The sequence below is a fragment of the Idiotropiscis lumnitzeri genome, chromosome 13, assembly GCF_059441095.1.
Source record: "Idiotropiscis lumnitzeri isolate Australia: NSW breed Sydney's pygmy pipehorse chromosome 13, RoL_Ilum_1.0, whole genome shotgun sequence".
NCBI lineage: Eukaryota > Metazoa > Chordata > Actinopteri > Syngnathiformes > Syngnathidae > Idiotropiscis > Idiotropiscis lumnitzeri.
Window position 1 is genome coordinate 7,118,691 of NC_142403.1, and position 60,948 is coordinate 7,179,638.

At 40.5% G+C, this 60,948-nt stretch overlaps 1 protein-coding gene across 2 annotated transcripts; it reads left to right on the plus strand.

Moving 5' to 3' along the window:
• Positions 1 to 22,315: 22,315 nt before the first annotated feature.
• adgrl4 (adhesion G protein-coupled receptor L4) lies at positions 22,316 to 60,167 on the plus strand. Of its 2 annotated transcripts, none has more exons than XM_088314073.1 (16): positions 22,316 to 22,546; positions 44,138 to 44,287; positions 47,015 to 47,164; positions 48,380 to 48,529; positions 48,735 to 48,805; positions 51,884 to 52,063; positions 52,189 to 52,372; positions 52,440 to 52,553; positions 53,806 to 54,005; positions 55,033 to 55,212; positions 55,302 to 55,505; positions 57,551 to 57,771; positions 58,203 to 58,269; positions 58,388 to 58,479; positions 58,565 to 58,733; positions 59,768 to 60,167. In XM_088314073.1, exons 2-16 carry the CDS (start codon positions 44,152 to 44,154, stop codon positions 59,828 to 59,830), a joined length of 2,181 nt encoding a protein of 726 aa, XP_088170199.1. In that variant the 5' UTR covers positions 22,316 to 22,546; positions 44,138 to 44,151; the 3' UTR covers positions 59,831 to 60,167. The 2 variants fall into 2 exon arrangements, with proteins under 2 accessions (XP_088170199.1, XP_088170198.1); XM_088314072.1 differs by lacking the exon at positions 22,316 to 22,546 and adding an exon at positions 43,666 to 43,952.
• The last annotated feature ends 781 nt before the right edge of the window (positions 60,168 to 60,948 follow it).

Below are 60,948 nucleotides of genomic sequence, written 5' to 3' on the forward strand. Positions count from 1 at the left end.
CAGTAACTCTACTTAAAAACAAAAAACACTGCCACCAGAAATTAAACTTTTGAATTTTAATTTTTGATCCAAAAAATTCAATGATTTTTTCATCTTAAACTACATACTGTAAAATGTGTGATTTACTGGAAGGTTATTATAGTTCAATAGACAGGTACAGATTGGGCAGGGGCAGAGATGCTGCCTTGAAAGAATTCTTATTTATTATTTTTCCCAGGTATTAAAATACGGTCTGGTAAACAGTCTTTCCCAAACCTTGTTGTACATTCGGTGTTGACCGTATAGTAGTTGAATACCCATGAGTTGTTAGTGCTGTGGTTCTCCATTAAGCGCATGGGTGAAATCCTAAGTAACTACAACCTTTGGGTGTGTTATAGACGTGCCATTCATAGATGAAATAATATAAATAAAATGATGATAAAATATGTACAATATTTCATTTTGATAATACAATCATAATTCATTCAAATCTTAATAGGATGATTCATAATTGAATTTGTCAATTAGTACCTTTTAATTTTACTAATATATATATATATATATATATATATATATATATATATATATACCACATGTATATATATTACTATAAATTAAATTTTGAACGATACAATGGATAGATAAATAACTATATACATGTATTACATATTAACCAAACCGTTTTGGGGGGAAATATAACTAAATGGAACAAATATTACAGGAGTTTTGTCAATGTAATTTCACCACAGGTTTAAAGAACTGAATGGGTTTCAACTGGCCAGTAGAAAGTACGTCTCCAAATCTGTGTTATACAGTTTCTAAATTTACATTCAGGAAAATGGAAAAAAAAAAAGAAAACATAAAAACCCGCCAGCACTCTATAGCCTCTATATTGAGCCAATATACTAGCACTTCCAGTTCATTTGGTACTAAAATACATGACCGTTGTCCATTGATGTTGAACTAATACACTTCATGTTCAAGCTAAAATGAGACGTTTCAAGACTGATGTCAAATCACAGGTGCCAAAATTAGCACATATAAAGTCAAGAAAACACAAAAACAAAACAGTGTGAAAATATCCACGGTGTTCCCACCCCTATAGCCCCCTCCCACCTGTGATTTTTGCAGTATACATTTCTAATCACTTCTGTTAAAATCCTCAAAACCTCTGTTGAGTAAAAAAAAGAAGTCGAACTGAACCCATTACCGCCATTTGAGCCGTGTTTTTCCTGTTCTAAGAGGTAAAACAGCAACGTAACATTCCCACTAATACCACACGTGAAGATTTCTAGAGCAAAAAACTGATTCTGAGAGCACTCATTAATCTTTAATCCGTCCTCGGGCTCAAAGGGTCCGAAGTGAGTAAAAACCTCCCAACAAAATCTCGAATCAGGTCAGATTGTTGTGTGTTTTAGGTTCAAGCAAAGGACTGGAGGACTTGTTGACAGGTGGTTGGAGCCAGATCTGAAGAGACCATTTAGGTCCTGCTACCCAATGGTAACATCCCTTCTGTCTCAACTGTCGGTTTTGATTCCTCTTTTAAAATCAGTAAAGAAGAAAAGACATTGTTTTTAATTATTTATGTCAGGAAAGAACACAATTGTCCACATTTCGACAAAAAAAAATCCAAAAATGTTGAGAGCAATTCAAAACGTCAACCTGATCTGGCAGCAAAGAGTTAACAATGTGTCGGAAGGTGATCGGAAAACTAAAGCTTCTTGGTTATGTGGGTTTGAGTTGTTTCTTTTCTGCAGACATAACTAACAAGGATGCATCTAAGCTGACAGGGCAGTGGAAGGTCTTACGAACAATCTGTATCATCGCAACAAAGCCACAAACAAAGCAGCTGGGTGCAGCCTGTGATTGGTTGCCAAATGGATGTGACAGTTCTCGCCAACATAGATGAGTGAACCGATGGAGCCTCGCTGAGTCTGGAGAGCAGCAATGAAAAATTAATTCAGACACAGAAAAAAATTAAGTGCTTCTGGAAGCGTGTGTTGTCTGTCCCTGGAGGTTGCTCTCTCGGCATTGAGGTCCGCTTTAAATGTGTCTATTCTGAGTGGAAGCCGGCAGCTTGTAATGTGACCTAAGTAACTGCCTGCTGACTGATAGTGTGAGCTTTTGCCCTGCCATATGTTTTCTCACTGACACGTCACAACGCAGTGTACTCAAGTAAATGTTTGTATTGCAAACAAAATATGGCGTGTGAATTTTCGTCTGAGCATGGTGCAAAGGGAAATGACGCCGTCCACGGTGACAGAACGCCAGGTTGGAAGCAGTTTTAAAAGTAAGACGACGCACCATGTGGGCTTTGGCACTCCTGTCACAATAACATCATCAAGGATGCGGCGTAAGAGGATATAGCAAGGGCCAATCGAACCATCTGTATCATCATGCTTGAGACTGTTTACTTTTGACATGAGACTTCTGAGCTCACTGAAATAATGCCAAATGACCTTACAAGGCCTGAGTCTTTTTTTAACCTCCATTTTTGGCCACATTCAACTTGTCCCGAGTCTCCGACCGGCCCTCGCAGTCCTGATAAATCATAAAATATTCTGTGGTTTTATTTTTTTATGTAGAATTTTCATTTTGCTGTGAACGTGTCAACACGGCAAATGAGCAACAGCAAGGCATCTAAAGTTGTGCCAACGTTGCTTTTCACAGTTTTTAGCGACTTTTCCGACCAATCTAACGACAATTTTTATTCCATTTGCACATCTAATTGTTTAAAATACTCTATATGTATATTCATGGTATTTTTTGTTCAATAAAATCACTTGTGCTACTTCAACATCTGTGGTGTCATTCTTGAATTTTTTTTATTTCTTAACATCCTGGAAAATGCTATAAAAGTAACTTGAACCATGACCTGTGTTTTGAAGGCCAGCAAATGTTAAAAACATGACAATTTTTATTAAAACGGAATAAAAATATGCTGTCATGGGATGGTTGTCATATCCCCAGTGCTTCTATAAACACAAAATCGAAATAAAACTGTCCTGTAAAAAAATCTATGATGCAGTTGCAGCACATATACGCCGATCTCCCAGTGGCATTCAATCACCACGGATTAACAATGACAGGAATCGGTCCTCTTCCAAGGATGTTCCCATTAAATTTTGATGAGACGCATATAGACGTTGTCATTAAAGTATCAACTACATTCCTAAAAATCAATAGTGTTTCAAATGTTTGAAGTAAATAACAATGTCTTGGTCAAATCTTCATTGGCTTGACATTTGGACATTGACAATGCAGTGTTAGAATTTAAATTCATCCAAGTTTGGTTAGATCAGATATAGATTTGCCAATTTACGAAAATCTGATTCATTCAGACATTATATTTTGGGCAGATAGAATGTTACATAGTTCAACTTATCCATTGGTATTATGTGCTTATATGGGAACTTAAAAGCTAAAGGGGATAGATACCCTGATTCAAAATCCCTTCTTGATCCAATGAAACAAATTATCAGTAGCACAGTCAGTCAATCACCAATTGTTGCAGGTGATAAATGTTTAAGCCAGAGCACTCTACACCTTAACAGTTTAATTTCCAAACAAAAAAGCTGTCCTATAAAATGTAGCTCAAGCTACACTCGGGGAGTACACATTGGCTATTATAGTAGGTTAGCTGTTGCAGAAGCAAAGCAGGTGGCCAGGTTGATGACAATCAACAGACAGCATTGGTGGCCTAATTTCTTCATGTCAGACAACACCATATGGCTCATCTGCTCTGTACCTATTTAGAGGCTGCATCCACACCGGTATGCAAGCATCATAGTCTTCACAATTAATTAAAAAAAAAAAAATGGAGAAACTGGATGAACTTCATTACATATTGTATAAAGGACAGACTATTCAGATGGGATAGAAGTCCCCAAAGTATTCATATGGAATGTGTGGCATGTCCTTGAAAGGATCGACACAGTAGCTTTCTTTCATTTTCACACTGCTGAAATGTAGCAGTAAACATGGATATAATACAGATCACATTTAAAGAGTTCAGATGTAAAACGGGAAAATCTTCAAATGATCTCTCTGCGGTTAGGGAAATGTTTCACATGAAAAGCAGGCATAATCTGCATTAAATTGAATTTAACTCATTTAATTAATAACAGGCCACCATACTATGCTGTCGTTGACAATCGGAAATAACAATGCAGATCTAAAAATGGCACCCAAAAAAAGCTTTAAAAACCTGGCAAAGGATTCCTTCCAAAAATGCAACTCGAAAAGGTTTCATGACAGCTCTGCCTGCACATAGCCACAAAAAAAAATGAGAGCCTCAAAGAGTTACCAGTAGAATATTTATTCATAGGCATGTGACTGCAGACAGTGATTGCTGACACGGAGTCTCTCAAAGCTGAGGTGCTGACAAGTAACAGGGTAAACTATATGTGGCGCCGAGACAGGCCAATCCCTGATGTGGCAGAAATGAGGATGTGATGCCCAACGGCTCGTACGAAGCGCAGAAACCACAGCACATCATCTTACTACAATTCATGTTGGCAAACATAAGGTTGTACATTTTTTGCAAATGTATGTTGGCAGAGTTGTAGCAATTGAACAAGGGAAATAGTGACTGCAAATCCTTTTAATTTGAATGTAATTTGTGTCAAAAACACCAGGAGTCTTCCCAAGTGTCATCTTAACACAGAAATAAGACAAGAGCTGAAAGTTTACACAGTGAGAGTGGTGAGGGGTCTCTTGTCATCACCCCTCCCCCTCCCCCCATGGGTTCTCTATAACTGGGGGTTGAATTAAGCAGAAAATGGGTTCGTGCAGCCTACAATGGTGCATAGATAAGAAGAATTGAAAATGCCCCACAGAGGCCGGTTCGCACAAATGCCTTGTTTCTGTTTGACTGGAATGCCTCGCTTTTAATGGCCCACTAGTGGGGGTCAACCACCAAGTGACAAAACAATATCACAACATTTGCATGGCAGCATCCGTACAAATACGCAAGTTGTCAGGCATAGCAAGCTCAGCCTTTTCAACTTGACAGCAATCCCTTTAGGTGTGAGACGAGTGAGGTTCAGCGGTGCAGGGGACGGCGAGAGATTTGGTGGTGGAGGAACGGTGAGACTGCGGAAGTTGCATGCAGTGAGGTGTGTGTCAGGGCGCGAGAGACAAAGCAACGATTACACACAATGAGGAGAGCAGAGTGCATGCTGACACTAATGCAGTCCGAGGGGAGACACGAGACAGAGCGCTTGTGACAACTGTGCGAGGCCGTCACACTGCTGACAGACAGCATTATGGGTAACAAATACAGCAAAATGCTGCATTAAAAAAATGCTGATGCTTCTTGGTTGAATAATTTAACCCCCAAAAATAAATAGTCAGAGGAAGTCGGCATCACGTAATAATTAAAAAAAAAAAACATGCAGACAAAGCATGTAAGGTATTTTTTAAACAACAGTTCAATTAAAATGTACAGTGACACCACGTAAAACTACGAATCAACTAAAAGGAAAATGAATAGGTTACTATTCATTTGTCAAAGTCCTCGGGGCGCTTTGAATCCCTTTTTTTAAATGTTTAAATCCGTATGGAGATTTATTTTCAATGTGAAGTTCTTAAATTGCCTTAAAGTGCTCAAGATTGACTTCCTAGGTCCAATCTTGGGAGGCAAGGTGTGCATTATACCATGGACTGTATTTTTAGTTTTATTGAAATTGTTTGTAATAATATACTATCTACTTGTGCGATAAAGCAGAATATGGATTTTTGAATGTGGATAATATGTCATGGTCTTGTCATGGTCTTGAAACGAATTAAAAAGTCATTGAATTTAACCATAGCATGTTTTATTAATTAAATAGAATTTCTAATTTAATAATTTTAACTTGCATTATTTTATTCTTATGTATGAGGTTTATATAACTTATTGTTATGTTGTATTGTTAACAGAACTTTCTATAAGAGCACAAATAATAAAGTAATCAAGAGTAGATCGACAAACAATGAAATTGAAGAAACAAAATAATTGGGTGAACAAAACTTATTTAGGTCACAACTGAAAAAAAAGCAGTCAATTAAATCTTCCACGGAAACTTTACAATTCCATATTTCCCTGTAAAGGTTTGAACACTGACAGTCATTCAGTTTCAGGTAACACTAAAATTTAGGGTTCATGACAGATGTATGATTTTTTTAGTGAAACAACATTAAAAGGATTTGAAAAAAAAATAAGATGCCGCAAAGTTTGTGAATTAAAAGCAGATGCGACTTTGAGCCATTTTCTTAGCAAGTCAGGATGGGTTTACGACTTTACACATTCGACTGGGAAGCCATCAGGCTGTTGCACCATTCTGAAGTTTGACAGCACATTATACATGCAGAGCGGAGCACTATTATTGGTTTTACTGTGTCTACCTGTGCGACTTCCTCAGGGGCAGCCTCCGTCTCTTTTCGACAGATGGGGATCCTGATGTGTTCCTGACTGCATCTCACTTAAGAGATGTGCTTAGGCACATGTTTGTTAAAGCAACACCTGCCTACAACTCCAGGTGTGAAATATTTAGATCCTTCTTTGCAAATGTCTATCATCTTCCAATATCAAGTAACACGGGTCTCAGACTCCAAAAAACTGAATTTTTAACGTAACAACGTGAGACTTTGTACATATAGGAAAAACATATGCAAGCTCTTGTTATTTCCAGAAAGTAGTAATAAAGCATTTGAATTTATTTCAGTTTAATGTTGGGAAAATATTGCTTATTGAAGGAAGCGATTACTGATTTGCAAATGTAGATCATATGAAACGTTTACAAATGAATTTGTCATTTACAATTTTTATTATAGAACATTTTTATCTAGCTTACTTAATGTTTTTAATGTGCAAATTCAATGGAATTGTGGAGTACATTATATGTAACCAGAACTGAATAGAGAAAGGTGAACAGTCTATGAGTTGTGACAACCTGACAGGAATAAATGTATAAGTTCCTGAATAGTAAACCAGATGTTAACCAATGACAGTACAGAGTTATTACTTGTGGAAATAGCTCAAGGAGATGGGAACTTTTTTTTTAAAGGTTGCAAAAAAAAAAAAAAAATGTCTGTGAGATCCCTGGATCAAGTATGGAAGACAGTTACTTCACATGTGGTTTAATTTTTTTGAAAGAAATCTTGAAATTGACAAGCCGGAAAGCTTATGGGAGAAGCCTTTGAGCCAAAACTGGAGCTTTTTTGGAAAGTCACATAAGCTCTATGTTTAGCCACACATCCATTTTCTGTACCGCTTAGCCTGACTAAGATTGCGGGTGTGTGGGAGCCTATCGCTGCTGAATTTGGGTGAGACGCCGGCTGCAATCTGAACTGGCCGCCAACATCCATTCACACTCCCATTCACACCTCTGAATAAATTTTAATCTCTAATTAACAAAGCAACATGTTTTTAAAAATGTGCCTCAAAACTCTAAGGCAGATGTGCATACCACTCATTTGCCGTACTGCCGAGCTCTATATATATTTTCTGAGGCTGCTTTGCTACTCCAAGTAAAACTGCATCTCGAATCTGCGCATGGTGCATGGTGAAATCTCAAGACTTTATCATGTTGTAAAACTGTTATTGAAAGAAAATACATTGCTAGGCCAGCCCAGAGTGCCAGATTAGCTGGGATAGGCTATAGCTCCTGCGACTTAGAAAATTGTTGGACAGATGTCATGAGCCGTACTATAAACTGCTTGGGAACACATCCAACCACTGTCATTCATTTAGACTACAGTATGTTGCACTTTTAAAAAAACAAGTAGTAACAGCTTGTATCTTGTCTCGAGGCTATTGTGTGTACTGTATAGGGTTGCACGATGCCAAGCATATTCCCTAATGAAAGTTTAATCTATTTACATGTCTTGTCATAAAATGAGCCCAAAGGCAACAGTGTCAAAAAGATGAAAAATTACTTCTGCAAATGTCACGCGGTTTTACGCTCTCCCTCACACACACATTCATGCAAACACACACACTCACGTGCACACAGATATTCAAGAACGGACTAGCAGATCTCCTGGATCTCTCTGTAAACTGTAAACTCTGCTCTCTTATGACTCCTGACTGGGAGACACTTGCGGGAAAATCAACAAAGGAGGACTCTTCATCATTTTGGCAGGTGAGTCTCTTCACAAATTACCTTTTCCCCTCCATCCTTCACACGGGGGACTTCGCTTGCATCTGCAGCAGATTGTGCTGCCACTCAATTCATTCTCATCCCGCCATACTGTAACTAATCTCATAAAGTTTGGTTTATGATGCCATAAAGAACATCATAAATATATGCAGAAATATGCAAAAATGTTAGCAAGGATACAGTAGAAAAATCAACAGGGAGAAATGTGGATTTGTTTTTACAAAGTTGTATATTAAACAAAGTATAGCAGGTGAATATCAGAAAAGTCAATCCCATGGGAATGCCAGAGAACATTTGAGGGCACAGGTACTGCATCGGGAAATTCTCTCCATAAAAGTTATTAACAACGCTTTTCCACACTCCCACGACCAGGACCACACTGCTCCTCCTGATTCTGATATTCTACTTTCCGACGGACCCTCGTCTCCAGCGCTCCTGAAAAGACCTTACCCAGAAGGCTGAGGAGTGTCATCGCCGTGCGGTTGGAAAACTCCCTTCCGTCCCCCTTAACTCATTGACTGCCATTGACGGCTAAAGACGTCAAAGATCTTTTTTTTTTTTTTCACTTGGGTGGTAGTGAATGAGTTAAGTGGCAACCACTACCCCGGTCTGCCAATCCGCAGGCACTGTGCCCAACTTTCACTCAATGTTGCAGACGCGTGTCCGCCACGACTGTCCCACATTATCCAGAGTCTTTGGGCGATCTGGGACTTTTTGTCATTTTAACAGGTAAAAGTTTTGTTTTGATGTATAGTCACTGAAATAAACATCAGCATTCATTCAAGATAATGCTGTGCGGTTTACAGTTATCCTTTCAAACCACACTGTAGGTTAGCTAAAAACAACTGAACCTCTTGGTTGAATATTGTGTTCAAATGTCCACATTTTCCATCAGTATTTCACAATGTGGTTAAAATATTCATGACGAAATTGAGACCCAGTTATTAAAATAGCTAAAATGTCTAGTTTTAGAGATAAGGGAGCAGCTGGAGAGACCAACTGTCAGAATCCTTTAGTTTCATTTGCACTTGAAAGGAGGCTTGTGTCAGCCTTCCTCCAGGTTGCTCCGCACATCACTCACCAACTATATCCAATGATTAAGCCGATGTGAAGCACTAATAAGCAGCAAGCACCACCCAGCGGACTAGCCTAATTGGGTCAATCAAAGATGAGCCACATAAAATCTTATCTGGGAGAGAGAGAGTGAGCACTTTTAGTGTGCCAGCACTTTTGCAGCCTTCTACACCGAGTATAGCAAATGAACAGCTAAAGGCCTGTGGACATCATGATGGGAGCCTTTGATTAAAAAGACGTAGTCTCCTGATAGCGTGGCGGTGACATTGCATATCATGTTGCCTTTCTTTGAATCTGACTCTCTTTATGCAGTCCCCGCTTCCTTCGTGTGCGGACAAAAAGGAATGATTTAGTTAAAATCTGACAAAAGTATACTTGCAGGTCCTCAACCAATCTGCGCTGGATTCTCATCGGACTTGAGATTCCACAGCATTTTGTCCGACGCTTTGCATACTGATAAAGTGGTGGTGTACGGTTGATTTGGCGAAGCGCAATTTACTTTAGCCAATTCATTTTCCTTTAGGCTTAATTTTTTCTCCGGGAAGATGAAATGTTACGTAGCAACTTCTATCACCCCTTCACCAATTCACGATTGGCCTTTAAAAAATGATATACCGCAGTGACACAATGCCTGTCAGATCAGTGATTACATTGGAAAGTCGGTCATCTGTATCTCTGATGTTTCCCAATGTTGAAGTTCAAGAGCTATCCAGTCCAGTGAGCATCACCTGATTAATTGTGTGTAACACTGACTATCAACATGCATTGTCTTTTTGCAATTAAAAAAAACTAAAAAGCAATTTTTTTGCCCAAAAAATGCCCCCCCCAAAAATTCTGGAATTTCCTAACTTCAGAACTAATAAAGGCTAATTTTTGTTATTCTCTTAAAATTTTGAAGATAGTAACATTTCCAGACCCAGAAATGGATTATTCTCCATGGGAACATTTTTGAAATCCAAACAGAAACTGAGGTTGACCATCGTCCTGCAACAGGCAGTTCGACATTATTACAAGCGTCAATGTGATAATCCCGATTTATTGAAAATTAAACTGCCGAGATTTAATCCGCTCTGAGGAAGATGAATATCACAGGCTTACATACGGATTTTAACAGCAGTAATAATTTTATGTTGTGATATTTAATTTACATTTACAAATGAAGTGGAAATGATCACATCAAGAGCCATTTTAGGCACTGAATCATTCCTAAATGAATCACGACTGAATTCAACCAAGCAACTAATAAGTCCCAGTCCCACAATTTAGGGTTTTCTCGTCTTATTTAGAGTAAATCTTTGCACATTTCATGACATTTTTGTGTGAACTCTAGATCAGGTATAGAATTTGTGTACACACATTTGTGCCTTGCAGCTCCAAAAGTAAACAAAGAGTGTCAATTAATCTAGCGGTTTGGCCTACATCTGTACAATTGGAGGAAAAAACATTTGATTGGATAGTAGGTTTGAAAATGTGGAAGCGTACCCTGTCTTAAGCCTGTGAAATAAAAACAAGATAAAATACAAACTCAACAATTGCATACAACATTGACTAAGTTTAGAAACACGGTGCAACTGAAGCACTTGTGTCATCTGTATAAAAGCGCAACGCAGATGGTCCTGCAGTCCACAGGGAAAACGTCGTCCCTACTGTACTTGGCATAAATATAGGCTAACGCCACAATGATTATATTAAGGAGAAAAGCAATTAATTATCCCTGCACTATCGGAGACAAATATGATCAATTCATGTTGTTTATGCAAATTAAACAATGCGGGCAGATTGCTGACATTCTCACTTGGAAGTGGATAAACAGACCAGAACTATTCACGCAATCTAAAGTGAAGTTATTCACTAGCATTCAGGTCACTCTGTTCATGAAACGTAATTGTTGGTATAAGATGTAGAAAAAAAAACAAAATTAATAAAACAAAAATCTAAGTAGGACACAAACAAAAAAGGGGAAATGTTGATATTTAGTTCACTGCGGTTTCAGAGAAATCGAGAGAATGTTGAAAAACGTATTAAAAAAACAGCATATCAACATTTTATGTTTACATTATAAATGATTTATTTTGAAAATATTTCATCATTTAAATTTCAAATTAACGATCACTGTTAGCACTGTCATTTATCAGTGATGCAAAAGTAGGAGGTTTAATTTTGGGTCAATACATTCCTGAAAAGAATACTGCTATTAATCATCATGAACATTCTAATTGAGAAGAAACACTCATTCTACAATTAAGTTTTTCCATCTGCATTTATTATGTGAAATTGCCATCACTGCTTTCCATTTAAATGTACACCGTTTGTTTGTTTGTTTTTTTGTCTCTTTCCAAAACATGTTACTGACATTGTAGCTTTACAAAGTGTACAAACATCAATTGTGAGTCCAGTGTAGAGCAACAACACTCCAGCTGCTTACAAGTGACTAAAGGCTCAACATCTAACCGCCACTGTCAGCCACAAGGCCTTTAAATTTTTAACTAACCCTTTTCACTCCAAACCTGTAAAAAATTTATCACAATTCAACATGAGGAAGGCTTTTTTTTTTTTTGCTTTGGCATGTTCAATGATGCTTGGACGGCGTGGAATTCTTTGTGACTTTCTCTGCCATTGCCTGGAGGAGACAGCCGTTTAAAAACATTTCTGCACACATACACATGGCTAACAGGTAATCTATCTAATTGTGGCAAGGGAGGGGTATGTCTGTAAAATATTTAGGAGCTTCCATAACCTTTATTTCACCCTGCCTGCATGCACGCCGCTGAGTCTTTGCATAGACACTCGGTGTCCTTAGGCTTTGAGGTGCAAACAAACATACTTGACGGGCTGAAAAATGACCACAATCTTCAGATCTGTTTGGGCTAAATTTTGGTCATTTATGATAATCAAACTATAGTTGGGGGAAAAAGGACAAGAGTATTTAAATTAAACTATGTAAACTACACTTTTTTATTACTGTAGAATTTTAGTAGAATTTGGCCACAAGATCTGATATTTTGCAGATATGAAGCCTGTTCTCCAAAGAATTGAATTGGTAGAATCTTATTATTTACTCTACACTGAAATTAGGATAAAATATTTCCAGGCTACTTAAAAAGAAAAAAATTATATATATATATATATATATATATATATATATATATATATATATATATATATATATATATATATATATATGTATAGGTGTGTGTGTGTGTTTGTGTGGGGGTGTGTGGGGGTGTGTGTTCGAATGTATTTCAAATGTAACATTTTATGTCCAAAATATCTCTCATATTTGTGGAGTGTATTGAGGATAACATGAGGTGGACATGGAACTAGGCACTGCAACACTAGTAGTCTTCAAATAGTCAACTTCAAATATAATATATTGTTTAACTTACCGTACAGGATTTGCTTCTAACTTGTGATGAGAACGCACTGAGCCATATAACGAGTTCATATGGCTCATAGGCATTGATAATAAATGGTAATAAGTGTTAGTTGCTGGTACTGGAGTTCAGCGGGGTCAAATTTAAGAGCTATGTATTTATCCTCACAAAAAGGAGTTCACCTTCATGAGATTAATGGAGAACTCTTATAGCGCAGGTCATTTGTATTCAACATCCTGGATGGATAGCTTCAAAGAGAAATCACCTATGGGACGCTTTAGGATGGTCAGGAAACCATGCTGTGATATGATGAATGGTCGTCAGAGTAAAAATATTTACTCATTGGGTTCTTGAAACTCAGGTCACGTCGGCCTTTTGATAGACCTCTTTACATTATTCAAATGCAACAGCTCAATGCGAATACCGCGCAATGTACCGTGACAATGAAATACAAGATAGAGCGAACTAATCTCAGAAAGACCATATTTTAATCTTTGCAGTGATCTGTTTCTAGCCTTAGGGTTTTTAGTTTATTTTTTAATTGAAATGATATAAATTGGAATGGCACTCTTCTGAGCTCAGATTTGTAATGTCAAGCCTTTTTCGGATTAAGACAATATATCAACATTGCCATATTGTTATCTCCTGTGGTACAGTATCAATATGCCAACATGAGTCAATATTAGCTACTGTTGCAGTCTGACAACAAGTTGGATTTTTTTTTTAACATGATGTAAATCTGATGTTCTGCAAAACTACAGAATCAATAAAAAAAGCTGTTTCGTGCTTGGCCATGTGGTGAAAAGTCATAACCATGTCTAGAATGGGAAGGACCGTTGATACTTTGTTGCTGACAAGAGTTATATTTTAAGCAGATGACTGACAATATTTAACTGCAATGTGTCTGACTGGCAAATGCAGCCAATAAGCACTGTGTGGTCAACTCAAATTGTAATCAGAGCACAGCAGGTTTTTGAGATACTTTATTATTATTTTTGTTTTTAGTTTGACCTATAAAAAGTTGCTTCGCGTTGTAATTTATAGCTTAAAAAAAATACACCTGTTACTGATCCTAACCCATAATTCATAAATACCGGATAACTGCATAAATATATTACTATATAATTATATTCTTAATAATATAATATATCCTAAAATAAAAACAACAACAATTATTATTATTATTATTATTATTATGAAAACCTGACATGCCAGATAAAAAACAAGGTAAAACGCCAGCACCAAAAAGTCATCATGATAAATCTACCATATTTTTTGGTATGTGTTTTTCCTGGTGCCATGCTCCTTTTTTAAAATAAACAGTAATTGAACAATCAACTTTACTTGAATTTGGACTTATAAATTACCGGTAGTGAAAAGGCTACTATACATTTATTTGGTTTCAAAAAGTGCCTCTGAGGGAAACCATAATTACTTTTTGGTCTGTGACAAACATTTATTGGCCACAATACACCTGATTACGTGTCTTACAAGTCATTCACCTTAATGACAGCGAGAAGAGTTTGCAACCACAATCTAGTTATAATAATAAGAAATTAAATTTGGAAGCGACTTTCAGGACACTCAAGTCACGTGAACAAACAATTAGCCGAGATTCTATTGCTTTTTCTACTACTCTTTTTTTTCTTTGTATTTTCTAGCATTCATGATGCCCGGCGGCATGTGGCTGTCTCTCAAGGGCAATCCAGGTAGTAGGACAAACATCAGGAGGAGACTCATGATTGTCAATCAGCGGTTGTGGTGTGCTGCATTTGTGTCGGGTACAGTATCAGAGCAGTAAGTTGGCAATTCATGTTTTTTTTTCCTATCATGTGCAGGGTTTCTCACATTTAAAACGAAATTGGTTTGGCGCTGCAATTCAACGCTTTAGTGAACCATCCTGAATTTAGTTGCTGAAGTTCGTAGGAGTTCTATTTTCAAAAATGTGCAAAAACATATTCTACCTCCAAAACGGCTAAAAAACCTTAATGTTCAGCATGACAATGTAGTTATTCACAAAGTTTCATGGAAATTGATGAAGTAGTTGCTGCGTAATGCTAATTCATGAACAATTACTCTCTTTGTTATAATAAACATGTGACGGTTCGGGTCGGGGAGGAGGGCGTGGCAGTTCTGTTTGTTACAGGTTCACGATCCACCCAGCCAGGCTCTCCTCCGGAGAAAGTGGGCGTCGGCTCCGGCGCACCTGCAGCTCGTTGCCGGCAATCAGCGCCGGCTTAAGAACCAGCCACGCCAGGAGTCCGACGCCGGATTATCTTGTCACCTCACGTGGTACTGGCTCATGTCTCGTCTTGTTTCCCGTTCGCCTGACTCGCCTTGCTCTCGTGCTTGCTTGACCCCTGCTCTGCCGTCTCCCCCCTCTAGCCGACCTGAACCCGTCTGGTCCCGCTCCGCACGCCAGCGCCTCCGAGATCCCGCCCGGCAAACATCCCGCCAGCGCTCTCCGCTCCGCCGTGCTTCGCGCTACCACGCCAGCCCGACTTCGCCTCCCGACGCGTCTCGCTCGACCGCACCCTCGTCCGCGCCACCCGGCACTTGCCCGTCGGCTTCCTTCGACGTTGTCCTGGACGACGCCTGCCTTGTGGTGAACTCTCTCCAGCTCGCATCCCCACTCCAGCCCTCAATAAACCCTGTTTCCCTCTCACCTGTCGCTTCCGGGTCCTCCTTCCTTCCCACACGGTTCGTAGAACGCGACAGAATAATCCGGCCAAGTTAATGGACCCCGCGACCACGGACCCCCTGGGCGAAGCGCTTGCCCACCAGGGCAGCGTGCTCGAGCGCCATGATCGAATGCTGCAGGAAGTTCCGGGCTCCCTCCAGGCCATCCAACACCAGCTCTCGCACCTCTCTAACCAGGTGGGTTCACTCGCTCCCCCCTCCAACCTCCCCAGGGACGCGACCCTGGGCCCCCCGGCCGCCGCATTGCATTATGCGGGCGGTCGAGAGCCCCACGTTCCTACTCCCGAACCCTACTCCGGGGACTTGGGCTCGTGTAGCCAATTCTTACTCAGCACTTCCCTGGTTTTCGACCTCCAGCCCCACAGTTACGCTACCGAGCGGGCCAGGATCGCCTATACCATCAACTTGCTTCGCGGCCGCGCCGCCAAGTGGGCAACCGCATTGTGGGAGGCGGCGTCTCCTGCGATGTCTACTTACGCGGATTTCAGCCAGGAGTTACGCCGTGTCTTCGACCACCCGGTGCAGGGGCGCGAGGCGTCCCGCCGGCTCCTCTCCCTCCGACAGGGTTCCCGCTCCGCGGCCGATTTCTCGGTGGAATTCCGCATCCTGGCCCACGAGAGCCGTTGGAACGAGCCGGCTCTCCGCGAGGCGTTTCTCAACGGGTTGACCGACGCCCTCAAGGACGAGCTGGCGATCCGAGACGAAACCACGACGCTCGAAGAACTAATCGCCCTGGCCATCAAGGTGGACCATCGGTTGCGGGACCGGCAGGCTGATCGTTTCCGACGCCCCGCCAGAGTCGCCGCCCGGGCAGCCATTCCCCGACCCGAGGTTCGCTCGCCATCGCCGGTTCAGCTATCCACCGGCGCGGAGGAACCGATGCAGGTAGGAAGAACTACTCTGGACCCTCTGGAGCGCCAGCGCCGTCGGTCCCATCAGCTCTGCCTGTATTGCGGCCTCCCCGGCCACTTCTTGATCCACTGTCCCAGTAACCCAAAAGAGCAGGCTCGTCGCTGAGGGAGAGCCCAACGCCGAGCCTGCTGGTCTCCGCTTCTGGCTCTTCTTCCCGGATGTCCATCTCCGCCCGGCTGCTGGGTCCACACACCCCCCGCTCGGTCACCGCGCTGGTCGACTCGGGGGCCGACGGCAGCTTCTTGGACCTGACCCTTGCCCGCCAGCTTGGCATCACCATGGAACCCATTCTGTCTCCCCGAAGAGTGGTCGCGCTGGACGGACATCTCATCGCCCGGGTCTCCCAACAGACCGCTCCCCTGACCCTCATCGTCTCTGGAAATCACCGGGAGTCCATCAGATTTTTTCTGATTCACTCTCCCCAGGTCCCCCTGGTCTTAGGGTTCCCCTGGCTCCAGACCCACAATCCCACCATCGATTGGAGGAGGTGCGTGCTGACAGGATGGAGTGAGTTCTGCCACTCCCACTGCCTGCGTTCAGCGGATCCGCCCCCTTCCTCTACGCTTCCCCCCCCCCCTCCCCCTGACGTCTCCTCCGTTCCCCCGGACTACCACGACCTGGCGCAGGTCTTCAACAAGGACCTTGCCCGTACCCTCCCCCCCCATCGTCCGTACGACTGCGCCATCGACCTCCTCCCGGGGGCCCCCCTGCCCAACACCCGGCTATACAACATCTCCAGGCCAGAGAAGGAGGCCATGGAGACGTACATCCGGGAGTCACTTGCGACCGGTCTCATCCGCCCCTCGTCTTCTCCTCTGGGCGCGGGCTTCTTTTTCGTAAAAAAGAAGGACGCCTCGCTCCGCCCCTGCATTGACTTCAAACCATTAAACCAAATAACGGTCAAAAACAAGTCTTCGCTCCCCCTCATCGACCCGTCGTTCGAACCCCTATGTGAGGCCCAGATTTTCTCAAAGTTGGACTTACGAAATGCGTACCACCTGGTCCGCATCAGGGAGGGGGACGAGTGGAAGACGGCATTCAACACACCATTGGGGCACTTCGAGTATCTGGTGATGCCTTTCGGACTTACCAACGCCCCCGCCGTCTTCCAGACCCTCATGACGGACGTTTTCCGCGACATGCTCAACCGGTTCGTATTCATATACCTCGACGACATCCTCATATTCTCCCGCTCTCTCGCAGATCACCGCCGGCATGTCCGACTGGTCCTCCAGCGCCTCCTGGAGAACCGCCTCTACGTGAAGCCCGAGAAATGCGAGTTCCACGTCCCTTCGGTGCCCTTCCTTGGCTATATCATCGCCAGGGGGCAACTTCGCCCCGACCCGGCCAAGATCCAGGCCGTGGCGGAGTGGCCCCAGCCCACCACCCGGAAGGAGCTGCAACGTTTTCTCGGATTCGCAAATTTCTACCGCCGTTTCATCCGGGACTACAGTAAGGTCGCCAGTCCACTCACCGCGCTTACGTCCACAGCCACCACATTCCAGTGGACCCCGGCGGCCGCCCAGGCCTTCACCCACCTGAAGAAGGCCTTCACCAGCGCCCCCGTACTCCGGCACCCAGACCCCGCCCTCCAGTTCATCGTGGAGGTGGACGCCTCCGACACCGGGGCGGGGGCCGTCCTCTCCCAGCGGGATCCCGGCACCCAGGTAGTCCATCCGTGTGCCTTCTTTTCCAGGCGCCTATCCCCCGCCGAGCGAAACTACGACGTGGGCAATCGAGAACTCCTCGCGGTGGTATGGGCTCTCCAGGAGTGGCGGCACTGGCTCGAGGGCACCTCGACCCCTTTTTTGGTCTGGACCGACCACAAAAACCTGGCATACCTGCAGTCCGCCAAGAGACTCAACCCCCGCCAGGCACGCTGGAACTTGTTCTTGAGCCGTTTCAATTTTACCCTCTCCTTCCGCCCCGGCTCGAACAATGGGAAGGCGGACGCCCTCTCACGTCAGTTCTCGCCCCCTGCCAGCCCTGACGCTCCGGAGCCCATTCTTCCCTCGGCCTGTCTACTGGGGGCGGCCACCTGGGACATCGAGCAGGTCGTCCGCAACGCTCAGGAGCAGCAACCAGACCCGCGCCCAGTCCCTTCCGACCGCTTGTTCGTTCCCGACACCGTGCGGTCACAGGTACTGCAATGGGGGCACTCATCCACACTCACCTGCCACCCGGGGGTGGCACGCACTCTCCGCTTCCTCCAGCAGCGTTTCTGGTGGCCCCGGATGGCTAAGGATACCCGGGAATTCGTGCGAGCCTGCTCCGTCTGCGCCCGCGGAAAGGCCTCCCACGCGGTCCCCGCCGGCCTCCTCCAGCCCCTGCCGATTCCAAGCCGTCCATGGTCGCACATCGCCCTGGACTTTGTTACCGGTCTCCCTCCGTCCAACGGACACACAGTCATCCTCACCCTGGTCGACAGGTTTTCCAAAAGCGTCCACTACGTCCCCCTGCCCAAGCTGCCCACCGCGCTTGAGACCGCCAAACTCGTCACCCAACACGTTTTCCGACCCCACGGCATCCCGGAGGACATCGTGTCCGACCGGGGCCCCCAGTTCGCTTCACAAGTTTGGCAGGAATTCTGCAAGGCAGTCGGGGCCACCGCCAGTCTCTCCTCGGGCTACCACCCCCAATCCAACGGCCAGACGGAGCGGGCCAACCAGGACCTGGAAGCCGCCCTCCGATGCGTGGTGGCCCGCAACCCGGACTCCTGGAGCGACGCACTACCCTGGGTCGAGTACGCCCATAACTCCCTCTCCACCACGGCCACAGGTATGTCTCCCTTCATGGTCTGTTTCGGTTACCAACCACCTCTCTTCAAGGACCAGGAGCATACCGTGGCCATTCCCTCCGTGGAGGAGCACCTCCGCCGGATCCGGGGGGTGTGGGCCGAAGCGAGGGCCGCCCTCATCCGAACAGCCCAGAGGACCAAGCGACTGGCTGATCGCCGTCGGTCCCCAGCCCCGGACTACGTGCCTGGCCAAATGGTGTGGCTCTCCTCACGCGATCTTCCCCTACAAGTCGAGTCTCGTAAGCTGGCTCCTCGCTTTATCGGTCCCTTTCCCGTCGAAAGAATCATCAACCCATGCTCTGTTCGACTCAAACTTCCCGACTCCCTGAAGATTCACCCCACATTCCATGTCTCCCTCCTCAAACCGGTATCCTCCAGCCCTCTGAGCCCTCCGGCGGCACCCCCCCCACCCCCCATGATAATAGACGACCACCCGGCTTACACGGTGGCAAAAGTCCTGGACGTTCGGCGCCGGGGCCGGGGCTACCAGTACCTGGTGGACTGGGAGGGTTACGGTCCGGAGGAGCGCTCCTGGATCTCCCGAAAACTGTTTTTGACCGACGCCCCCATCAGGGAGTTTTACGCACTTCACCCGGACAAGCCGGGTAGGACGCCAGGAGGCGTCCGTTAGGGGGGGGGTACTGTGACGGTTCGGGTCGGGGAGGAGGGCGTGGCAGTTCTGTTTGTTACAGGTTCACGATCCACCCAGCCAGGCTCTCCTCCGGAGAAAGTGGGCGTCGGCTCTGGCGCACCTGCAGCTCGTTGCCGGCAATCAGCGCCGGCTTAAGAACCAGCCACGCCAGGAGTCCGACGCCGGATTATCTTGTCACCTCACGTGGTACTGGCTCATGTCTCGTCTTGTTTCCCGTTCGCCTGACTCGCCTTGCTCTCGTGCTTGCTTGACCCCTGCTCTGCCGTCTCCCCCCTCTAGCCGACCTGAACCCGTCTGGTCCCGCTCCGCACGCCAGCGCCTCCGAGATCCCGCCCGGCAAACATCCCGCCAGCGCTCTCCGCTCCGCCGTGCTTCGCGCTACCACGCCAGCCCGACTTCGCCTCCCGACGCGTCTCGCTCGACCGCACCCTCGTCCGCGCCACCCGGCACTTGCCCGTCGGCTTCCTTCGACGTTGTCCTGGACGACGCCTGCCTTGTGGTGAACTCTCTCCAGCTCGCATCCCCACTCCAGCCCTCAATAAACCCTGTTTCCCTCTCACCTGTCGCTTCCGGGTCCTCCTTCCTTCCCACACGGTTCGTAGAACGCGACAAAACATCTTTCATGGGCCACATATGTGCATTTGTTAGTTGTGAAGTTGAAAAAAAACTGCTTTCACTCACAAACAAATGATGATTTGGCTCAAAAAGAATTTCTGATGGCATCTATGTGTCATACTGCCGTGTATTTTAATGCACTTGAATATTTAAGGAGGAGGACTGTATACTTTTTTCACTTTTCGTTTTGCTTTCTGACCTTTGTTGAGCAGAGTCTGATTCATCTAATTCCAAATCACTCTCCAACACCAAGTGCCAATCACACTCTACTCCCCCCCCCAAAAAAAAAAAAAAAATAAATAAATGAAAATAAAATAACAAAATTAATTGTTGGCAGTTGTTAAAATGTCTGGCCTCCTGTCGGGCTGCAGGTTCCATGACAACCACCATAACAGCATTTCTTCCCACACAGGAGAGAACGGCATGACATTTACCAGTCCTGCAAGACTATTAAAGTAAGAAACATTTTATTGAAATGGCACAGCTGAAAAATACAAAGCTGAAAGGACCCATGCTGGGTTCCACTGGGGCTCCTTGACACTCCTACCTGCTCTGCTCATTTGGATTAGGGCAGCAATTACAGGTGTGGAAGCAAAGATGAACTAATTCAAACAAGGTTCAAACATTTGGTGACAAAGTGTTGGTCAGATTCGTCCTTGAGACCCGACTGGATGGCCGCATTCTGCTTACTGACACAATACAGTAGAATTTCTCCTGAGGTCATAAAGTTCAGTTCTTGACCAAACCTTGGGTGAAAAATCCACGTCTAAAGTGGCACAAGAATCCAAAGTTTGGACCACTGTTCTCAGAGATTTCAATTTATTGGATCAAAATATTTTAACACCACATATGTTAGTCAGCAGTCCAGCAAAGTGAAAATATTGAAACAGACGACCATTCGCATTGTCAGAGGTCCCTGAACTAACACTGTCAGCTTGGAACAACAAATATATTGTTGACATTCACATTTCAGCAAAGATCCTAACTCCCATACGCTACAGAAAATTCTTTGTGCAACCCCATAACTGTTTTTTCTCCGCTTTGGCACATGTATTGGATTATCTGTTCACCCATAAGCAAGTTTAAAAAATGTACCAAGAAAAAAAAAAGTCTCCTAGTGGGACGATTAAAGGATCTTCTCCTCTTCTTAGATGCCATGACATTTGCTTTTGCCAGTGTGGCATCATCCTCCAACTCTAGTCGAATCTTCTTAGCTATTTTTTCTCCACTTTCCCCCAGAAGCTTAATTCGCATCTCTCTCTGTCCAGGCTCCATCAGCTACTGCTTCAGCTCATGCTCAAGGAGCTATCACACTGGCTCTTGGTGGAGGTGATCTTGAGCAGAAGGCCTCAGGGAACGAGCAAAATTATGCGGAATTTGAACTTTGCAATAGTTTGTAATGCTGTCTTGTTTACAACCCTCAGTGTGCCACTATATCCCTACGGTGTCATTTAGCCGTGTCCATCTAGAGACTGCACATAGGATTTGTCACATCCATTTTACTGGATGCATCATCAGGGATGCTACATGGGAAACTATTAATCTCGACAAAGCAGGACAGTTCATCTGAATTTTCACATTTTTACCCTTTTGTCAAGAACATTTTCGTGGTACCCTGTTACCGCAGTATAATATGTAAATATATATATATATATATATATATATATATATATATATAAATATATATATATAAAACTTTATGTAAATCGGCAATTACAATCATTCTTGAGATTTTTGCCCCACAGTGAACCTGTTTTTTAATCTGACTTTAGGTCTGTGAAACCGCAGATTGTACAATTTCTTTATATTTTTTTTTCTTCATATGAGAGGTGCAACTCCTGTACTTTTGTTGGATGTTCCTCCTTTGATACTATCAATTCACAATAAATTCATATCAGAAGCCTTTTAGTAAATTGTTACAATCTTTTTTTTTTTACCTGTGCACTCAATTTATTTCTATTCCCATCCCCCCATTTCACTCAGCCAGTCAGCCACGCCCACCTCATTAGCCCCTCACCTGACTACAAAGGTGATAGCGATTAGCCATCAGCCAACAGTTAGGAGTGTTTTGCACCCTAACTTTTAACTCTTCCTTGACTGGGTCTTCCATTTTTGACTCAGCCTTCTGTCCATGTGGTACCATCAGGTATTTCCTTTGGAACTGCTGATCATCTCTTAAGGAACGCAAGTCTTTAATGGCACCCTGGTAAGCAGCTCTGGTCAAATCGTTAAGGTATTCACCTCCCACTGTGGGACTGCGGTTCAAGACAAACCATCTTACAAGTTGTGCTACGTTCCAGTGAGTCCATGACGATTATTTTTTTTTATATTTAAAAAAAAAAAAGTCATTTAATGAATTGCGAACTAAATTTAAATTCTTTTCACCAAAGATATTGACAGGCTGCACTGGGCTGTCCCACTTTAATAAATGAGCAACATCTTTTATGCCATGCTTGCAATCACTTACCATCTCATAATGGAACTGCAAACATCCTCATGCTCAATGTTGTGACAACCACACTTGAAAGATGTCAAGTTTAAGATGATGTTTTCATAATGATTCCACAGTGTCTACCACGGATCTTGAAAATATAATAAGTTGCACCTCATGATTTTTCCACGTGCATTAAGATGTTGCTTATACGCTGATTTCCCCACGCGCTGATAAATTATGTTTGACTGAAGTTCTTGCGATATCCTGACTGACATTTTCTAACAAAGATGTATCTCTCACTCCCACACGGCTCTTATTGATTCATGTCCTACACACGGAAAATGAATAAATGACTTTTACATGAACCTGTAATGTGTAAATGCCTGCAAGCAGATGGAAACTGATAGCAGACTTGGAGTTGTTATTAATGACGGTGTCTGTCAGAGGTGATGAAGAAAGTAAAACTGCTGTGTCCATCTCTCTTGGAAAGCATTGTGGCAGGGATCCCGTGCAGAATCCATGAACGAAGGGCCATTCACTGCCTAAAAATATGATCAGTGATCTTATCAAAGACAGTACTTGGAGCTGTTGTTTTTCAGCCAGCATTGAAATCTTGCTCAATCAAGAGAAAGGCTGACCATTCAGTAATTGCAGGGACAAAAAGGAGCTGTGTTCATCCATATATTTGCTTTAGCCATGTCTTCTTTCAATGCTGAATTGCTTCGTGCAAGAGTTTTGAAGTAACAATAACAATTATGTCCTACAGTTGAGCAGTTCCGAGATTTGTTGTTATGTTTCCTTGACTGTTTTAAAGACTCCTGATGTTATGGCTTGCTTTAGAGACTTTATGGCCCTCTGAGGAAACAACCGTTTAAATTCAATTAAGACTACAAAATGGCACAACTGAAAACGGTCCTTTGAAAGCTTTGTTCGTGTGCAGTCAATGCACGATGACTATATCAAGAGCTCTATACACATAGGGATGATTATGGCTAAAGGCTACACGGTTTGGGGTGAATAAAACTGAATTGTTATAACTGAAAGGTACGATACACTGTATACGCTGTGAATAAAATGGAATGGTTATCTAAAAGCTTTATATAATCAGTGATAAACAATAATGGAATGTGCGAATGGAGCTTCAGACCATCAGAGAATTTCATAATTAGCAATTAGCGATCAGTGTATCATGGCAGGTGATTCTCTGAGTGCCTCCACTCAACTTGCTAACCAATCCTGAGGCGCTGCAAATAAAAATCCCATTGGATTACGAAATGATTAATGCTTGTCACAAGAAGAGCTGCAATGGCAGATTAGGCATGATTATGATTGGGCTCATTTATTTTCAACATGCCATTATCTCTTGCAACATTGACTGAGCAAATGGCCGAAGAGTGTTTACGACTGTGAGCGTAAAACTGTGTTCTTGATCATTAGAAGTTAGCGATAAAGTCAAAAGTTCAACAGCAACAACAACAAAATAGTTGAAAAGGAAACAAGGACAAAAGGTGCTTTAAACACAGGAACATTTAAATGTAATTACACAAAATTGGGTTGAATTCAACCATGACATTTAATGATTTCACATCAAGTCTTGCTATAAAATGAGGAGGCAGAAGCTTAGAAGCAGGAGCAACATTGACAAACTACAATATAGAGCTGTAGAACAATTAATCATTAATTAAAAATGATTCAGAGTGTGTGAAATGGATTGATAATAAACTGTTGAAAAATTGATTTAAGGAGCAATAACAATGTAATAATGGAATAACAATCGATTGACTCTTCTTTATTTTTACACAGCCAATTAAAAATAAGTCAAATGTCCCATCCTAAAAATGTAATCACTTCTCCTTATTGAACTATTGATTTCTATACATTTATTTTGTTATTATTATCATATAAAAATATCTACAATTAAAAGTATGCCGGTCACCAAGTTCAATTTCCGCCGTAAATATTTGATAACCGAATATGAATGTACTGTATGCATGTCCAACTATGGCGACAAATTCTTCATAATAATGCTGCTCCTCTCATTGTACCTTAATCCAGCAATATCATTATCAAACACCTTTCAGATTTCATGTAATCTTCACAGTCTTAATTATGAAAACAAAATGTTCAACACATTTTTTTCCTTTATTACGAGGTGTCTTGTCATTCAACCGTTGGACTCATCAATTTTAATGAGCTTGTTGAGTAGGTGTGAATAATTGATTGAAAACTGTTTTCCGATGGCTTGATTGTCACAAACCAAGATAAATAGAGTGGAATAGACTTATAAAATATTTACTAAAGTGCAGGCCTGAAAAATGATTAATTCTAAAGTCCTTTATCATGCAAAGGTTGTCTAAGGACAAGGCCCAAACATTCTTCACAATCCACCACCAATACCCCCCCCCAAAAAAAAAAAAAACTTTAAGTGCCACAAGTCTTAACAGAGCTCAAACTTTAGATTTTGTCAACTAAGTTTAACTTTCACAGCCCTAATAATTATGAGCTGACTGTTTGGGATTACAGCGGACTATTTTGGAATTTAAAATAATTTCAAGAAAAATGTTCAACATGGTTCAGAAACAGTTAACTCAAGTGAAGATACAATATGTTTGTGACATTTCATCTACGAAAAATGACATCTGTTGACATTGACTGTATTTTCGTGTGGTTGTAAACGCATTTTCCTGCAACCCTAAATTCAGTATCAGCAGCAACATAAATGATGAGCCCTCCGCTGCAAGAAATATCACAAGTGCAATAAAGAACTGGCACTATTGCTCTCAGACTGAATGTAAGACTATGTAATTGCAGAATTCCATTCATTCACTATTCAAATTAGTCATACTGCATTAGTACTCGGACTGAATTGCTACATGTGATGTTTCATAATGAATTATGATAAATGCCATAAATATTTTTTTTATCTTCAGTAAACCCATTATTTAACCCACATCCACAGTTAAAGAGTTAATGATCCCTGAGTGCCATCTACTGTTAATAAAGAGACATCATTTGCTGGACAATGTAATGTAATAATCATTTAGTTGACAACATATCCATTATTTTTTTCAAGGCATACATTTTCGAATTAATTTCCAAACAACAAAAGGAAAACGTGCAATCTGGTGTTAGATTAGGATTCTTAATAATTAGTTACTTGTCTCGCAGTGATCTTTCCCCCTGGCTCGGCATCTTCCTATCAGTCCGCACTCTGGCACATATACGTACTGTATATCTAGTTAGAGCCAGTTAAGACCGCAGAGTCACCCATTGTCTCGTGGGCTTGGTAAAGCTGCCTTCCTGCGTGGGTGTGACTTGGGGAGGAACCATTTTGGACAGATTAGACTTTCACAACAAAGATGCAGAAACAGCTCCATGGTCGTGTCTCAATCTATGTGTTGTTAATTGAATAGTTAAATGTAGACTATGCAGTCTTCTGGTAGTTACTGACAATATAATATAGCAAGCATTAAACATAAAAGGACCGGGTGAGGGGTTCTTTCAGAATTTTGCCATTGGTGCCAAAAGCAGAGAACTGTGTCCATATACAGACATGTGAATTTAACTACAGTATTACCGTGTGGTCAATTAAACTAATGTGCAATATTCTGAATATATTCCAATGCCATGTAAAAGTCACAAAAGCAAGATAACCCCAAATGTATTTGTGGTTTAGTTATATATACACTGGATATTAAAAGCCTAAAGCAGTCGTCCCAAACCACCGGGCGGGCCTCTTGAGACTGGGTCGCATAGAATACAATAGAATACAATACAATATTATTTGCATAGCGCAGGGGTGTCAAACTCAAATACACAGTGGGCGTAAAAGTAAACCTGAACAAAGCCGCAGGCCAAAATAAAAATTTTTAAAACCAATATAAATGCAGATTTTTTTTTTTTTTGAAAATGTTTATTATAAGTGATTTTATGAATGCAATACAATGTTTAGTTTTAACAATTACTGTTATCATTTCGAATGTTACTATTATCATATAGATGGTTACGATTATCACATGTAAAATGGTATTATAGTCATTTGGTATAGCCTCGTGAGCCAAATATAATTGCACTGCAGGTCAGATTTGGCCCGCGGGCCAGAGTTTGACACCTGTGGTATAGCTCATTTCACAACAGAAGGAGCTGCAACAAAGCGCTTTCCATATCGTGTAATATAAATTAGCAGGTAATAAGAACACAAATTAAAACACAAAGACTTTTGTAATGGATACCAGAAAAACACAAAACAGCAACAGTCTCATGTTGAGTCGAAAGCTAAAGAATAAAAATGTGTCTTCAAACGGGTTTTAAAATTAGACAGAGCAGGGGCTTGCCTAACATTTAATGGAAGCTCATTCCATAGGGAAGGACCGGCAACAGAAAAGGCACGATCCCCCGAGGCTGCGCCTAGTCCTCAGCACCTCCAGCAGCAATTTGTCCACAGACCTGAGGCAGTGGGCAGGTGCGTAGGGGTGGACGAGCTCAGAGAGGTTATTCAAAGCTTTGAAGATGAACAGAAGTATCTTGAAGCGAAGTCTAAAGCGTACTGGGAGCCAGTGAAGAGAGGCTAAGATTGGGGTGATGTGATCTGTCTTCCGAGCTGCAGTTAAAAGGCGAGCGGCAGCATTTTGGACCAGTTGGTGGCACTTGAGCGAAGACTGGCTGACTCCAAAGTAAATTGCATTACAGTAATCTAGCCAAGATGTAACAAATGCATGGATTACTGACTCTAAGTGTTGTTCGGAAAAAAAGGGCTTCACTTTAGCCAGCTTCTTAAGATGAAAGAAGCTGAATCGAACAACAGCACTGATCCGCTGATCTAATTTAAAATCACTGTCCAGTTCAAAACCCAAGTTTGAGACGGTTGGCTTTAGATAAGATGTCAGGGGGCCGAGGTCAACAGGATTGAGAGTAGAAGGTGGTCTCAAAAGTGGTCTCAAGGAGAAAGCGGGACATAGATCTGACTGTCATCTGCAAAGCAATGGAAGGCTAGTCCATGTTTAAAAAAAAAAAAAAAACAACTTGCAGTTGACACATGAAATGATAGCACGTACAAATCATCCCATACAGCAGTGAGCGACACACTCAGGATCAATTTTTTTCAAAACTTTGGTTTTGATCCAATGGAACTACCAGCCTGTGGTCTGATGAGACCCAGACACACTTACTTGGTGCAGATGGTGTCAAGTTGAAGAGTACAAAGTGTGTCCCACATAGTGGTGGGAACATCATGATCTGGGGCCGCATGAGTTACACGTTCATTAGCGTAACAACGACACATATTCACATACACTGCAAGCGGATAGATTTTACCACATGGAAACAACAGCGTCCTCTGGGGTTAATTCAATAACAAACAAATAAGCTCGGCCCAAAGAGCATATTTGGTGATATTTTTCATAATGATGTCTCTCGTTTTTCTGTTCTGTATACATTTTTCTTCATCTCTGCACAAAGCATCGCATAAGAAGCAGTGTTTAGTGTGCATGTACAGAATATTAGAGTTTAACATCAAAACTAATGGACCATAATTCAAAGATACTCTGTGGAGGGATGTGAGAAACTAACATTTCACTTTTTATCCGTATAGATTATAAAATATAATTTGTTCGTGTCTAACTTTGATCAGAACATTTAGCCTTGGCACATTTCTACGCTGTAACTACTTTTTTTTTCCAACATTGAGTAATGACCTAATCATAAGCCATCTTGAAAAAGCTAGAGGCCACCCCAGCAGACATTGTGGGAGAGGCGCTACATCTTGGACAGATCACCAGTCAATCACGGGACAGTATTGACAAATAACCATTCACTTACATTTACACCTCTGGGCTATTTCAGTAAACTCGACATGTACTATGACAACAAAACACCTTCCATTTCGAATTTAAATATTCAAAAGTTCCTCTAACTCTATCAGCATGTATTACTCATCTCACTGAAACTTTGATCTCTGTAAATTCCCACCTACCTCCAACTTCTGACTGTTGCATCATTAGCTACCTCTTGGGAGACTTATGATTATTATGCACCATTAAAAAAATATTAATAAGCAAAACACACTGTACACATGTTTGAAATGAATACAGACGGGCAGTCATTGATGTAAATGTAAATAAATTATTTTTTATATTTGGAAAAGGATGAAAAAACACTGCATCAATCCTGTCCTAATTTGATGATTTCTTCCTAAGGGGTTTTGTAGGCCTGATTGTCAATGCTTGTACCAGTCTGTGGCCTGAGGTTTGTGAACTCTTGGTTCCGTTGACGACGGAACAATATCAATGAATCCCCAAGGTTAAAATACAACAGCTCATTAAGATAATTGCATACATATATGATGTAAGGAATTATACAACGTCAGGGATGTGGCATCATCACATTAATTAAAAACGCGGGATTGCTGTTTCCTTTCACATAATACTTCTCGACTCAGGACATGGAAATAACATGTTGTAGGCTATTATTAGATTGCGAAAGATGTGTTGGAAAAAAAAAAATCCATAGCAGTCACCTTGTATAACAGCTCCTTGCAATAAATGGAAGGAATTATTAATTGCTAGAAAAAAAAATCTGTATCAATCAATACAACAGACTCAAATGGCACTTTTAAATCCGAGCAAATCACTTTTCAGACAAGCAATCCCACAAAATGAATTGATATATTAAGTGAGGGAATGTCAAAGAGGGCAGGGATGGAGGATTAAACCACACATTAAATATCACTGAATTCATTTTTAGCGTTTTTGTCATGGCTACTTTTCTGGTTTGTTATCTTGGTAGTGCACACTGTTGGGCGTGTATCAACCACAAACAGATTCTGCCTGAGGCCCCGGTAGCAAATTATGAAGCAGCTCTCTAGGATATGATCAGTAAAGTTGATAATGTCATACTTCCAACACTCATCCTTGTGGCCTGCCATAATGTTATGGTCGCTTTTGAGGAAACTGGTTTTCTGAGTCAGGTCCTGACTGCCTGATCGACTCGGCTCACAACAGAGCAGATAGTCACCTTTTAAAGTGAAATCTTAAAATTGCAATAAAATGAAAATACCAAGCATGGCACCGGAATGCAAGTGGTCAAGCAGTTAGTATCACTTGAAAAGGTGCTTTGTAAAAGGTAAAGCACAGCACGCGATAGGCAGCTTCTGCTTCACACCGCACCGTGGAAAGGGGCTGACAAGTTGAATTATATGGTTATTAACACCAGGCCAGTTCCGCTTTTGTGGAGCCACTGAGACCGCCACAATAAAGACACCACATCACGTGTCAGTCTATTCGCCAGGTGTTTGACTAATGATAAAATGCAGAATACTCTACTAGCTTGTGCTGATCAGAAATCATACTCGCAAGCCTGGCTTTCATTCAAACTATGCATGACAACAATGTGAGTGAGACAAGAGGCCCTATTTTCATGGCGAGCGCATGAGCGGAGTTTTTGTTTTTATGGTATTTTTGCAGACGCACGCAGTGAGAAAGGGGTGTTTGCGACGTTGTGAATGTTAACATAGCCGACTTGCTTGGCAGCATTTCCGCTCATTTTCTTTAAATTCAGCGCAGGAGAGACACAAGGTCTACATGGCTAGAGTCCACGCAGGAGTCTGATGCATGCAAAGTACTTTTATAAGGAACTCATACAATTATTCAAATACTTAAATGTACTCGTTATCATATTTCTCAATGACACACAATGACATCCACCACACGTGTGCCTGGAGCGGAGAATCTGCCTGACTGCTCTTCATTCAAATTCACCAAAATTGAATGACACCACTTGTGTCACCACTTAGGCCTATTTTCATTTGCCTTAACATTTTGTCTACTTTTAGCCACCAAACGTCACGTGTGCTAGGACCGTGTCACAGAAAATGTCCAGCATGACTCAGTGCAGTGTGCCAAATTCCCAAACACGGTAAAGGAGGCTTGCACCGGCACAAAAATCAAGATGATCCAGTTATTACATCCAAGCACACATGCATCGTCTATGAAAATACGACCAATGGTTTCAATGTCAGACCCGACACCAGCAATGTGTCATACTATATATAATATCTATGCATCCATCCATCCAATATCTGAACAGCTTTGCCTCATGGGCCTATCCCATACTGCTGCAAAACACTCACACACACACACACATATATATATATATATATATATTATGTGTATATATATATGTATATATATATATTATGTGTATATATATATATGTATATGTATATATATATATGTATATATGTGTGTATATATATGTGTATATATATATGTGTGTATATATATATATATATGTGTATATATATATATATATATATATATGTGTATATATATATATATATATATATATATATATATATAGATTGATGCTTGAGTATTTTAATAAATAGAACAATAATTACTCATTTAATGACAACTATCATCTATTTAGCAATGACACTTTCACCCTGGACAACGTCACATTATCAATCAAAGTTGCCAACAACTCATTTAAAAGTCTCTTTAAAAAAGAAAAAGAAAGAATATTTCCTGAGGGTATACGGCATGTGCTTGCTGATTGCCTAAAGTTACTTTCCGTGGAGAGTTGCAACACATTGCATGAGCTGACCTGAGGCAATGAGACATTCTCTCCTTTTTTTCATGCGTGTATTGTACCGATATTTTGCAGTCAATTCCTTAATTGTATTTTTTATTCACGTGAATATAGTGGGGAGAAAAAGTTGATACGAAGCTGATAAATATCCATGTTTCCATGCGCTGTGATTTCGTTAAGGGCGGAGAGCAAATTAAGCAGAATACTTCAGACAAGGTCAACATTAAAGAATGTGCTCTGTCAGAAGTCTTTAGAGGTCCAGAGAGATTTATTACTTTAGTTTTTTTTCAGCAAAGACTATAGCAATCACTAAGAAATTATATAAGAAACTGTAAAGCGTGTAAATGAAGGAACTCTCACAATATGCTCGCTGTGTAGTTTACTCAAAAAAAAGCACGGTTTGTTTTTGGGGGCAATATTTTCCGAATGCCATCAACCATCTGGCTTCTTCTAAGCCGCTTTTTTCATGTGCTTCTGTGATTTTGTTATCGCCTGACTTGCACACTTTTGACATGGTGGATGAAATGGGCTTTTTGAGCATCTCCACTTCCTTCGGGGACTGATGTACAGTGTACTTCACACAATAACAAAACCAGAAGGCCTGGTAGCCTGAGAAATGTGGCTGTCAGAGCTGACTGACTTCGTTTGTGTTTGTTTTGGTGGTTGTACGGAGTTTTGTGGTTCAAGCCAGGAAATGGAAAGACCTTGGGGATATTCAATACAGACATTTTGTGGGTGTTCTCTCCAAGTGGGTCTGTTTGACATCTTGACACCGACTCTGTCAAATTTGGTCCATCTCCTTCACTGGCTGTCAACGTACGAGGTTTACGATCAAAAATGTCTCTTGTCTCCACAAAGGACTTGAAGTTTTGCTTGAATGCATTTTGCATGCATTTGTGTATGGTGGCCAGAATAGTATTTGCACAATACTTTGTGGTGTGGAGCCCAAGAAGGCACCATTACATTTTGGTTTTGTTCCAAACAAAGCTGTGGTTCCAGGAATATTTTATTTAGCATTTTGGGAAATGCATTTGCTCTGAGAGCCTATTGCGGAAATTGCAAACATTTGGTAAGGAGCATGACTGACAATGAATTAGAGTTGATACTTTCAACAATCAACTCTCATTTATGATTAGTATTTTCATTCATTATTTAATTCATTCATTCGACAATTCCGAAATGAATGCACACAGTGCACTGAGGAGGAATCGATCTCGCGATGCCCAGCGACCTAATGAATTCATATTATCGTAGGAAATACTCTGACAGTTACTCATTTAAAAGATTATAGTTCCCAAACCACAAATGAACATATGCAGGCAAGACATGAGTGGGTGCTTGTGACGGCGCATACTGCCACAAGGCCTTTAATAAAAGAGCCAAGCGGTGTTTGAGCGTAGCATCAAAATGACAGTCTTGCCTCCGCATTGTCTGATTTATCACATGACAGCCACATAGTACCTCCTTAGCCCTAGAGGTCATGGAAGATGGATGCACCACTAATCTCTGTGGCCCTCTCTCAGAAGGGGGAGGGAGAGGGATTCACCCAAAAAGTAAAGCTTTAGAACTTGGCTATCCACCAGTAACCTCATATGTGAAGACATGTCTGGGTCCAGTGTGCTCACTCAACTAAATCCCAGCGTGGTGACTTCAAAAATGAAATGTTTGTCGACCCACAAGGACAAAGCCTAACCACAAAAAGCTATGATCTTAGAATTTATAATGCACTATAAAGCAATGATTCGTCCTCGGGTCTTTTTTCTAATGTGGAGCGCTCCCACAACAACTGTCCATCAGTTAACCACCTAATAAGGTTGATAGTATTTCAAATCTTTCAATGAAAAGATAAAAAAAAAGGTGACATCTGGTTGGATTGAAGCACAATTTTGAGAAATATGTACAATCATCATCATAGTATATTCTCCAATAGATTCAGACCACAAGTATTCACAGTTAAAGTATGGATTACAGTTGATGGATAAAGTGAGCTCGAGCTGCATTTGCAACTGCACCCCTTGAGGGAATATTATCGGGGAGGTTAGTGGTTTCATTGATTCCAAGACTGCAATCATCTCCATCTGATGTAGTGGGCAGGGAGAGGATAAGTGAGGCTGCAGTCTGTTTGTCAGCATGACAACTTTGACATGAGCAATTTAATCGCAAGGAAACGGGAGTATTTTGGATTTGTAAAAAGCGTGAACTGCATCAATTTAAATATTCTCATCACTAGAGTGAGTCAGATAAAATAAAAAAAAATGAAAAAATATTTGGCAAGATATGTTTTTTTATTTTCTATCCATTTAATAGTGATTAATATCAGCATAATGAGCATATTCAACTGTCTGCATTATTTTATGTAAAATAATACAAAACAAAGGTGAAAAATTGTTAAACGTTTATTTGAAAATCAAATTACATCATTATACAAGTATATGTTTCATAGATTTTTGTATTTTTATTTAAAACAGTCTCATGTGATATTACACTTACATATTACAAAAAATATTTTTGCGGAGAAAAAAATTTAATCATATTTATGAATGAAATTTATTTCTTTTAAATCCCTTCATGGCTTCAAATTTAATATAAACTCAGTTAGATTGAATTAAATGCAAGAATGAAAAGATTATTCCTATGGATGCAGTTTGATATTGATTTAGGGTCAACTTGAATTATTGGTGAGTTACCGTTTTGAAGATAGCTCCGTATATCCGTTAATCCACCAAAATAAACATTATTTATTACTTATTTGTGCTTTCCCAAGAGTGTATTTTGTTTGTAGACATGGATTCCAAGATGAAATTGAATTATAGATTTTTTTTTGTTCGATTGATCATCATTAATATAGAAGACTTGTTCCTTTAATTATTATTATTGTTATTATTATTATTATTGTGTGCAATCTTTTCTAATGCATATTTGTTTGCAATTTTCAACAGTATTTCCAAGATATTCTGCGGTCGTCTTCCTTTAGTTTGCGGCAAAAGTGCTATTAAGAACTACATATTACCAAGTCTATAAGGCCACAACAGCACAAAAAGAGAGTGATAGTGTAGTCGTGTAGGCCACTATAGCCATCCAGCAGCACCATCTCAAACAGGGTCTGGTACGTTGGGCCTTAAATGCTAACAGAAATTCAAATCCTGCGAGCTGTAGCGATCAAAAGTAGAGGGGATAAAAAAAACACTTTTTTCCACTTTGAACCGTAAAGATGGCGCTACAATTTATGCAGTAGGGATTAAATAGCCTTACCTCCAGCTGTGTTTTTTTTTTTTCCTGCTGTTGGATCTGTAAAGTGCGCTGGTACAGGGCGAGATCTCTGGTTCACATGTTGTTCGATGGAGATGGGCTTGTTGGCCGTGTGGCTAGAAGCGACACTCTTAAGAGCCCAATGTGAATAGAGGTCAGGATAATAGACACAGTCATACAACAAAGACTGATAATCCTGTCTCCGCCCGCAATGCACACTCAGTTCCTGTGTTGCAATCAGACATTTTAAGGGCAGTTAAGATTCAGCAAGGGGCATGTGAATGAACTGCGGTCAGGAAAGACTCCCAAGCTCCCATTATGGAGAGTAACCGGTGTCAATTCACAGCAATTAGACCACTCAGATGTGTCAGTAGACAGGCCTCAAATTAATAAATAAATAACGCCGACCACAAATGCACGGCGATATAGCCCTTTGAGTCATTTGACTCTCCCAGTGGTCTATTTCCGTGCAGCATTTAGTCTTTCAAAAAGCAACTAGGTGTGCCTTTTCATCCTCTCTTATCCTGAATGACCTTTGAGTGAAAAGACTCCTTAGTGAGCATGTAGCTTACTATACATTTGTTTCTCCCAATCTGCACAAACAAGTGTTTAATAGAGAAGCTAAAATGCTGTTCACTAACAGTTTGTGTTTATGAGGTTACTTTAAGGGACACCATAACATGACTTTTGGTAAAGGAATGAACCTAAGAACCAGAGGCCTTGTTCTAAAACAGTTCATCCAAATAAAGATAAACAATCATTTATGTATGTATAAACATACATCATGTAGCTATTTGTGTGTATCTTCGTACAGAACTGTGTGTTTTCAATATAAGAGAATTACTATATAAATATGATTTGTTTTCTATAAATGGTGTTTTTACAAAAAATATATTTAACTCTAATTTACGGAGGTGGACATTGCCGGTCCGCCTCGAAGTTCCCAACAACATTTCAGGCCAACCCATGTGGGCCCAGTCTGTTCCTCACCGGCGACAGCCAATCAGTGTCGAGAACATAATTTCTGCATCACACGCAGGCGCCGCAAAGAGAAATCAAATGCCAATTTTAAGCATGGATACTATGCAGTGTTCTTTAAAATCAAGGGCCTAATAATCTAATAATAATTTATTATATTGTTTAATTCTGTTGTATTCTCCAAAACTCTTTTCTCAAAAGCACTTTCAAATGTATCCTAACATTTTGAGCCTTTCATAAAATAAGAATTTATCAGTGACATACAAATATGCTTAATATAGTAAGTAATGTGTCTGGAGTCTGGAGCTAGCATGGCAGTTTCTGACGTTCGTGTGAACCCTTGTGAAAGGGTTTGGTTGTTTTGTTTTTTTTCTTTCCCTGTGTAAAAGAAGTCACATTAATGGCAACTGTCAGTGGTTTGCGGTTCTTCTCTCTGAAAACGGCCAGTAAAAGCTCTCTTCCATGTCAGCAGGGCAGATTGGATGACCGCTTGAGGACTGTCCCTGACACGGCTGAAAGAGAGGGGAAAAAAAACAGCTCACAAAGCTTTCTTCTGAAAGGTCAAAGTGAAGACGGTCCTCTTCAAATGGCGGGGGAAAAAAATCAAATCCTTTCACTTCACCATTCTTAAAAAGATTGGATAAAAACGTTATTTCATTGCTGTGTTTTTGTTTGCAACCAAGTCTTGAAGATGAAATCTGTACAAGCCATTGCAGTGCACGCTGTGTAATTACAAAAAGACATTCCCATTTACAGATTTAGAATGAACGTGATGATTTTTTTTTTTTGGCCAGTGTGGGAATTATTTGGATGATGTTGTCTGTTATTTAAAAAAACAAATCACATGCTCTAACCATAAAAAGTGTTTGTTGTTTGACATGATGGCAGCTCGCCTCTGCTGAAAAACAAAAGATGAAAGAAAGATGATATTAGTTTGGCTCCACAGAATGTTGAAAAAAATAATATTTTGAATTAAACCATGTTTAAAAAGTCTACTTTATGGTTTTGGGGTGCATTGCCTGTATACACATACCTGTATATCCATTCCACTAATGAACAGGAACATAGAGTATACACGGTGGGAATTGTAGGCTCGGCTGCACGAGGCATCATAATAAGCACATGACAGTGTGTAAAATATTTCTCTTGTATTTCAATGAAGAGACAGGGGGAATAAAATTTGGCATAATGTATTCATAATGCATTCAGTCTGCATGCAGTAAATGCCCGTAACAGTAAATAACACACAAGTAATTTCCACCATTGCCAATATATTATGTGATCACTATCATGCAGTCAATTGCAAAAGCAATGCTCCAACGTCATGTCAGGAGTCAAGATCTGCTTCAGCCCGATACGTCCATTTGTCCTATGACAGGTCATATTGGTCATCCAAAATCTGGTCTATTTTATCAAACAGAAAGACTATATTAAAGTTTAATAGCAAAACAGAAACAAGAGCAAGAAGCCAACTTGACAGCCATATTTTATAGTGTTCTCAATCTCCACGGCAGCAAAATTAAATTATGCAGCCTATGAAAAACACCCCACACCACTGGCACAATAAATCCTGTTGCAGTAATCAGTGAGGAAATATAGATATTTGGAAACGCATTGAAGGGATTAGACAGGGTTTTCTACCTCCTGCTGTATATTGCCCAAGTCCTGCTGAGAACACCGGGAGTTCTGAAGAAGGAGCGATTGGATTTGACCTCGCTGCAGTATTATTATTATGATATGACCCAAACAAAGCCATCAGCATGGGACCAAGGCAGGGGGTGCGCTATTTATCCTCATACCACCCTCTGTGTCTCAAAGCCTCCCCCCTTGCATTGAACAAGATTTTAGGGGGATTAGAATTTAACAAATAAGTGGAATCTTGAATGATGTACCCTGTAAAAGTCGAACAATTTGGACCTCAGCCAAAATATGTATAGAAAGACGAACAACATTTCAAGCAATAATCATCTGTGGCAATTCCTGAGAGATTCCTACTCCTGAGCCTCGAAAGCAACTCAAGGCCAGGGGGCCCGATCTGGCCCCCCATATCTTTTTATGGGCCGCTAAAGCAGCGTTTACTTCACGGTACTTGCTAAAATCTTTTAAAAATTGCAAATTGTCCTTACTTAAAATAACATTGAGTTATTACAATCGTTTTGTTGTTTTATTTAATCAGTTTTTTTTCTGTCTTCTGAATTTGTTGAGTACATTTATATTAAATAGCGCTCTTATGAAGTCCATAAATACAATGTGACCCATGGGAGAAATTCAGTTTGTTTTTGTTTTTTTTAATGTTCTGTCAATCAGCTTTGTTGTTGAGAAATGGCCCATTATATATACTTGCTCTGACTTAACAAGAATCATAGAACAGAAGAGAAATTCTGACATTATTGTTGTGTGGGCTCGCTGCATGGCCTTCTGAGCAAAATCTGAATTCTGATTGGTGAAAGAGACAGTGCCATTCCTAGTTAGTTACATCAGCCTGTACTCTTGATTCTGCAGGCCCTGGCCAGATTAAATTGACATGTTAGTACAGAGAAACAGTTATTTGGGGGGAAAAAACAATCAAACATCTTCATTACTTAAAGTAATGTAGATACATTTTAGGAAAGACTGTTGGAATACATAAAATTTAAAGCAACAAATGAAAATGTAGGTCAGTGCTTCTGATAGTGTTTCGACTAGCAAGAGAGGGACTTGCTGACCATGACAACCTACCACTGCCTGTATGGAAGTTTAACAGATTGAGTGTGACTTTGACGTTCCTGCATTTTAAATACTGAACATACAGGTAAAAAGACTGACAGAATGGTATGTTGTGTACAACACGTGGTGATTCTTACTTGCTAAAAGGTAGTTAGAACCAGATTTAAGTTGAACAGAAGTAGGGCATTTTTAAAACTAAACATATTAGTTCCCACTGCTGATGTACACATACAACGGTTAACTTGTGCTGTAATGGTTCTGAGCTACCTGCTAACAAAAAAGTAATTGAGTTGCTCCCTACACTTTCATAACATTTCTCCCTCAGAATAAATGAGCTCCTTTATGAGAAAAGACTCACTGCTGTTAATGATTTTATAAGCAGGGAGCCCACCTGACATCCTTTTTCTATTACAGTTCTTTATTCAATTTGCAAGGAGCGCTGCAGGTGACCTAACCTATAAAAGGCCACTCCAAATTACATTATCAAGCTCCTCGAAATTTTATAAATTCAGAATCGGCCTCACAGGGAGGTGGCGTACACAGTGCCGGTGGCTTCACCTTTAAGTTTGCATAAATCAATCTCACCAAAGGTTAGAACACATCATGCGTCATACATCAATGCAGTTTTTAACATCATCACAAATAATTGTTTGGAAAGCACAGAAACAAGCATGACATCTTATGTAAGAATTACATTGCGAAACCATTAAGATGTAACAAAGCAATCATAGAGTTAATATTTGTTCTTGATTTATTTGTGCACCGAATATCGTAGTTCACTTTGTGCAATGGACTGTGCTTGGTTTGCTCAATAAAGGATCGCAACTATGTATCATATGAGCATACAGGTTCAATTACATAAAATAATGCATCTCATCACATATTTTAAACAATATCATGTATCTTCTGTTGAAAGTCTTGAAATTAGCATTGTTACTACCGCGTAGCATAGGATACCAATATCCTTAAAAGGAACACAAGCTCTGTCCATAGTGCCATTTCAGTCCATTGCTTAAACTAACAAGAGGTTGGTGGTAGAGAGGAAAAAAAGGACCCAATCAGTAACACTTGTGGTTCCTTGCCAAGAATGTGGGGGGAAAATGACTGGCAAAGAAGTCAGGAATATGGATAGGATCATTCAACTGTGTTCAATCCTGGTCGGGACAAATGCTTTTGTGAAGCATCCAAGCCTGAAGGGAATTTATAAATTGCATCCTAACTTTGGAGAAACTGTCGTCTTTCAAATTCTAATCTGTATATACTAACAAGGCCAGAGATGGATTTTTTGTGATTTAATGTAAACATTTTGGCTTTACCGATAACAATAAAAACTGGCTTTTCATTTTAATGGCACCACATTAAAGAACACACACACACAAAAAACGCAATAATCACAATTCACACACCATTGCAATGAGGCACAATTAATATTTTTCAAACATGTAATTAGAAAAGTGTTTGTCTAGGGTCGGTAATAATCATCCAAATACAGAGCATCCATTGTACAAGTTAAAATGAAACCTTGCTTATCAGTGCAGAAAGCCTCTCTCTTACTGTTCAGACAATCCTAATAGGCTGTGCTGGTGGAGGATCTCCAGGACTGAGTTGCAGTCGTGCACTGAACAGTCTTCATTCTCCAGGACAAATATCCGCATCAACTCTGCAGTTAGCTTTAAGCATAAAAATGTGTAGTCGTTCACACTCTGTGTACCGTGTGTACTTTACGATCAGCATATTGTCTATTTTCATCATCACTCTTATGCCAAAGGAACATTGGTATATCTCAAGGCAAACACGTCACAGATAACTTGGAATCCTGAGAGAAATGGTTGAGTGTTTTTGAAATCAATGCAACAACAGAATTATTGAAATCCACCAATTAATAACAACTCTTTTGAGAAAAGAGCTCTTACGTTGCTGAATTAAAAATGCATTTTTAAAATGCAGTACCGACACTGAAAATAAAGCTCTCGATTTTAAAGCCAATCACACATCACACTAGTAGCTGTGTCTGCCCTAAAGGGATTTATAATAATACAACTAAAGTAGGATTTATGTACGTCTGTCTTGTGCAGGCCAGGGGCAGCATTCAATGGCAGCAGTGTGACAAAAGCTATTTAATTCTTTGTAATTTTATTCAATTATATAATTACTGTTTGGTTTTGGTTTTGTATATGTTCTGACTATTATATGCCCTACAACATTTTATATTGTCCATTTTAATGGGAAAAGATAGTTCTAAGAGACAGTGAAAGTGTTTTGAGTTTCTGGAGTGGCGATGGAACAAAAAAAAAAATTATTGCAACGCACCACCGTACAATAGCAGCACATATAGATACCTTTCTGTATATCAGGGGTGTCAAACTCTCGTTTTTCACAGGCCACATCGTAGCTATGGTTTTCTTTGGAAGGCCGTTAAAACTTCAAACACAAATAAATGTATGACAAACACAAAAAAATTAAATACCAGTTCGTACTTTTGAAATCAGAGACCTCTAGCCACTGTTTGTTCAAATATTTTAATTTTAAAAGGTGGCTTGCTAAAAAAAAAAAATGCAATCTCAATGTTTTAAAAAGTCAAGACAATTTGAAATTTGGGTATTTTAGCAAGAATCATGATACACATAATTTGTGTTTGAGGGCCAAAATAAATATTGTGGTGGGCCAGAATTGGCTCAACAGGCCTTTAGTTTAACATCAGTGCTGTGTTTGGACCAACCCCCCCCCACCCCCAAAAAGATAATTTTTAAACAGTCTTCTCAGGTTTCTTCTAATTTTGTTCACCCATATACTGTAGCTCTGATGAATAGCTTGTCAAAGTGCAAATGGACAGAAAATGTGAGTGGGGGTGGGTCCACTCGCACAGAAGCTTGCAGGAGTAAAGAACACAGCGTATGCTCACTTTTCAACCCAGGGTGTTGGAATAATAAAACGCTCCTCGTTTCATGAGAGAGAGTTGTGGCCATCTGTGGCCCAGTAAACAGTCCTCCCATCAGGCCGACCATAAGGCCCACATCACGTGTGCCAAGTATCAAAACAGATTACCCAGCGTACATTGCACTTCAACTCTCGATATTGCCTAAACGGCAGCCGCGTGTCAAACCAAGGCAAAAGTCTGCCATCATTTCCATACCAATAAGAAGGGGCAAAGTCTCTACACTCCTCTCAGGTGTCCTTATTTAACAATACAAATTATGCTCATATGAGCGTTTTCAAGAACTTGTCACTCAATGTGAGCATTCCCGAGAAGAGGAAAAAGCAAAGTGGAAGGGTGCAATCAGTCCAGGTTTGTTCGAGTGAACCTCACTTCCTTCCTTACGGTTTTAGGAGAAAGTCTAAGCGACACATTCAGATGTGTTTTTCACCGAGTTCTTTCCCAGGACAGTAATGCTGAGCAATTCCAACACTGCCATTCAATGCAGCTGCCTCTCTCAGCAAACTCTACGCCTTGCCTAAGCAATTCAAACCGCCTCCACAGATTGCAATAAAGTCAACAAAGAAGTTCTCCAAGGGAGACTATTCATCAATGAATGCGTTTGTAAGCGAAAAGTCGGGTATAAAAAGACCTCAGTTACACCTGAATGGCTACTTGTCTTTACTGAGCTCACATTTCATTTCACCTGTTTCACAACTTCCTCCAAGTAAATGATGCATTGACACAACAATTACGAGTATTAATATTCATGAACGGGTTGTCGTAACTTTGAAGGAACAAAAAAAAAAAAAAAAAAAACTTACCTTCAACACTTAATTTCAATGTTTTAGGTGTCTCATTATTTTCTAGCTGGATACATTTGTCACAAAAAATCGTCTGGCAAAGTTAATCAACCAAAACAAAAATGACTTGCAGGAGTTCTGCTAGTTTCACGGGAGCGGTGATGAAGAAAAAAACAAAAAAAAAAACATCATATTTTTAAATGTTCATCCCAGCAAAGCAAATGGGGTAAAAACCAGTTCATTGTTTTGTTTGGATTTTAAGCCATTAAAGTTTCCACCAGTGACACTTATCGGATTTTTATCTTGCAACAACAATGATGTAATAAAATGGTGCAATTTAAGGTTTTGGGAGACTTTTTAATACAACAGTTGAACTCCTACTTGGTACTCAGCTGAATAAATCATGGGACAAATGCAACACTTCGCCACGAAACGAGCAACATGTGTGGGATCACGTTGGCGGAAATTGTTTTTTTCACCACAGCACTCCGGCCCTTTTCTGTTGCCGTCTGCGCAGAAATGACCTTTCTGCTTCACCCGTAGATGTTTGGACTGTTCGAGTTTTGTGGCAGCAACTCAGGACTCTCCAGACAATAACTTGCACCATTCACATGTGCACTCTGTTAGCATAACACAGAAATACGGTACAAGAGTCTGCTGAAGGCTGTTTTAAGTCATTCATTCTCTTACTTTTTTCCTACAACTCAATCTATGGATGACCGAAGGTCAAAATGTGAACCATTTCATAGCGTGCAGGTCATTTCTCTTCAGGTAAAAACAATTCTCAGGATGTCATTGCAGATTGGTCATTTTAAAGAAATTTGGGGAGAGTAACTGCTTTGGATTGTACTTTTTATATTTTTCACTAATGCAACATTTGAGCATGTAAATAACTACCCAGATTATTATTTAGTAGCCAAATCAAATTTGGGTTTTAGTTATTTTCAAGAATTGAAGATGAATCTTTGCCAGTGCCCTAACAGTGACACCTACCTGCTCGTATATCAGCTTTGTGTTCATTCAGTCAGTTCATTGGTCAATATATTAATAAATGGTTGTCATTATTTCAGGATTCAAACCTTTTGTGACATTTTTGTGTAAATGTTGGGCAACCCTGCTTAAGACCATAAACTAGTTGAAACGCAATCAACAGAGCCGAGTAGTGCAGTTTTCTTGCCACCATTTCCTTCAAAACTCAATGAATCAACATTCAATCTCACATAATTCACCAAATTCCTCATCATCAATTAACTGATTATTATGACTAATGATTGATGATCTTGATGATTGAATTTGTGCTAGTATTGTAAATATGAATAAAAGAAAAATCTGTGTTCATTCTGGATCGAAAAAAATTGAAAATGCCGCTAAACAAAAAGATTACACAAATAAATAAAATAATACATTTTAAAAAATAATACATAAAATTGTTGCATGTTGCTGATTTGTATAAAAATGTCAGCAAAAAGAATTTAGTGTTGTTAGAAGAAGCAGCTAAAATCTTAAATTATTAAAACGCAGCAAGATGACAAGACACTGTACAGGCCTTTTACCCAGGAATGTGTCGTTGAAGATGGCAACAGTGGTGTTATGTAAAGTTATCTGCGGAAGGGAGGAGGTCATCTTTGACTCCAGCCATGTCTGCGTTGTTGTGTCCTGAGTCAACTCTCATTGGACAATCGGAACAATGGTAACCGAGACTTTCCAAAGGGCAACATGAAACACAGGAAGACTAGAAGCACAAACACAAATGCTTCTAAACATTTGACGGTTTATGGTAGCAGTAGTAAAATGAAGCACTTTTTTGGAGAATATTAGGCATTGAAGGGACTGTGCTGCTCGTCAAGTTTGGAAGAAGCAGTTTAAAAATCAGGACAGGAAGGGCCAGGTTTAGGGAAACAGGAAAAGTGATGTAAGGAAATGGACCACGTCAGAAGCCCGCCCACCGCACACAGCCTGCTAAAAGCCACATACAGAACCAGTGCAATTATGGAGTCTTCGCTCTGGTCACCAATGAAACTAATACTTTTGACAGGTACGTGAAGCAAGCAAACATTACATGGTTTAATTTGCGCTTAATGTTACCATTAACAAATATATGAACATTCCGAAGAGACCGCTGTAATCAAGCAACTTGTGTTACATATGTGACACCAATGCAGTGACTAAAATGTTGTGGTATATATTCTAAGGTTCTGTTTTGCGATTGTGTCCATACAGCATGGCTCTCCAGTATGATGGACCCCTGCCGTTTCGCTGACATTTGTGATTCTTGCCACAAACTTGCAACATGCAAGGCTTTGAATGGCTCCAACGAGGCTTGCTTTTGTGAGCATGGATATACCGGAGATGGGACTACGTTTTGCAACGGTAAATAGCAATCCACAAAAATATTCACTGAATAGTTTTAGTCTTGATAGTCTGGTGTGTATGTTTTATAGACATTTCAAAATGTTGTGAATTTCATAAATTACTGGTAGGTTCTCTGATTATAAAAACACATTATAACGGGTAGCAAATTGAATTCTTAGCGGAACCTTATAAGCAAGTGCCAAATGGGCTGACTGATATGTTAAATAAGGGCTCTGTTTTAAATTTTCTGTGACAATCTACTACTGTTGTTTATTCCATGAGCAAGTGGCCATTTTAAATATTAAGATTAAAGTTAAAGGTCTATTATCCAGGAAGCTGGTCAACCAATTTTGTGACTGCTCTTCTTACTTCATAAGCTGTCTTTTATTATCACATAGGTACCACAGTTATCCCTGCTAATTATTTTTGTGATAAATCTAAAATAATAATTAGAGAACTGTATTGGGAGAGAATTACTGACAACAGACAAAGAGTAGTACAATCGAAGAGTGAAACTGCCTGTGTGCAGTAAAGATTTTTTACTGGAAAATATGTATTTGCGAGTGCATTCGAAAGTTACCGAAAGTATTTTGTATTTGCTAGTCAAACATATTTCCTTTACATTGGCAGTTTCAGCTTCTCACTCCAATACTAAATAAAAATGTATGCTGAAACAAATACAGCTGCCAACCTATAGAAATTCACTTTCAGAATATTTTTCATCTGAATGTTCTTATTTCCAATTGTGTCAATCATGAAAACCAATGCGGCATCGACCCTCCGGCCTTATTCATAAAAATTGTGGACACATTTTTCTGGAGCTTGCCACAGCTTGAGCCAACTGGCCAACCTCGCTCCAGCTCACCCCATCAAACTCCTTAAAGGCACATATCTAACGCTCAAATACTAGAATATGTACCATCGTTTCTGTACATTGTTTGCTTGCCATCATTGAGCTCGTGCAAACATTTCTTCAATGAGTTCATAATGCGTTTCAATACATTTAAATGTTTTACAATCGGGGGACAAGTGAACATTTAATAAAAAGGTTCATATATTTTCTCTATATGGTGCAGATTTTCACATATTGCTGAGTTGGACAGAAACATATCCATTGCAATGAACTCATTGCCGTCTGTGCAAATGTCCTGGGCAATCACAAGCATTGTTGAATGAAACCTTTGCACAGCATTTATTTTGTCGTTGTAAACTAGTACCGGTAAACAATAAGGCACTTACAGTTATTAGATTGCACAAAAAATACTGTTTAAAAAGTCTTGTGATTTTAGTTCTATATTAACATTATGGTATTGCTATTAAAACACATCTAATGGCGGCCCAACAATTTTGCACTGTGCTTTAAATTGAACTTTCCATCACATAAACACGGCAGATAATTTTGGGATGAAGAGGGTTGAATAAAGTTCAGTCTCCAAATCGTCTGTTCCATCTTAACCCTGCTTGGTGTTTTTGTTATGTAAGCGGAGAAAAGCCATTTTTTATTTTGATGATGCCTCTGATGAAACATGAAAGTGAACATGCAGGTGCGATGCTTGTGTCAGAGCCACTGCTAACGCATCCTGTGCATGTTGCGAGGTATTTCCCTTCTGAGTCCTAGTCACCTCTCATGAGAAGGCAGGATATCCCCTCTTGGACAACCTTTGTGCACAAAGTACAGATGAGAGGAAAGGCACAGTATTTGTCATACATAAACACATGAAAACAGCATTGGAATTTCATACCAAGTCAGTTCCAGTAAACTGCATGGTCAGAGAAGGGTCATGTCAGTTGAAATGATTCTAGTCCGAGATCGGCTGTTTAAATGAATATTGTTTAAAATAGGATGACGCACAAAATCACAAAACCCTTCCAGAACAAGGACGTTGCATATGTTCCGGAACAAGGACGTTGCATATGCAACTTGTCTCCGAGCCAAAACAAAAAAACGTTTTGTTTAGGAATGAGGGAATACTGTGTTTACACAGCATCAAATCCATTTGATAAATTTTTGTTTCGGTGCTTGTGAGGCGGACATTCCGGTTATAATGGTGTGTGCATTCTTCCCTTCAAACTAAAAAAAAAAAAATACACGAACACATTTAATTGTCTCGAAAGAACTAATCCATCACACATACCAGAGCCAAATGCCAAAAGGAGGAAATATAACACCTCAGAAGAAAAACATCATATCGTATCAATCCCTAGTTATCATGCAATAAAAAAAAAAAAAAACAGTTGTTAGAAGCATAATACACTGAAAATATTTTTTGTTGAATTCACTCAATTTAATTTTGTCTAGTAGTTGCACGGAATAAAATCCTATGGATCCACCTACATTTTTTTTTAAAGAATATACATGTAATGCCATCATTTCTACATCTTGTTCACACACAATTGTTCAGTTCTCAGAAAGCTTGCCTCTCACTAGTCATGCATTAATATCAAACAGTATACTGTCTGATCACTTCAACATGATGTCACATGTTCATTCTGGTGGGAAAAGTGTTCTTCACTGGCCCCATTTATAAACAAACAATTCCATTTCTTTTGACCAAATCAGGTCAATGGGCAAAACAGGATGAATGGCTTGTATTAATGATTTTCTTGATGCGTGTTGGTACGCAAATGCAATGCTGTTTTCCTTTGTCTTCAGTCATCAGACAGTCTCAAGCCAAGTGATTAACAGCCAAATTATGCAGAGATGGTTTCCCAAGAAACTGTAATGTTCTTTTCTTCTTGCCACAGATGACAATGAATGCCAGAATGTGACAAACATCTGCGGCAACAAAGGCAACTGCACCAACACGATGGGTAGTTACTACTGTACGTGTTTGCCTGGTTACACTTCAACTGGACAGGCCAAGTTCCAGACGAATGATGGCACTGAGTGCATAGGTAATGGGCATTTCGGAAACTAATTTGAGTCATATGTAAATATTTCAGACTGAACAATTATACTTAACATGAACATATCACAGAACTCTCAAACTTGCAAAATTGTGACCTGTACCACTGAAGTAAGGTTCTCCAGTTCTGGAGTCGTTTCACTTTACCCAGACTTAAGTTAATGTTTCCCTTTAAACCTATAAACTTGAATTTGACAAGATTTTTTTTACCTCTGGAGGTGATCCACTCCTTAGGCAACCTGTAACAGGGAACCATTTTAGTACTTGGAAAAAAAAAAAATAATAAATCACTTGGCCTCCCATGTGACTTGACTTTTGAGGAACCCATGACCAGCTGCAAGGAGCTTTGTTTAGTCTGACAATTTTTTTATGGAGTTACAAAATGATATGACGCAGCCCTGCAGTCTCGTTTCTTACATAAGAAGGTGGAAAACATTTACGTGCATTGTAATTTATGCAGTCAGAGCGAGTCCACTTTTCATAGTTCCAAGTGGTCGTAAGAACGAACGCTAGTTAATATTAGAAAATGATCTTGTGTCCTAAAAGCTTCGTAGGTTTTAGTTATCATCAACATACTTCAAATAATTGAATGACTTCAAAATTAATAAAATAAGGTGGAAAATTCAGAAAGTTACCAACAGCATTAATTAAAGCTTTAAGAAATGTAACGGATGTTATGTGTGATTTTCTTTGTGTCATTATGCTAATGTATTTGCAAATTACTGATCTACCTTCTCAATGCGTGTGAACGCAGTTGAACAGCTGTTTGGTGTTAGCTGCTCGAACAGCGTGTGAATGTGCGAACTGTTTTGTCTTTCACTGAACTATGGAGAATAAACACATTGGAGGTGCTTCTTCCCTGGGCCTTTCGCTTCCTCCCCATCTGCTGCACGGAGAATTCACTCCAGAACTTTGGCCCGATATGCAGCTTGAACAACACTACATTCATTGAAAATGTACAACTCTGTACTTCTCAGCCCACACACATAATAGAAACGTGTAATGCACCTTAAGAATGATTATGCATCATTATTACTAAGGATATCATAAAAGGAATCAAGTTATCAATTATGATGCTTAGATTTCATTATGTGTCATTACGTTATGTTACGGTATATGCTTGCCTCGCTCATGTGCAGAATTCCCTTTAAGCGCGTTGTGTTTGCTTGAAACTGAAGGTGAGCTCTTTGTGTGCATTATTCAGACATTGATGAATGTGAGGCAGGACAGGCATGCGGACCGAACTCGCACTGCCATAATATCAATGGATCTTTCTATTGCACTTGTCAGCGTGATTACATCCCAACTTCTGGCACTAAGCACTTTCATCCAGAGCAAGGTGGAAGATGTAAAGGTCAGTATGAGAAGGAAGAATACACATGCACCGCATTCGCTCATGTTTAGATTTATACAAAGTCGCTTTCGCACTTGCAAATGTTGCCTGCTGCCCATGTTGTAAACTCTCTAAATGTTGATGTTGCATAAAATTCTGACTGCTAAAATGGGCGGTAACAAGCCTTTTCGTTGAGGTCGACTCAACTAATTTTGTTATTTTTCAGATCATCCCCAAAAACACTGCCATGACAACATTGGCTGCATCACACAGACGGTCAATAAAACACTGGAATATGTAAGTAGCCCATCCACTGGCTTTTAACAGATCTCATTTGATTGACATCCTCAAGAAAGCACAGATAGATAATCAGCAAACTCCCGTTTGGACGCAAGTTACCAGAAGCATGTCTCATTGCAGAAACTAAATAAATCTCCAGACTGTTAGTTTACAACAAAGACGACCAAAAACGAACAGTGGCAATGCATTAGACCAGGGGTGTCAAACTCATTTTTGTGGACGGGCCACATCGTAGTTGTGGTTTCCCTCAGAGGGCCGGTATGACTGTGAACTCATATAAATTGATTGGAAAGCCAGTTTTGAAATCAGAAGCTAGTAAGTAATTGTTCAACAATTTTTCTATTTATTTTAAAAGGGGAGGATTGGTAACATAAATGGCAATATCTCATATCTCAGTGTTGTTAAAAGTGAAGAAAATATGCTAGAAACAGGAAGTTGATGCAGATGATTTGCCCTTTGCGGGCCACATAAAATGAGGTTGCGGGCCAGATCTGGCCCCCGGGCCTCGAGTTTGACACCGGTGCCTTAGACTGTGGCTGAAAATGACTCAGACGATACACTTGATTAGGTACACCTGCACAATCTAATTACAATACAAGAGCTACTGTAAATCTAATAACCTGCCTTTAAAAAGATAATGATTCACTGCAATTCAATTTGTATGCCGCCAAATCACCTGCCCCAAACCAATTACCTCCAAAGCAATGCCACTGAAGAAAAAAAAAAAAAGGACTGCATTGACTTGCCCAATAGCTCAATTGCACCTTGCACCGGAAGAAGACAGGTGTGATATCTATTACCCACACCAGGATTTAAACCTTCAACCCTCCTGTCATAAAATTTGGTTCGGTTCCGGCCTCGACCCTCTGGCATCATTCATAAAAATTGTCGGCCCCCAACCCGGTTCCGGCCATCTCGAAAAAAAAAAAAAAAATGCGTCTGTGCTTGACGCTGCCGCAGGAGAGATGCCAACGGCAGAAGTTTATTTAAACATCATTCGCTGGCTAATTTACGATTCAAATGCGCTTACCTGATCGTGGTCTTTTTATGAGCTTATTTGTCTTCTTCTTTCTCCTTCTCCATGAACATGGTCTTATAGGCATTGTGGTATTGCCGACTCTCTTGTAATGGTATCATCACACGCACGTGGGCTGATTCGTGGGCCGCACTAAAATCAACCTACGGGCTTTATTGCTCTTACTCTTTTTTTAAAATTTATCATAACCCGCCCCAAAAATGGGCATCCAGCCGGGCCGGAGAGACGGACTGTTTCGCCACCTCTATTTGATCACAAAGTGTCCAGCAAAGAACCAGTCAGTGGCTTTTGCTTACAGCTAACGTAGCAGTCTAACACGTTACTCAGAGATCCTTTGAAACTAAACACTTTTAAAGTGTAACGATGCAGGAGATTGACGCTCGCAATGTATGTTTATACGGAAGTGCAAGATCTCCGATGATGATGATGATGCAAAGTTCGGCCAACGTTACGCGAAGTGCACAGGCGGCTGTCTCTGAAAAGAGTGCTGAAGTCTTGAGCCAGGAAGTGATTCTTATAAAGTCTACAACAATGGAACAAAAACAGGAATTAGAAACCTACCAAACCAAAACCATGAACACAACCTACTCTTACTGCTGGTCATTCATTATCATCTGAAGTAGTAATTTGAGTTTTTTGTGGTTAGAAATTGTGAGTTCCTTTATTTAACTTCTGGCAGATATCTTTTCCTCCTCTTCCATCATTATCCTTTCAGTGTCACAAAAGGACAAAGGAAGAGTCAAAAGTGGCACACAGAATAAATGTTTTATTCTAGCTGAAATGATGTCTACATGTCAGAATAAGAATGAGTATCAATTTTATTGCCATTGTCAGTGAAATGTAAGCTACAGTTTTTGTTTGATGGTGCAACATGAAACCCAACTGTTAACAAGAAAACGTAAGTGTATGTAGTCTAAGAAAGAAGAAAATACGTGTGATGGCCCAAACAATCAGGTGTTGGTGTGAAGTTTAGGTGATACCATTTTTTGTGTGTGTGTGTGAGGCTCATGAGTGTGATAACTCTTTATGTGGTGCTAGGTTGTTGTCCGAATAGACCGCAACCTCCTGCCCGAGGGGAGATGGTTGAACTGGCTCTGTCCAGGGCGAGTAGGGTCAGCTGAAATTTGATCTGAACACCCCCAGGTCTGGAGACACAGTCAATCACATTCTCAGCAGCAAGTTGACGAGTTATTTGACACTCGCGTCTCGTGCGGTGATTGGTCAAACTCCAGTTGTTTGAACTTTGTGGCATAATTTTTCAATAAAACGTTTCGTTCAATGGTTGTATATTTTTTTTCAACCTTCATGGTCCCACTGGATTGTGTTTTAACACTGTTTGCAGTTTTGATATTTGATTTCCTTAATTTGAGCGTCACGGTGGACGACTGGTTAGCACAATGGCCTGACAGTTCAGAGGTGCAGGGTTCGATACTGACCCCGGCCTTCCCGTGCGTGTGGAGTTTGCATGTTCTCCCCGTGCCTACATGGGTTTTCTCCGGGTACTCCGGATTCCTCCCACATTCTAAAGTCATGTAGGTAGGTTGATTGGATGATCTAAATTGTCCCATGGTGTGATTGTGAGCACAAGTGGTTGTTTGTCTTTGTGTGCCCTGCGATTGGTTGGCAACCAGTGCAGGGTGTGCCCTGCCTACTGCCCAACAGCTGGGAGAAGCGTGAGGATAAGCGGCTCAGATAAAGGATGGATGGATTTCTTAATTTTGCAACACAAGATGGGTAAATATTACCAACATCTCCCAGACAGGATTAACATGACAGCAAATCACAACATCACTAATGAAAATGGTTATTACTCCTTGACAGTGTCAAACAAAACTCAGCTTTATTATCCTTGTTTATAATACAAGTTTTATATCGGAGCTCATCAGAGTGCAAGTGAGTCTGGAAGTGAAATCGTGGAAACCAATTTAATAACAACACCCTTAACTGCTTTGTTAGTGCTTCTGTTTCTTTTTTGTCGTCATTGAAAATGTTTTGTCTCACTGAATGCAATGTTAGTTGCTTTTCTGCTGCCCTTTTAGTTGGCCAACCTGACTGAGCCCCTAAGCCTACTGAATGAAATTGCTCACCAGTCGTCCGGAGATCTGACCTCTGTCGAAGTGATTGCGTACGTCGAGGCCTTGAGCCGCTCCACGTCGTTGCTGACCACAGGAGGAAAGGATCAGCCCGTCAAACCGCCTGTTGTCCACTCCACTCTCACAGTAATCCTCACTCGCATGTTTCATTCTTCTCACTCATTCTTTTGACCATGATGCCTTTTATCTTGCAGGATTAGCGTCCATATTTCATTGGAGGAATAACACGTGCAAAATGCTCTTGTCAACAGAAATTAGTTAAAGCAGTAAACAACTTGGTTGAGAAGGATGAGCTGGTGGCGTGGAGCAAGATTAAAGAGGAGCGCCGAGAACGAACCGTCACCAAGCTTCTGCATACTGTTGAAGAAAGTGCTCTTACTTTGGCTCACAGCCTCCAAACTCCAAATGAGCTTCAAATTAAAGACACACAAATGGGTAAAGTCATGATTTACACTTTGAGTAATGCTCATCGTGATGATCATCCGTCGATTCTCTTCCACAGAAATGAAACTGTTCTCTTTTGATGCCAATCACAAAAAAGCCATATTGTCATCCACCATGGGCGGGAACATCGTGACACTAACTCCAAAGATGAGACCAAAGGAGGACAGTAATGGTGAGTCTCAACTCAATTAAATCAATGTTGAAACGTTCGTGCAGCGGTCAAGCGTACCTGACTCACAATCTCTGCTCGAGTTCATCCTTCGTAGACCTTGTATTGTGGACTGGGAACAGAAAGGGAGTTCCAAAACTCCTCCCTTAATGTTGGAAGCATAATTTCAGAGCAGAAAATCAATGAGGAAGAAGAGGAAAACAACAAAAGTATAAATCCATAGATGACCATAATGGCACCAGACATAAAATACATTTTTTTTTTTTGCAGAGATTGGGAATATGCAAAAACAATATGGTTCAAATATTAAAATACATGTAAAGTGAAATCATGCATGTGTCATACAAATACATTATACATGTTTGAAGATAATTGCTGAAAACTGAGAACTATGTGCATCTTGCAGTTATCTAGATAGCTGTCAATAATCCAAAAATGCTTCTCTAGATCCCACAATTTATGGAACAGCTCTTGAAAGAAATTGCCAAGCAAAGAGGTGACGCCACCAAAGCCTGTTAGCTCGAGGGCTAGCTGGTGGCTAGCACCTCGCATCATAGTGTGGAAATGCCCACAGTGACCCAGTGGGTTGTATTTCTGGAGTTTCAACTGGTGTCTTTAAACAGGTCTATTTTTTTCGCGCAAACATGTGGGGATGTGTTGCTTTCAGAATGTTTGCCCGATGAATTCGCATCCATCCTTTCTACAGGGTCTGGTTGGGGCACAGATAAAAGCATAAACCTTAAACAAGTTTGAAGTTTTTTTTTCTTGTTTTTATATGTATATATATATATATATATATATATATATATATATATATATATAGAGCAATGTTTGGAATCATTCAAATTATAAACAACATTTCTCCGTCTTGTGTCCAATTAAAAAGCCTTTTCTTTGACTTCACGGGGACTTTAAAGAGAGAATTTTGGGCCCATGATGAGATGTGATGTGTTGCAATCACATCGCATTTCTATAAGATAATGTTGGGATCCGTGATCACAAGCAACTGTGAATCCAAAGCGAGGTATTGAGCGCAACCTGGATCGGTGAAATAAATGATCTATTTGTTCATTTCTAAAATGGAAGAAATCACTCATGCAAGTTAAATAAAGAAATATCTTTCAGATAATGGCTGTTGAGACATTACAAATCTCTGTAAAGTGAAGTTTGACACTCCTTGTCAGTCATCAAATACAGCCCAAAAAATAAGGTTTGACCGTCGTGACTGGTTTGCTCAACTTGTGTTGTCCATCAGAGAGCGTGTCAGTGGTGTTTGTGCGATATGACAGCATTGGAGACATCCTGAAGCCGAGCATCGACCCGGGTGTCACCGACTACTCGCGCTATGCAGAAACGGGGGAAATCACCGTCAATTCCCAAGTGGTGGCAGCGGCCGTCAAACCTGCTGACGTCTACCAACTTGACCATGTCATCTTCACTCTCAGGCACGTCGAGGTAAAGATGAATGGGCATGCTGGCTTTCACTCAATTTGCCGCTGCTGCAAATGTGCAGTGCAGAACCTTTTGGTGGGGAGTTCCCCTTAATATCTGGTCATTCTGCTGCAGTAAGCATCTTTGTGCAGTACCTTACTAAAACATTGCTTCCTGGCAGATTTTGATTCAGTTTGAAATATTAGATCCAAAATAGCAATACGCATCATAACCACTGTGAGGTTTGAATATGCGGTTGTGGCAATTGGGCTACACTAAAAAGAAAGAAAAACAATTTCAAGAAAAATAGCTGACAAAAGTGCGGTTTACAAGTTGAATTGCACAATATAACGCATGTAAAACTTTTTCAAGAACGGACATAAATCTTTATACAGTCACCTAAATTGATAAGTTTCCTGTCATGACAGTCTGATTTTTTTCTGTATTCCCAACACAATTACTTATAACTTCACAATTTTCTCTTTCAAATATGTCTTTATAGAATTTAATGAGCACAAAAATAACTGTTACCCCTCAAGACCAAAATTGCCATCAGTAGAATATATACACATAATATACATATATTTATCATTAAATAAAAGAGAAACCACAGCAAACCAAATCCAAAATGCGTATTCTTACATGGAAATTTGAAACATTCTTTTATTGACAACACAATTAAAAGCTGGCTGGTATTCGGCTCCAGATCTTACTTTTAGGGAAAATTAAGATTCAGAGAATAACAGTAATGATTTATCAAACATTTTCCATGACATTTGTGAAACTGAATAGTAGTTCTATCCCAAAACACACTGATTTATGATTTTCTTGACAGTTGGCTTGTAATCATGCTACCAAGTCAAGAATTCTGAAATAAAATATAATGACAACATCTTGCAGACATTTCACTAGATTGTCAAACCGATGCTACAAATTGCAATTGTGTTTCATTGCCATTTAGATTAATTATTTTATTTCCCTCCACTGTAAGGCAAATTCAATACAGAGATTCATCTAAGAAGACTTGTTTTTTTCCTTCTCTCCTCCAAAGCCCGTCGACCTCAAAACCGATGTGACCAAATGCGCCTTCTGGGAGTACACAAGTGACAGCCTGCAGGGTCACTGGTCCACGCACGGCTGCCAGACCGTGCACATCAGCAGCAATGCGACCACGTGCACCTGCAACCACCTCACACACTTTGCCATCCTCATGTCGTCGGGGCGAGCCAATGTGAGGGTTTCATTGCTTGTGATTCTTCTGAAGAGGCCTTTTGGATTAAAATTGAAACAGACCGCCTATTATTTTTTTTTACTTCTCAGTTTGTTGCCCACCAAACCGTCTTGACCCGCATCACCCAGCTGGGGATGATCATCTCCCTCATCTGTTTGTCCATGTGCATTTTCACCTTCTGGTTCTTCAGCGAGATCCAGAGCACCAGGACCACCATTCATAAGAACCTGTGCTGCAGTCTTTTTATGGCAGAGTTCATCTTTCTGGTGGGGATCAACATGAACACGCACAAGGTAACGACCATGAGCTTGACCATGTCTTTCCCAAATATTTTAAGCCATGCACGCTCCGTCCAGCATCCAGACATAGATGGCAAACCCCCATAAATGTATTAGAATTTTATTTTAACATATTGCATATAATTATGCAAAAAAGACAAGAAAACAGCTACTATGATAAGCGAGCACGTTTCTCATCTGTTTTTTTTTTTATGCTGTGTAAGAAAGCACGGTGACTGGGGGTAACAGTGAGTGATTGTATTTTCGTTAAAAGTGAAATTGTATAGAGAAAAATTATGTTTTCAACTATATTTTCTGAAACAAAATCACACTTTGTAACTATTCTAACAGCCACTATTACACTTTCAGTCTTGCGCACATTTTGGAGTGCACGGCACGCAACCCCATTTTGAGAATCCTTCCATTTCATTTTCGATACAACTGTCCCTGTTCAGGGTCATGTGGAGCTGAGGCCTACCCCAGCTGAATTTGCGTGAAAGGCACTAGTTGCACATAAGGAGACAGACGACCATTCTCACATTCACACAATCTGAATAAGAAATTGAGCACACGCTGTCCTGTCAGACGAATGAACTACTACGCTGCCATTTGCTCAGGTGACAGTGAAACCACGGAAGTTTATTGACTGAACGTTGGATAGCTTCGAATATACCAAGAAATTCACAGAAAATATCTAATGTCTCTCAAAAATCAACATTAAGGAATTAGCTCTAAGCAGGATTCGCTTTTTTCTTTGGCTTCGGTGCTTTTGTGGGATGTAATCAGTCTGAGGCAGAGATGAGTAGGAGCGATTTACATTCACTACATTATAATTACATAAGTAACGTTTGGGAGAAATTACGCTGGTCGTAGTAAAAAAAGGTTTTATTGGTCATTCCAATGAAAAAATTGTTTTGAAAAAAATGACAAAAATGTCCATACGTGCTTTTCACAGGACAGCAACGAAAATATTACTTTACTTGCTACTTGCATTTGTATCTACTTCTTGTTCATCTGTTTTGGTCTGTCAGGGAGACTTGTGTCACATGACTGTGTTTCACCAATCTCACATAACTACTGTGACATTTCACTTCATTTCAATCAAACAGAACCTGACAGTCACATGACCATACACAGTCGCCACGCCCCCATACAGAAACAAAGATTTCAAAGTGACTTATCTAAATCTGCATTTACCTCCGGTTCGCACACGACTCAGAGTGAGGATAAATGGTAATAAACTGTATGGGTGGAAAATAAAAAAAGAAGAGCCATGTTGTTATGCTGCTGTAACACCTCAAATTTCCCCATTGTGGGACTAATAAAGGACATCTTATCTTATCTTATCTTATCTTATGCGCGTTTAAAAAAAACAATACAGAACAGTGAGAATAAATAAATTGGCAGAATTCAAATAGTTTTTGAAGATGATATAGTTGGCAGCATTGCTAATGAATGTATCCTCCCACATTTATTCCATGTAATAAAAGATGCTGTTTAACACAAAGACACTTAAGTAATTTTAATTTAAGATGCACACAATGTACAAAACAATAAGTAAGGAGTGTTACTTCAATTTATACATGATGATGATAATACTTTCATTTCAAGAATTTCTGATGGGATTTTTTTAACCACTTCTGAACAAATCAGTGGTTGACCTAAGAGGTTCTGCTGTTTTGCTTTTTTTGTTTGTTTTTTTTTCAATGGAAGAAGAGTCAACAGGCTAATGTCCCTCTGCGGGATGAGAAGTGCTGACGTTATTTTCCTTTTTTCATGATTTAATGTGGCATTCAAAATTGAGTCTCATATTCAACTCTGTGGGCACACGTGAGTTTTTTCACATATGATAGTCACTTCATGGCTTTTTTTTTTTAAATTAGTCATTTTTATTGTTTCGTTATGTATACCAATATAATTTCAGTTTATGGTTACTTGGTTGAAGTGCAGGCAATGTGTGACTAACATGAAAATCAACATTTAGGAACACTTTTATGGTTTTCAGGTCATTCAAATGAAATATTCTCTCTCTCTCTCTCTCTTTCTTTGTTTCCTGGCAGCTCTTTTGCTCGATTATTGCGGGGCTCCTGCACTATTTCTTCCTGGCGGCCTTTGCCTGGATGTGCATCGAGGGCATCCATCTGTACTTAATAGTGGTTGGCGTCATCTACAACAAAGGCTTCCTGCACCGTAACTTTTACATTTTCGGTTATGGAAGCCCGGCAGTGGTTGTGGCCATCTCAGCCACGCTGGGTTCCAAGTATTATGGCACTGATAAAATGTGAGCATATATATTTTATTATTTTATTTGATGACGCAAATAAGGTTTGCACAAAGACTTTCACTAAAATTCATGAGAGTGTTTTAGGGAGGGGAAAAACAAATCCATTGATTTTTAAATACAGGGCTGGTTGGGAAAAAAGGGACAAAGGAAGTGGAATGTGGTTACAGCAGATAGCCTGATTTAAAATATATTATTTAGTATTAAAAATAAATGCATGTTTTTTTTATTATTTCATGTATTTTACAGAACTGATTTTTTTTTTGTCTGCATTTCTGTTTGCATTTGGGGGTGGGGGGGGGGCTGCTGACCCAAACAAGGCTTTATTGATTCAGATCAGGAGGGATAGAAGTTGAAGCCCAGTGATAAAAGGCAGGCAAAATTCAATTAATCAAGGTTGCTAAGTGGGACATCTTGCTTTTATATGTTAGGTGCTGGCTGAGCACAGAGAACCACTTCATATGGAGCTTCATTGGACCCGCCTGTTTGATCATTCTGGTAAGTTATCTGAGCAAGTTGCAAGGACGCTCACGCTCTAAAAAAAAAGTATCAAGTTGCCAGCTCGAAGTCTAAAAAGGATGGAAATTGTGATGTGATTGTTTTGATCTTCACTCAGGTGAATCTGCTTGCCTTTGGAGTGATCATCTACAAAGTGTACCGACACACTGTGGTGAAGAAGCCTGAAACAAGCCACTACGAGAACATCAGGTGGGATTATGAATACTAGATTAGACTTGTGTTTTCCATCTCAGGTGTTGTTGTCTAGCTGATTGTGTTGCTTGCGGCTGCTCAGGTCATGTGCCCGTGGAGCTGTGGCGCTTCTCTTTGTGTTGGGCGCCACCTGGACTTTCGGAGTGCTTCACATCCTCTATGAGAACACGCTCACGGCGTATCTGTTCACCATCACCAACGCCTTCCAGGGAATGTTCATCTTCATCTTCCTCTGCGTGCTCTCCCGAAAGGTAATGTCACATGGATTCATATCGAATGTGAAAGCATATTTAAACACAAAGGGCCCTGTTTTTGTGGGGAGTGGGAGTCCAATGCAAAGCACAGTCTAACTGTGCACATGGGTGGAGGTTTCTTTTTTTAATATTTTGCCCGACTTTGCACAGGTAACGGGCATAACGAGGACATATGTGCCTTTGTGCGCTATTATGGGATATGAGTATTCTTTTCCCAGTCAATCCTTGCAACTTCCCTCAATGGCATCAAAATCAGGGCGGTTTGACCGCAGTCCATCCAAGTACGACGTGCTTGATATTGCGGAAACAGAAGTAGACTTGCTAGTGTTTGAGCATGTCATTGAAAGGTAAACTGCAAGATCTCCCAACAACTCTGTTTTCTACAAAATGTACCTGAATCTTCAGACAAACATATTTCATACTTTGCCTTTAGAAATACGATCATACTAATTTTGGGATCATGAAGAGATAAAAGTCCTCTATGGCTTGGTGACTTACAGAGTGGTTCAAAATTGGCCCAGAGCTACCCACTTTTTCCAGCACAAAAAGATAATGATAATAATGATGTAGGCCACTTCTCACTAGGGTCACGGGGGTGCTGGAGCCTATCCCACCTGTCTTCAGGGTACACCCTGAACTGGTTGCCAGCCAATCGCAGGGCGCACAGAGACAAACCATCCACACTCACACTCATAGCTAGGGACAATTTAGAGTGTTCAATCAACCTGCCATGCATATCTGTGGAATGTGGTAGGAAACCGGAGTACCCTTTCATGGAAAGCAATACATTGCAGTGAAGCATGGCTGGATATTGTTGAAAATTACTTCATAATTACAATTGGTGGCAAAATAGTAAATGCATGTTAAAAAAATGTCCAGTCTATATTTCTATGAATGTCCTGTAAATTCAAATTTTACAACATGGTTAATTTCGCAACAAGCTTATTATTATATTATTATGCTCGTCGTAGTTTGCAGTGCTGCTGAAATACGGCTGATAATTGTGACATTGTTGTCATTGTGGTTTTCAGATTCAAGAGGAGTACTACAGGCTTTTTAAAAATGTGCCATGTTGTTTTGAATGCCTGAGATGAATTCACTGAAGAAATGCGAGCACCAGATCAACTTGAACAATGTTCCAAGCTATACTATAAAACAGATTTGTGAATGTGAACAGTGTTTATAAATGTGTTATTCCATTATATTGTCTGTGTATATTTCGTTTGTTTCTGTTTCAATGCATGCAATAAACAACGTCCATTCATAAAAAAACATTTCTTCTAACGCTGCAATCGAGTACCTTTACCTTTAACTTTGTGTTTTGCTTTAATTTAATACCTGTTGTACTCTGAATAACATAACAGACCTGCACTCGACCCACTCTCGTGTCTGAATGTTAAATTAATAATAAAAAGGAGTTTATCAAACAAACCCTGTCTCGTTTATCCACAGTGTACGGAAAAGCTCAGCTTCTGTTATGCGCTTCTAGTGGAAATAATGGACAATGGCGCCATCTAGAGGTCAAAATTGTGTTTGTTAAACAATGTTTTGTGGTTGGTTCTTATTTCTCGGCAAATAAAAAATTCCATTGATAATAATAATAATAATAATATAAATGTGCACGCAATGCATGATGTCTGTTGTCACATAATGTTTCCCGTCATTTATAACCTATTTTTCCCCATGAGTGAACCACAAATAAAAAGGTCAGAACGCTGTTCCTTCATGTAAAGCAGAGTGAGTAAATGTGCTTTGTTCTTGGTTTTAATATGAAATGGCATCATAATGTTCTATTACTGTATTACCATATGCAAAAACAGTTACAGTACGTCACCATTTACAGTACTTTGAAAATGTGAACGTAAGATATGCTTTACTTGTCTCCACATTAGCCCACTAGATGGCAGCATTCTACCAAGTAACTGCACTTGGAAGTAAAGACAAGTGTCACTCACCATGTTATCAACCTGCTTCCCTTATTGATGTTTTATTTAAAGTCAATTACATTAGCTTTTCAGTTACACATAATGCAATAACATATGTGGTATAGAGTAATTATTTTGCACAGATAAGCAATAGTCCTCGTTATCAAGACTTCTTCTAGAGTTGTGTGTGCATGTCAAATTGTTAGTCACGAATTCGAAATCAAATAAGTAAATCATATCCGGCTGAGGGAAAAAAAAGTTATGATTTACAAAGCCCATCTTATAAG

Bases quoted from the DNA above. Each gene is read 5' to 3' on its own strand.
- adgrl4 (XM_088314072.1), top strand. From the start codon at position 43,838: ATGGACCACGTCAGAAGCCCGCCCACCGCACACAGCCTGCTAAAAGCC. The intron at 47,165-48,379 runs GTAATGGGCATT...TGCATTATTCAG, and splicing joins TGATGGCACTGAGTGCATAG to ACATTGATGAATGTGAGGCA. The intron at 52,064-52,188 runs GTAATCCTCACT...TCTTGTCAACAG, and splicing joins TTGTCCACTCCACTCTCACA to AAATTAGTTAAAGCAGTAAA.